Source organism: Homo sapiens, chromosome 12, assembly GCF_000001405.40.
Source record: "Homo sapiens chromosome 12, GRCh38.p14 Primary Assembly".
NCBI classification, from domain to species: domain Eukaryota; kingdom Metazoa; phylum Chordata; class Mammalia; order Primates; family Hominidae; genus Homo; species Homo sapiens.
The window spans coordinates 25,785,452-25,857,540 of NC_000012.12; the positions used below are offsets into that span (position 1 = coordinate 25,785,452).

The following is a 72,089-nucleotide window of genomic DNA, read 5'->3' on the forward strand; positions in this document are numbered from 1 at the left end:
TAGGATGAACAGGAAAAACAACTTCCTGATGATGAAGAAAGATTGTGAGTAATTTTTCTTTTTATAAAGACAGGGTCTCACTAGATTACCCAGGCTGGTCTTGAACTCCTGGGCTCAAGCAATCCTCCTCTCTTGGCCTCCCAAAGTGCTGGGATTACAGGCATGAGCCACCACACCTGGCCCTATTGTGAATGATTTTTAAGCACAACTGTTAGTGTGGCGTCTTTTCCTTTGAGCGAAACAATAATCGCAGAAGTCAGGGCTGGGGGGGGGTGGCTCTGTAATCCCAGTGCTTTTGGAGGCCAAGGCAAAAAGATAGCTTCAGGTCAGGAGTGTGAGACCAGCCCGAGCAACATAACAAGACCCCATCTCTACCAAAAAGTATACAAACCCGCCAGGCATGATGGTGTGTACCCATAGCCCTAGCTACTCAGGTTGCTGAGGCGGGAGGATCACTTGAGCCCAGGAGTTGGAGGCTGCAGTGAGCAGTGATTGTACCACTGCACTCCAGTCTGGGTAACAGAAGGATACCCTGTCTCTAAAATGATAATAATAATTATCACAGAAGCCAACAAAATATTTGGAGGATAATGAAAAATATTGAGCACTTACATCGAGTTCTAGAAACTCTGCATGTATGGAAGTTCCCCTCGCTCCCTTATAGATGTAGAACAACTGTGTCTGGAGAACTGGAAAGGTGTTTGGATTGACCGTTTGCATGATTTCACAAGGTGAGGAATGGATCCCTATCCTCTCAAGATAGTGGTACCTTAAATAGCTAGCCTCTGCAATTAATCTGGACTGAAAAAAAGTTAGGTGCAACAATAGGCTTCTCTTTTCTATGTCTTCATTTTTCAATTTATCCTGCTCTGTTAGTTTTTATGTGTAGGAAGGAAACATTTATTTTAATCTAAGAAATATTTATGTCTTATAATCTAGTAATAGAAGAAGACAAAAAAGATGTGATCTTGAAAATATGAATAATTAAAATCAAATTTTGCAGGCCAACTATTTTTCTGAGCATGTGTTTCTGTGTGTGTGTGTATGTGTGTATGTGTGAGAGAGAGAGAGAGAGAAAGAGAGAAAGACCAAGAGAAAGATAGGTGTAAAGGAGAGAGAGCCTTTTCTCATAACTATTTTTCCTAGCTTAATATTTTAATTGAGAGATATTCTAGCACAATTCTACAGTAATACAGGCTTGTATTGGATAAAATACATGCCTGACAGACATGGGAGATGGTAAAAGGCCCTCTTGGTTAAGTACTTTCTAAGAGGAAAGATTTAGCTGACTCTGAAGCCCAAATAAAATAATGCTTGCACCCTATAATATATGAGTCCATTTTGAATTTACATAAATTTCTTTAATACCATGTTTTAATTTATCTTCTTTTCTTAAAACATTTCACAACATTAAGATCATTTTTTCCCTAATTTCAGCCCATGAACTAATTCAACAAATATTTGTTATCTCCTACATGCCAAGCACTATACAAAATGGTTGAAGAAATCTTCACTCTAATTATGGCCTAAAATTATAAACCCTAAGCCATTTAACCTCTTTGGATGTCTGTATTTATATCTCCAAAATAATGGCCGGGCATGGTGGCTCACGCCTGTAATCCCAGCACTTTGGGAAGCCGAGGCGAGTGGATCACTTGAGCTCAGGAGTTCAAGACCAGCCTGGCCAATATGGTGAAACTCCATCTCTACCAAAAAATACAAAAATTAGCCGGGTGTCGTGGCACACACTTGTAATCCCAGCTACTTGAGAGGCTGAAGCATAGGAATCTCTTGAACCCGGGAGTCGGAGGTTGCAGTGAGCTGAAATCGCACCACTGCACTCCAGGCTGGACAATAGAGTAAGAACCTGTCGAGAAAAAAGAAAAAAAAAGAAGAGACTTACTCTCCTCTGGATTTTTAAAATTTTTTTTAACATGAAACCTTCTCAAATTATATTTTTTTCTCATTTCTGACAGAATCAGAAATATTTTTCTTTCTTAATCCTACAAGAAAAAAATAATACAAACACAATGATCAATGTCAACAGACAAGAGTATTGCCAACCCACAGGGGAGTGCCAGGGTGGCCTCACTCTAGCAAGCTCAGCCGCACCTACAAGGAGCACCTGCTACTAAGGCTGGTCTCTCCCATGCTGAAAGACAGGCCCAGTGCTGCCTAATATTCCAAATTTTCAAAAGAAGCCCAACGTATAGATTTTTCATTTGAAATATACCTACTTAGAAACTTTGGCAACCAATTCAAAAAAGTCTAAGAACTTAATTTGGGTCATTACTGTCGAGAACAAACAACACACAATTGAGGCAGCTTCAGCCTGGGAGTTGTCAGTTTGAGACTTTGGGACTAGGAGATCTCTGAGATCTTTTTCTACTTAAATAGTTCTATGACTTTCATTAGAAGGCCTTGAGGCTTGGATCAGAGTGGCATGAAGCCAATTAAAATCACAGCTGCAACTGCCAGAAGAGACAGTCTCAGTGTTATATGCATCCTGAAAAAAGAATCGTCCTAAGAGAAACCATTCATTATGTTTAATAAAGTAGTTGGTAACAAGAAGCTAGGAAGAAGATCATTAAATCTAAATTAGATGATGTGTATTTTTAGGTGTGGGTTATAATTCTCCTGAGAACTGTGGAACAACCGACCTCTGATATTTCACATTAGTAGGGATTGAAATTGATATATTTTCTGAAATGGAAAGACCACTTTGGTACATTATTGATCAAATTTTTACATCATCAGCACTCACAATCAGAGAGAAGGTGCAGAACAGGTCCTTGAGAGCACTCATGGGACCATATTACATTACTGGTCCCATTGGTTCAGTAGACACATGGCTTCCATTGTGATACACATCCACCATTGTGTTAGCTTAAGGCATCTCAAAGTGAAGACAGGCACCTAGTTACAGAGTTCCGGAGAACATGAATTTATATCTTGGCAAAATGTTTATTAGTTGTGTGACCTTGGACAAGTTACTTAAAATCTCTGGACTCATTTTTTTCTCCTGCCAGATAGAAATTGTGAATATTAATTAAAACATACATGTAGATCCGGGCAAGGTGACTCACGCCTGTAATCCCAGCACTTTGGGAAGCCAAGGCAGGAGGATCGCTTGAGCCCAGGAGTTGGAGACCAGCCTGGGCAACATAGTGAGACCCCATCTCTCTCTCTCCCTCTCTCTCTCTCCATATATATATACACACATGTAAAAGACTGACATAAGGTAGGTATATTCAGCAAATGTTGCAAATGTTGATAAAATGAAAGAATGTAAGTAACCAATTGGTTTTGTTTAGAAGAATCCAGAAAATCTAAGACAGAGTTTCTTGTGAGAATATCCTAACACACTAGAGGGTTAGACCAGGGTAGGAAAAGGCTGTAGCTAGGGTCTGTGCATAGGAAATTACACATAACCCAGAGCTTATCTTATCTTTGCAGCAGCCAGCCTGCCCAAATCTGAACAAACTCATGGAGGTGTCAGACATACTGGGAAAATTCAAAGATGCTTTTCACATTTCCAGAAAAAAAATCCTTTATTATTTGTGTGCTTTTTTGTATCTCAAGTCATAACTAAAGCCCAACTGAATAGCCCACTTTATTCTATCACATTATTCAGGTAGAAATTAAAGCAGAATTGATACAGCTAAGGGGTAGCAAGGCCGGACACTCATGCTGTCCAAGCTCAGATTAAGCCAAGAATTCAATTTAGTTTATGAAAATGTCAGAGACTGTCTCTGTTACAGCTACTCTGACCTCATGAGATCTTCTCCATTGACAACTCCATAAAATCACCACAGTGGCTAGCTTCTAGGCCACCATAGTCCTTTAAATAATAGCTAAAACAAGACACAAGAACAGTTATCAAGAGTAGAACTGAAGGTCAGGAGGAAATTTTTGGCTAATGGATCCTGTGACCTTTTTTTTGGTGGTAGAGGAGAGGGAGACTTTCAAAATAAGCAATAGTTTAAAACTTCTGATATTCTGAGTTAGTGCTAATATTTATAACTTAATATATTTTTATCTTGGATAGATATCCCTCCAATGCTGATTTTGATTCTTCTAAGATTTGCCTCTAACCTTCAGCTCATTTACAATCTCCCCAGCCTAAAAGATGGTGTACAGATTGCCTGAGATAGGGACCAGCAGCTGTGTTTTTTCTGGCAATTCAAGCACTTTGAATATAGGTCTTGGCATTTGAAATGCTAGCCTGCAAACTCCGCATTGAAGTTCTTTGAGAATTTATCAGTTTGTGCTTAGGGACTTTTCAAATGGAAAAACGAAGTTATTCATGTTTTCACAGGCAGTTCCAAATTCCAAATTGTGTCAAGGGTAAAATGTTTCTGTGTTTGAAAGGCCAAGGCAGAATTGCGTAACCCAGAAGAGGACGATATAATGCTACCCAAGGAACAAATTGCAAGGCTTTAAACATTTGCTATTATAATTCTATAAATTTATGCAATAGGAAGTTGTTCTTTCTTGCCCCTTAGGGGAACTGAATTTGGTTTTCATAGTAAATGTGCAAGGCTCTGAGGATTAGAAATTCAAATAGTTACCATAAAGAAAGAATGTTTTTGCTTTATGTGTTTCCACACTTGGGAAGCTGTTTCTGAGTTTTGCCGGTGGCATGATGTATGAGTTTTTCCAAGTTGTAATAGGTAATTGCGATTTGGGCAATTTTTATCTTTTCTCTTTTTAAACAACTGAGACCTCAGAGTCTGTGAAGCTGGACTGCCATATTGGTTCCCAGAATTCATTACCCAGACATCTTTCCAGGCCACCACTCATTTTTTCACTCATGTTTTAAGCTACGGAATGGGATACGGACTACATAATATGAAAACTCAGAGAACTATGAGTGCATTGTAATGACTGAGAAGTTGTGAAGTGTGTAGAAGGATTTCTATTTGCAATAAGAATTTTTATATTTAAGTTTGTACATGAGTAAGAGTTTCTACAAAACTGTACACTGGTTAAACTAGCAATACTAAAGAAACCAATACTGAGTTCTTAGTTAGTTTGGAGCCGAGAGTCTCAAGAGGTAAATTCTAAGTAAGGATATGATGTGAGATGAAAATATAAATAAATAGGAAGAGAGGACCACTGAGAAAAATATCCTGGTCTAGCGGCTTTTAACCCCAAAGCTTGGTTTTCCCACAACATTTGTGCTGCATTCTGTCTGCAACTATTTTCATTTGGAAACCAAGCAACTGATTTCAAACTATAGGTATATATCTTGGAATATTTGCAAGCAATGGACTTGGTGAGGAAGGGTAGTTAGTTAAAACACACACACACACACACACAGACACACACACACACAGACACACACACACACACACACACACACACACACACAGATACAGGGAGAGAGAAACCAAGACAGCTATTCTTGTAGGTTCTATGTGTCAACGTTTTTTTGAAAGCTAACATTTTTTCCAGAAACTCTGGTACACACCCTAAACAACCACAGTAAAAGCATAAGATTTTGTAAGATCTTAAGAGGAGAATGATAAAGGACTTAGAATTCGAACTCTCCCCAGAAGTTTCATTCATCCAAACAGGACAAAATCATCAAAATTATGTAACCAAATACTTTGTTTTAAGGGTGGGACAAACTGTTTCTTTAAAAAGCATATAAAACCAAGCCAAATTTTATTCAGGCTGATATTATTTGTTGTGATTTGTTTGGCTTTATGGTGAGCACAGGTGTACAAGTTCTGCTCTGAAGAGCCTGAAGATGGAAGACAGTGTGCTAGTTCCATTTCCCATTAGAAGGGCGTACCATTATTCTATCAATCCTGGCAAGAACTTAACATTTGATATAACAGAGTAATAGGTATAAATCTTGCAAAGGTAAATGTATTAAACAAACAGAAGATAGTAGCATACGATTGCCTAAAATGATTATGCTATTCTACCCACTTTTCTTTGACTAAAATGACACAAAAGCCATCTATGCTTTTTCTTTGCAATGTTTTAATTTCAGAGCATATTTCTCCACATTGCAATGTTCCAAACAAAGTTCTTTCTTTCTTTTTTTTTTCCTTTTTTTTTTTTTTTTTTTTTTTTTTTGAGATGGAGTCTCGCTCTGTCTCCCAGGCAGGAGTGTAGTGGCGCCATCTCGGCCCACTGCAAGCTCCGCCTCCCGGGTTCTTGCCATTTTCCTGCCTCGGCCTCCGGAGTAGCTGGTACTACAGGCGCCCGCCACCACGCCCGGCTAATTTTTTTTTGTATTTTTTAGTAGAGACGGGGTTTCACCGTGTTAGCCAGGATGGTCTCGATCTCCTGACCTCATGATCCGCCCACCTCGGCCTCCCAAAGTGCTGGGATTACAGGCGTGAGCCACTGTGCCCGGCCACAAAGTTCTTTCTTAATCTGGCTTTCTTAGCAAATGAGAAGAAAAACTAAAAAATCAGTAATATATAAAATTCATAATCTGTAAGAATTGGGTGATTTGAAGTAAATAAGTTTGATCAACTTGTGTGTTTGATAGTTCAATATATTGCACATAGGTCTGTAGATATCTGAACAGGTGTAAACTTCAGAAGAATGATAAATTTTAATTTCACCCAACTTTTTAATTTAACTATATATATTTTCATTTACCCAATCAGATAACAGCCTACCAATTAATTCATACTTAAGAAGTAACATTCCTTCGACAAATATTTACTAAGCCTCTGACATGTGCTAGGCAAAAACTAGTCATTAGGAAATGATGGTATCTAGAATGAATCATTGCCCTTACCAAACCTATAGTGATCCAGCATGAAAGATAGGCAATTAAACAAGAAATAACACAGAGGTGCTAAAGTGTGATGACACAAGTGCTTACAGAAGAGCATATGTCCAAAGCATCTAACTTAGTTAAGGTGGGATAAAGAAAAGCTTATAGGAGGCACCACACCCAGATATCTCCCTTCTGGTATTTGCCAGCACCTAAGCTTATGCAATTGTTATTTGCCATGTCTACCATCTGTCTGCTCCTGCTAGCATGGAAGCTTCTTAAGGACAGTGGCTATTTTGTTCATTGCTGTATCCCTAGGACCTAAAGCAAGGTCTGGCGCATAAAGGGCACTCAATAAGTACTTGCTGACTTAATGACTGACTGGTCAAAAAAAATGGTGCTGGGGAGGGAGCCATCTGAGCCATATTGAGCAGTTTAGACTTCATTCCTCAGCCAGCGGAAAGCACGGGGAAGTTTTCAGCAGGGCAATGGCACGATCTGATGTAATGTACCACTCTAGCTCCACAGAGAAAATTGGGCAGAGTAGGGCCAGGCTGATGGCCTTTAGTCAGGGAGCTACACCAAGTGTGTTTCAAAATTAATTGATGGTGGTCTAAAGATCGTGATGGTGATAGGGTTGGAGAGAAGTGGGCAGATTCAGGAGATGTTTAGGAAGTGTCTATAATTGGACGTGATGGAGGGAGAAAGGGGAATAGTCAAGAAGGTTTCCAGGCTTGAGTCACTGGCTGGTTGGATAATGTTAATATTCCTGAGACAGGAAGGAGTGGAGCAGGAGGGGTTTTTTGAGGGAAGATCAAGGGTTTGGTTTTGAGCCTGTGTACTTTGAGGTGTCTGCATGACACCCAAGTAAAAATTGTCCAATAGATAATCTGATAAATAGTATCTAATTTCAAGCTAAGAATGAAGTCTGAAATGCAGATACAAGTTGAACTAACTCAACACAGAAATTTAGGTGCACCCCAAACTTGTTAGGGAGTTACAATAACCAGAACAGAATTTTTGTCTTTCCATTTTCATGACACTTGATATGCCTCACTTGCTAAGCATTAGCTGCTGCTGCTGACAACTTCTTGGTGTCAGACTCATCTTCAAGTTGAAGTGCCGAACTGCATTGACAGGGGCCTGGCCGAGTGCAATTTCCAAATTGCTTGGCAGCCAAAAGAGGTGAAAAACTCATTACCAAGCCATCTGTCTTGAGATTCTGTCCTGGTTTCTAGGCCAGAGAAATTTGAATAATTTCAAGAAAACTTAAATAGCACACACAAATTAGTGTTCATTCGCTATCTGCCCCATATCCTAGTTTCTTGTGCATGAACAAATCCCTCAGAAAGTTGTGCAAGGTGGCAGTATTAGCAAGTAGATACCCTAGCTGCAGCCTTCATTTCCATAGAAAACATAATTTAACAGAGGATCGGAAGCCTTTCCATTAAGTATGCTACTTTTGGAACATAAGTAACTTTTGTTACTAGTATTATATTTTATTCCCAATTGTATGTTCCACTTTTAATCCTGAAATAAAATATTCCTGTACAATAAAATTAAAAGGTAATAATTGCAATGAAATTTATCTAATGGTCAATTTGAATCTCTTGCTTGTTGTAGAGAAACTTTGCTAGATTTAAATCTTTCCGCCCCTCTTCCTTTTCTTTCCATTCTCGCTCTCATTTTCTCTCTCTCTCTCTCTCTCCTCCACTCCTTGCTTCTATGTCTTTTTTTTTTTTCTTTGTGAACCCAAAAGCATCTGAGACAGGTCTCAAGCAATTTAGAAAGTTTGTTTTGCGAAGGTTAAGGACACACCCATGACACAGGCTCAGGAGGTCCTGACAGCATGTGGCCAAGGTGGCCAGGGTACAGCTTGCTTTTATACATTTTAGGGAGATATAATACATCAAACAATAGATGTAAGATTTACATTAGTTCAATCCAGAAAGACAGGACAACTTGAAGTGGCGGCTTCCAGGTCATAGGCAGATTCAAAGATTTTCTGATTGGCAATTAATTGGTTAAAAGAGTCATTGTCCATAGAAAGGAATGTCTGGGTTACAATAAAAGGTTGTGGAGATCAAGGTTTTATCACGCAGATGAAGCCTCCAGGTAGCAGACTCAGTGAGAATAGATGGTGAATATTTCCTATCAGACTTAAAGAGTCTACTCTATCAGTAATTCCAAAAGGGAGGAAGGTATAATGAGGCATGTCTGGCTCCCCCGTCCCATCATGGCCTGAACAAGTTTTTCAGGTTAACTTTGGAAAGCCCTTGGCCAAGAGAAAGGGTCTATTCAGTTGGCTGGGCGGGCAGTGTGGGGGCTTAGACTTTTTTGTTGGTTTGTTTGTTTACACCTTGTATAATAAAATAACCTGGAATTTCGAGTCAGACAGAACTAGGTTTGAGTCAGGTCTCTACCTTATTTTACTGGAATAGGCTGAACCTATTCCTGAGTTTTAAATAATAATAATATTGATGATTTAAAATATCACAGGGTTACTATGAGGGTTAGATAAGAAAATATAGACAAAGAACATTGCAGAAAGATGACTCACAGGATGTGTTCCGCAAATGTCATTTATATTCCCTTTTCCTCCAATATAAAATGTCATTTATATTTCCATTTTCCTCCAGCAAGAAGGCTATTGGGTATCAGCATCATGAAACTTGCTGGAAATAGTTCAATTAGTTTCAGTGAGTGGAGGAAGAGAAAACCAGGCGGCAATTGATTCAAAAGTAAATGAAAAATAATGATTTGTAGATATTAAGTGAGGCAGCCACTCTGTCAAGAGGCAGAAGAGGGTGTAAGAGTGGAGCAACCGTGGGAAGGAGAATCAGAGTCAAGAAATATTTCTTGTTGCTAGTGGTTGATTGCTTTTTTAGAATGAGGAGACTTGAGTATGCCCATAACAAGAGAAGGGGACTGATAGAGGGGAGGAATATAAACGTGAGAGAGACCAATGATAGAGAAAAATCCTGAAGGAAATAGAATAACAGCAGCACTGATAAAAAGTAACTGTAGCAATAAAAACAAATTGCCACCTGAGTACAAGCTCCCTTTGGGCAATGCAAGCAGGACCTTTGGAGACCTGGAATCACTACATCTTGGACTTCATTCGGACTTTTTCTATTAGCCAGCAGTGCCAGGGCCTTCAGTGGATCTGTAGTTCAGGGATGAGGGGTACTGCCGGAGTCCCCTGGAAGTACCTGCCTTCCCCTGTTACCTTAAAAGGCAATTACTCATTGTATATCAAGTGATGAAGAGTTATACAGCTTAGATAAAAGCCTGTTTGTGGGAAGTACAGGCTACAGTTTGAATACAAGCTCCATCATTCATTATTTGCATGATCTTAAGAACATTTTTAAAATTTCTCTAACTTTCTTTAACTCTAAAATAAGAATAATAACTCCTACATACGAGAACTGGAGATAATGTATGCCAAGTAACTAATAATGATTAGCACACAGGGACCACTTTTTTTATTGTGGGGTGTCAGAATACTATAATTTGCCTATTTGCCTGTTATTGAATAGTTCTTTGTTTTGTTTTCTTTTCTTTTCATAAACCTTTCAGCACATATAATATAATGTGCTTGCAGAGATTTAAGCTGTTGTCACTATTATTGTTGTTACTCTAGGGTAGTCAAAAGAAGAGATTGTCCCAGAATTCTGAATGTGGCCAGAACCAACAGAACTGTGACGTTCCCCAGAAGAACCCAGGTCTTTGGTGCCACAGACATACGTGATGCAAAAATTATCATGATACCCAGTTTCAACATGAGAAAAGAAGGAATATTTGTATTATAGCTGAGGGCATTCACTCGAAGAATCTTTCCTAAGACTTCAGCATCTATTCATTATTTTCATCAGCTTTAAAATCAGTATGATTCTTCCCCAATTTAATAGTAATTATGACATCTACAAAAGCACACACTACAGAAATACAGAGGTTAAAAGAGTGTCTAATTTTATTTCACTTAAGAACATTATTACTGTTATTATTATTTAGTAAGTATTGTATTTAGCCAGTAATTTCAACTAGACTAATTCTCGTCATGAGTAGATTTTTAACATGAAGAAATTGGAATGTCTGAGGCTTACTTCATGATAGTCCTATTTTTGTGCTGCCTCTCCTCAATCCTGACTTCCTGTTCCAGTAGAAAAGGCAGAATCAAGATGTATTATATAATTACATTGAATAGTGAAGAATATTTGGAAAGATTTAAAGTAATAGGGCAAAGGTAGGGGTAAGAAAAGACCATATGGACCGATCCTTTGGTAAAAGTAGAAAAGCACTTCGCAAAATGCAGTGTGTACATAAGTCAACTAGAGATCTAGTTACAATACATATTCTGATTCAGTAGGCCTATGGTCAGGCCTGCGGTTTTGCATTTCTAACAAGCTTTCATATGAACTGCTGCTAGTTCCCCTCCCTTCCCCTGACACTCTGAATACTGGGGAAGAATCTAAAATCCAGTCATGAGTGGGGAGGAACAATGACATGTGCCCTCCTTTCACCTCAGCATCATAGAAAGTGTCTGAAAAATTCAAGCACTGGCCCCTTGCCATTTGGAGTCTCTCATGTTGTAACACAGCAGCTCGATGACACTTTGATGCTAGTAACTGACTTATACCCATCCACAGGCAGAAGGCATAGGCTGTGGAAACACTTTATCTAGAAACCTGACAGACATTGGTCAGATAGCCAGAGGAGTAGCAGTAACAAGGTGACATCATCTGTGGAGGACACACAACAAAACCAGGACCAGGAGTGTAACTGATAGCCTTTCTCAGAACCAGGCCACTACTATATGTGGGCCCAACAGTGATTCTCAAAGTAGATCTTCTGGAAAAATCATCACAAATCTTTCTCCTGAAAAAAATTTTTTTTTCTGGTGGGCCCATCAACAGAGGGGTTTTCCTCTCCACTTTCTTTAAAATAAAACAAACTCAGACTCACAAATTAATTCTATACTAAGCATTTATTTTAAAAAGAAATAAGAAAAATATGTGAATAAATCAATACATTAGAAAGGCCCTAATTTCTTTTAGAATCATTTACTTCAATAACAATGCAAGAATTATAGTGGAAATACATACTCCAGTTTATCTCCTGTTAAGGGTGTCTTTTTATTATAATATTTCCTTTTCTAAAAGCAGTCACCCTTTTAGGGCAGTGGAGACAGGCCAGCTATACCTACTTGCTTTTCATTGTCAAAGGTGGTACACATCCTATAATGACTTCAGGAAAGATTGGCAAAGGTGTACTGTGCATGATGATGTTTACTCAGCAGTGAGCTATCACACATATTTCAGTGGTTTTTTTTTTTCTCTTTAAGATTCTAATAGAATATCAGAAGCCTCATTTCCTGGTTAGTCAATAAGCATCCTGCTTTAGGCTTGGATGAGCACTAGGCACTCTTTTCCATTGCTGAGTGAGTGATGGCTGTGCTATGGCAGCTGACACCTTCACTAAGTCATTATCCTTGGAAACAAGGCAATCTATAAATTCAGAGGGCCGATTTTGCTGGCTGGGTGTTTATATCTATATTTGCTACCTTGGGAGCACACTAACGTTATTTCAGGGCAACTTGTATAAGTAGAGGTATATCCTAAATTTTACAATGGAATAGCAGCTTCTTTTGGTTGTTTCCTGGTGTGTTTTTGGTGTGTGTGTGTGTTCTTCTTTTTCAGTTATTTCAGTTTTGCCTTCTGGGTGTCTTAATATAAAATAACCCCTGAAAGGTCTTTCAGATTTATCTTCTTAAACTCTACTCATTCTCTGGGCTAAAGAGTTGTTGCAATTGCTTCAGAAATGGAAGCAATGATTTATATTTCACAAGTATTTTCAAAGGTGCTGCAACACAGCGGGACCCACGTCCACTTGTCTTCATTCCCTTGATAAGTAGGAGAGCATCCTGGAGGAGAGGCGGGCACAGGCTGTCACTGGGAAGCCGGAGTTCTTGTTCCCTGTGAGAGTCATTCATCCCTGCACTAACATCACACCTTGCTTAAACTACCCAGTCAAAAATAGATCTCCACTTGAGCTGGAAAAGCAGTGAGATGAAGAAGTACAGAACTACCAGTCTAAATACTTCAGTCCTTTCTGTAAAAATGACTCCCTGCTGGTAAGTAACCTTGGTCAGGTCAGTTCACTTAAGGCTGCAAAGAACTAATTCTCTTTTGCTACCAACCCAGTGAACAAACACTTTTTAAAATAATGAAAAACGTAGACAAAGAAAATGCAGCAAATTAACTTGAAGCTGATAGGATATGAGGTTAAAACACCACTGACAACATTTGGATAGGAAACAAGTACTTAACAACGGCACACTTGCTTTTTTTTTTTAATAAGTGGCAAATCTTGAAAAAATAACCAATTTTAATTAATAATAGTTTTACTATATCAGTGAGCTCTTTATAGGATGTAGCTATTAAAATCAACAGTTTGACAGTTTCCTTTTCTTCATTACTCTCCAATTGTTTTATAGGGATTGCTTTCTTCCCAACTAGATTTTAAACTCTTCAAGGGCAGCAATAATATCTTTTTCATTCAGGATTTTGGATCAGACCTTTGTGCTACCCATGTGCTCAACATTGGCAGAGAGGTGGGAAAAAATTCCAGTCTGGCCCCTAAAGAAGTGCTCCATGTGTAATAAGAGAACAAAGTGTGCTCTTGAGCTACCGACTTTCTAGTTACTCCATTCTGACAGTGGATCACAGCTGGATCAAGCTAGAAGTACAATGGGGAATGGCAGGGCAGATGGAGCAGGTGACGACATTTTGTACTCTTGTCCCACCTTATGGGTATTGGCCCTGGTGCTGTGGCAACAACTCATTATCTTGCTGCTCTTAAATCTGAGATCTCATTGGGGTAATTTTTACCTTTCCTTGAGTTTAAATTTCTACCCTTTTGTTTAACAAAATTGAAGTATCTATATGCAGTGATTCTTGGTATAGCCATTTATTTTACAGTGGTAATCCCATAATAATTATCATTTATTGAGCATGTATTAAATGATGGGTACTGTAAGTTGATTATCTAATTAAATCTACTCAAATCCCCTCTGCGGTAACTATTAGTCCCAATATAGAGATAAGGAAGTGGAAGCATAGAGATCTTATGCCTGGAAAATGAAGGAGGAGGTATTTGAAACCAGGTCTGTGTACAACGCCTGCACTCTCCTAATACAAAAGTGTTGAATGTCTGCAACTTATTCTCATCTTGGAAAATACGCATTTATATGTTTGCCAGGTTCTATGGCTACTGAATAAGCTATGTGCAGCAGGCTAGGAAAATGGATGGAGTAATCATTTGTTCCAGGCATGGTTAAAATACTACCATACACGGCCGGGCGCGGTGGCTCACGCCTGTAATCCCAGCACTTTGGGAGGCCGAGGCGGGCGGATCACGAGGTCAGGAGATCGAGACCATCCCGGCTAAAATGGTGAAACCCCGTCTCTACTAAAAATACAAAAAATTAGCCGGGCGAGGTGGCGGGCGCCTGTAGTCCCAGCTACTCGGGAGGCTGAGGCAGGAGAATGGCGTGAACCCCAGGGGGCGGAGCCTGCAGTGAGCCGAGATCGCGCCACTGCACTCCAGCCTGGGCGACAGCGAGACTCCGTCTCAAAAAAAAAAAAAAAAAAATACTACCATACACATTGCTTAATGATGACTGAGATGCAGTTGAGTTTTGAGACGTAGTTGCTGCCTTCAACCAACAGAAATACAAACTGAACCTTCTAGGCTGATAGACCTTGTGCGATTTATGAGACGAGAGACAGACTGACCAGACTGCCAAAACTATATCTTTTGTTCTTTCCCTCATGATTTCATCCATAATAGAAATGTAAAAAATTGTCGATGCAGACACCAAAAAGAGTGAAAAGAAAAGTCAAAAACTGGGAGAAAAGACTTGCAATCCACATCACTTACAGAAAGAACTCCCGCAAATTAATTAGAAAAAGACAAAGAACTCAATAGAAAAATGAACAAAAAGCTTGAATAGGCTCTTCACAGAAGGGAAGACACAAATGGCCAATGAAAAGCAAAAGATACACAGCCTCATTAGAAATCAGGAAGTTGAAAAGTTGAAAATTAAAACCACAGTGAGCTATCATGTTACATAAACCAGATAGGCAAAACATTATAACTCTAGTGAGAACATGGAGTGTCCCAGCACTTTTACAAGGCTGGTGAATATGTAAGTGGGTAAATTTGGAAAGTAATTTAGCAATTTAGCATTATCTAGAAAGCAATTTGGCATTTTCTAGAAAAGTTGTTTTGCTCTTAGGTATATGCCATAGTGACAATTTTTCCATATGTACAGGAAGACAAATGGTTCAAAGCAATACTATGTGTAATAACCAAAAAAAAAAAAAAAAGGATAAAATGAGAAGCAACCTCAATCAACAGATCGACAGCAAATGGATAAATAGATTGTGGTATATCCAAGTGATAAAGCAGTGAAAACATATAAAGTATAGCTACATGTAACAATATAAATGAATCTGGAACTAAAGATTGAATGAAAAAGCTGTTGCAGAAGGACACATAGAAGAAGATTCCATTTATAAAGCTCTTTAATGTGCAAGACTTTTGCTTTCTTTGATAGCAAGGGAACGATAGCACAAAATTCAGGTCAGGACAGGATGGGCTGTGAAGGGACCAGGAGATCCCAGGAGGGCTCTCATAAAATGTCAAAACTAAACATAGTGCTCTTTTTATTAAACTTTTGCTCAGGTGATCATTGCATAATTATTCTTTCTTTGTGTTTTTTTATTGTGGTAAAATATACATAACATAAAATTTACCATCTTAACTATTTTTAAGTGTATAGTTTAGTGGCACTGATTACATTCACACTATTGTGCCACCATCATAGTAATACTTGAATAAAAAAATTTATAGCAATGTTTGGTGATAATATCATCTTCCTATCTTTGGTAAATTTTAGCCAGCTCACAATCATAAGAAAAGTCTCTGATTTTGGTAAATTTGTACAGTGAGAAACTTGGTTTTTGTCAATGAGAAAAGCATATTGAGTTTGGTTTGGGGGGAATTAGTATAATATTTGAAAGAAGGTTATGTTGTTCAATCCCCTGAAGTCATTAAAAAGCAGCAACATATTTTCAATGGCATCTGAAAGTTCAGTGCTACTTGGAGTTTAAGGAGTTTTATCTACAACTTGTTGGATCAATTATAAAATTTATTTTATGTCAGATAGTGTTTTATTACATTAATTCAGTTTCATCTCTCTTAATTATTTTACAGCCCAAAAGTTAAAAAAAGAAGTATGACACATTTACATCTGGACATTTTCCAAATGTTACATAATTAGAAATGGAAAGTAATTGTTTTATAATGATTTTCATAATACCAACTCTTCATGTGTTCTGTGAAGAACGAGGATAAAACAGCAGGTATGAAACCCACAATGGAGTTATCTCAAATTTGTCATCAACTCGCCCATTTGAACATTATTGATCTCACCTTTTTTGTTAATGCTGGGATTTCAGACCCAAGTTCAGCAGTTTCTTGTTGCAGTTGTTTCTTTGTTCTCTGTGCCTGTTGCAGCATGACTTGATCATTATTGAAGTGCATTTGTAACTCCAGAAACTGAGGGCCGAAAAAAAGAGAGGAGAGGCTGTGTTAGGCAAGAATTCTGTTTTATAATAAAAGAAGCCATTGAATGCCTAAAGCTGATTATGTAACAAACTCCATTAGGGCCTGCAAATTTCCACCAGAGAATGAAGCATGATGGGAATTTTCAAGTCAGTTCTAATTTCTTTTCTGCCTTCAGGAGTTCTTTGATAAAAGCAATATAGTAACTCATAAAAAAAATCTGGCAAGACTCCAAAAAAGTGATTTAATCTGCTATATTTTATGACATTTTATAGCCAAGTCATTTTTAACAAGTTCATTCACTTGATAATTATAACAGATTATCTGATATGGTTATCTTTTATACAATAGATTTTTCTCATGAAATAATATTTGTTAATATTTTTAAAATCTCAATTTCTTTGTAGCACAGTTCATAAATATTTACAATGTGTGATATTGTGTTACACATTTGTTATAGGAGCCTTAGCCAACAATGCACCATGAATAATAACAGCAATAGCCTTTGCTGGTTCTGCTTCCTTAGGAGCTTAATTAAAAGTAAGTGCATGACATAAAGAATGCAGCCTATAGATGATTTGTGACTAACAACATGGCAAAGTACTTTAAGATGGTAAATAATTGTTTCACCATCACAATACCTGAGCATTCTCTAAATACTGAGAGGCAGAAGAAGCTAGTGCAGTTCCTTTGACAATGCATCCAGATTTTGGTTTTCTCAGTTATAACTTGAAATAACACCACCATCAACTCACCTTATTACAGAATGAAATGAAACTCTAAGTGTAGTATCTAAACCTAATGATAATTTGTTGGGGCCATTCGCTTAAGCTTTTTCTGGAAACCCATATCTAAGGGAATACATACAGACAGACCCTATTTGATAATGCTGCACATAGTGCTAACTCAAATGTCTGTAAGTCTCTGAAATATTTCTCTTTACAAACTAACATATATATGTATATATGTGTGTTTGCGTATCTATATAATGCATCCATACACACATAGATATGCATTACATTATATACATACATATACATATATATTGCTACATATACATGTATATACATATACGGTTACATATATTACATTATACATACACATATATATATGGCTTCCCCCACACCCCGCACCATGCTCTACGTGGTATCTTCCACACACTCTACCTTACGTTTATTCCCAGCTAAAGAGTATTAGTGCATCATATTGCAAAGGCACTCTGCCAAAAAGGACTCTACCACATTTTCCTGAGTTGTGTGAGTTCTAAAACACACATTGTTTACTTGGCTGTGGCTGTTCTTCCTATTTATTTTGTATTATGGTGAGCAGTTTTGACCCATCATGTAGGATAAAAAGTCAACAGGTGAGGTCTCTGGGGTTGTCTTACCGCAGTGAGTACCACGCGGTACTACAGAGACCGGCTGCCCGTGTGCCTGGCAGGTGGAGCTGCCCGCATCAGCGGCCTCGGGGAATGGAAGCGGAGAACGCGGGCAGCTACTCCCTTCAGCAAGCTCAAGCTTTTTATACGTTTCCATTTCAACAACTGATGGCTGAAGCTCCTAATATGGCAGTTGTGAATGAACAGCAAATGCCAGAAGAAGTTCCAGCCCCAGCTCCTGCTCAGGAACCAGTGCAAGAGGCTCCAAAAGGAAGAAAAAGAAAACCCAGAACAACAGAACCAAAACAACCAGTGGAACCCAAAAAACCTGTTGAGTCAAAAAAATCTAGCAAGTCTGCAAAATCAAAAGAAAAGCAAGAAAAATTACAGACACATTTAAAGTCAAAAGAAAAGTAGACCGTTTTAATGGTGTTTCAGAAGCTGAACTTCTGACCAAGACTCTCCCCGATATTTTGACCTTCAATCTGGACATTGTCATTATTGGCATAAACCCGGGTCTAATGGCTGCTTACAAAGGGCATCATTACCCTGGACCTGGAAACCATTTTTGGAAGTGTTTGTTTATGTCAGGGCTCAGTGAGGTCCAGGTGAACCATATGGATGATCACACTCTACCAGGGAAGTATGGTATTGGATTTACCAACATGGTGGAAAGGACCACGCCTGGCAGCAAAGATCTCTCCAGTAAAGAATTTCGTGAAGGAGGACGTATTCTAGTACAGAAATTATAGAAATATCAGCCACGAATAGCAGTGTTTAATGGAAAATGTATTTATGAAATTTTTAGTAAAGAAGTTTTTGGTGTAAAGGTTAAGAACTTGGAATTTGGGCTTCAGCCCCATAAGATTCCAGGCACAGAAACTCTCTGCTATGTTATGCCGTCATCCAGTGCAAGAAGTGCTCAGTTTCCTCGGGCCCAAGACAAAGTTCATTACTACATAAAACTGAAAGACTTAAGAGATCAGTTGAGAGGCATTGAACGAAATACGGACGTTCAAGAGGTGCAATATACATTTGACCTACAGCTTGCCCAAGAAGATGCAAAGAAGATGGCTGTTAAGGAAGAAAAATATGATCTGGGTTATGAGGCAGCATATGGTGGTGCTTACGGAGAAAATCCATGCGACAGTGAACCTTGCAGCTTCTCTTCAAATGGGCTAATTGAGAGCCTGGAGTTAAGAGGAGAATCAACTTTCAGTGGCATTCCTAATGAGCAGTGGATGACCCAGTCATTTACAGACCAAATTCCTTCCTTTAATAATCACTGTGGAACACAAGAACAGGAAGAAGAAAGCCATGCTTAAGAACGGTGCTTCTCAGCTCTGCTTAAATGCTGCAGTTTTAATGCAGTTGTCAACAAGTAGAACCTCAGCTTGCTAACTGAAGTGTTTTATTAGTATTTTACTCTAGTGGTGTAATTGTAATGTAGAACAGTTGTGTGGTAGTGTGAACCGTATGAACCTAAGTAGTTTGGAAGAAAAAGTAGGGTTGTTGTATACTAGCTTTTGTATTTGAATTAATCATCATTCCAGCTTTTTATATACTATGTTTCATTTATGAAGAAATTGATTTTCTTTTGGGAGTCACTTTTGATCTGTAATTTTAAAATACAAGTCTGAATATTTGTAGTTGATTCTTAACTGTGCATAAACCTAGATATACCATTATCCCTTTTATACCTAAGAAGGGCATGCTAATAATTACCACTGTCAAAGAGGCAAAGGTGTTGATTTTTGTATATGAAGTTAAGCCTCAGCAGAGTCTCATTTGTTAGTTTTTAGTGGTAACTAAGGGTAAACTCAGGGTTTCCTGAGCTATATGCACACTCAGACCTCTTTGCTTTACCAGTGGTGTTTGTGGGTTGCTCAGTAGTAAAAACTGGCCCTTACCTGACAGAGCCCTGGCTTTGACCTGCTCAGCCCTGTGTGTTAATCCTCTAGTAGCTAGTAACTACTCTGGGGTGGCAGGTTCCAGAGAATGCAGTAGACCTTTTGCCACTCATCTATGTTTTACTTGAGACACGTAAATATGATAGGGAAGGAACTGAATTTCTCCATTCATATTTATAACCATTCTAGTTTTATCTTCCTTGGCTTTAAGAATGTGCCATGGAAAGTGATAAGAAATGAACTTTTAGGCTAAGCAAAAAGATGCTGGAGATATTTGATAATCTCATTTAAACTGGTGCTTTATGTACATGAGATGTACTAAAATAAGTAATATAGAGTTTTTCTTGCTAGGTAAATCCAGTAAGCCAATAATTTTAAAGATTCTTTATCTGCATCACTGCTGTTTTTTACTATAATTAAATGAACCTCATGGAAAGGTTGAGGTATATACCTTTGTGATTTTCTAATGAGTTTTCCATGGTGCTACAAATAATCCAGACTACCAGGCCTGGTAGATATTAAAGCTGGGTACTAAGAAATGTCATTTGCATCCTCTCAGTTACTCCTGAATATTCTGATTTCATACATACCCAGGGAGCATGCTGTTTTGTCAATCAATATAAAATATTTATGAGGTCTCCCCCACCCCCAGGAGGTTTTATGATTGCTCTTCTCTTTATAATAAGAGAAACAAATTCTTGTTGTGAATCTTAACATGCTTTTTAGCTGTGGCTATGATGGATTTTATTTTTTCCTAGGTCAAGCTGTGTAAAAGTCATTTATGTTATTTAAATGATGCACTGTACTGCTGTTTACATGGACGTTTTGTGCGGGTGCTTTGAAGTGCCTTGCATCAGGGATTAGGAGCAATTAAATTATTTTTTCACGGGACCGTGTAAAGCATGTAACTAGGTATTGCTTTGGTATATAACTGTTGTAGCTTTACAAGAGATTGTTTTATTTGAATGGGGAAAATACCGTTTAAATTATGACAGACATCCACTAGAGATGGGTTTGAGGATTTTCCAAGCGTGTAATAATGATGTTTTTCCTAACATGACAGATGAGTAGTAAATGTTGATATATCCTGTACATGACAGTGTGAGACTTTTTCATTAAATAATATTGAAAGATTTTAAAATTCAAAAAAAAAAAAACAAAAAAGTCAAAAGGTATCCACATGATACTTACACTCAAAAAAGGTGGCAAAGGAAGTAAGCAGACCACAAGATGTCTTTAAGGAAATGACTAAGAAACCAGAAAGTAGAGATCAGGAACATTTAGTGATTTTTGGCCATCCCCTGACCTTCCTAAACATCATAACGTCACTGCATGCTGGGGGACTGACCTGCAAAGGGAGCTTGTCAACTTTGATGATCTAGAGAACACCTCATTGGGGCTCTCCTGGAACCAGCCCATGCAGAAATGATTCAGCCATTTCTGAGAATGTGTCCCCTGCAGCAAACCAGCTGTGTTGCATCCAAAAGTTTTCTGCAGATGTGTCTCCTTTGGAAAGTAATTTTTAAAATATAGTTTTTGATGGGCCAAGAGGTGTTTAAGAAACTGACTTAATCATATGAGGCCCATTGCAGTGTGAAGAGATGGACCACATCTGGTGAGAGAGTAAAAGGTTATAAAAAGGTTGAATGTATATCAAGAAAGAGAAAATAAATATTAAGCTAATCTAAGTTTAAATCTCATGCCTAACCTGGCACACTACAAAGTGAAAGCCACTCTTCCTAGGGAGTTGAGAGCCCTAACATGGCAGAAGACAGGGAGTAAACCAGTCCATAATAATTCATCTGACTGCACCAATGATGCCTGGCATATTTATATACTAAGTAGTGAGTGAATGGATCCACAGATGGTCCACACTACCCAGGTAAAATTAGCCTCTTAGTAGAAAGTGAAGGCCAATCTTTTTTTCCAGGTGGTAGGGTAAATGTTACAAAAATTACACCAGCAGGAAGATTCCACACCAAATATACAACTTATTTCTTTTGATATTAACAAATAAGGCTACATTTAAGCTCTCATAGCTTAGTTATATACGTAATCATAAGACAAGGGCTTCTCTCAGACCTGCTTACTCAGGGGAAAACTTTATGAGAAAGCATAAAGGGTCTTTACTAACATTTTTTTTCCAAATCTTTTTACTAGGCCCACTTTATATAAAATGAGTCCATGGCAATCAGTCAAATTGATTCTTGGAAAAGATACTGTGCTTCCAAAAGCTGGACCTGCCTCCAAAATATTTGTTTAATATTTTCTACAATCATTTTCACCTTCTCATTTCTAAATCTCACAAATTGGGAGAGAAAATACGTGAACTCTTTTCCATCCCCTTCTGCATCCCCACCTCTCCTATACACACATATATTTGGGGGAAAACAGTTAAATAAATACAGGGTAAAGAAATTCTCTTTGTTGTAAATAAAACAGAGTGTTTTAACCCCTGCCTATCATTTTTACCTGCTCCTACTGAGTCATCAGAGTTTTCAAGGCTGGAGTATTGAGAGAAGAGGCAGAGGAAGTGGAAAGGACCCAGAAGCAGTGACAAGTTCACCCTCCAAGCAGTGACCAGTGTCACTTACAGACCTGCAAATAGATACTATGGTCCATAAGTCACAATCCCTGTCACCATGGAAGTTTCATTCTAAAGGGAGAAAAGCTACGACATAGACAATAATCAAGTAAATATAAAATCGGGAATGTTATGAAACAAATGAAGCCTGATGGATAATCACGGCTGTCATGTGTACTGGGTGTGAAGAGCTGCTTTAGACAGAATACTCCTCAAGGTGGAATGAGAAGGAGCTGGCCATAGAAATAGTAGAGAAGCATTTCCTGGGGGAAACCAACCAGCACAATTGGTCCTGAGGTCGAAAGAGTGTGAGGGGCAACGAAGGATTTTGAGCAGAGACCCATAGTGACCGATCTCCTTTCTGCAAAGATTGTGCTGACTGACTTATGAAAAACAGCTGCCAGAGCCAAGCCAAAGGGTAGGGCTCGTTGCAGGCATCTTGGTAAGAAAAGTGGGCAGCTGGGACCAGGATGGGACAGAGGACAAGGAGAGGAGTGACAGGATGTGACTTGCTGATGGAGTGGGCATGAAGATGTCCAAGAAAAAGGAATAATCAACAATGGCTCCAAAGTTCCAACCTTGAGCATTTGGGAGGTGATATGTACAAAGATAAGTAAAACCAGAGACTAAGAAACAGATTTGGAGGGAAGGATAGGGTAATTAAAATCTGGAATTCCATTTAACGCTCTTTCTGTGAATTGGCTCTGTGCATTTACTGTCAGAAATGTCCATGAGTAGAAATTCACCCATGAATAACCTTATCGCTGATCCTGTTTGAGCCATGAAATATCTACTTTATAAAATGAGGATGTTACAAAGCTAAATACAGCAATTATTCTTTTAAACCTGGTGCAACAGTGACCACATGGGGACTACAATGGGTTTCACTTAATGCAAGTACATCCCAAGGTTCTCAAAGGAAAGTACTGAGACATATGGAAGTCTCATTAATTTATTATCCAGAAATGTGTTGTTGAATGCAGTAGTGCTAAAAGTAAGGGTAGAGGTTTCCACAGAATCAAGTTAGGTGCCCATCAACAGTGAATTGGATAAAGAAAATATGGTATATATATACCATGGAATACTATACAGCCATAAAAAAGAACAGAATCATGTCCTTTGCAGCAACATGGGTGTATCTGGAGGCCATTATCCTAAGTGAATTAACACAGAAACAGAAAACCAAGTATCACATTTTCTCACCTTTATAGGAGAGTTAAACATTATGTACACAAAGACATAAAGATGGGAAAGATAGACACTGGGTACTCCAAAAAGGGGAAGAAAAGGAGGAAGATAGGGGTTGAAAAACTACTTATTTGGTACTATGTTCACTATTTGGGTGATGAGTCCAATAAAAGCCCAAACCTTAGCATTATGCAATATATCTATGTAACAAACCTGCACATGTATCCCCTGAATCTACTATTTAAAAAAAAGAAAAAGAGTAGAGGTCTAAAATTAGTAACACAGCTTCTTCCCCACAAAATGCTTTCTCTAAATGTTTAGCAAATGATTGTTGCTCCTGTTCATGAATCTTGGCCTAGTTTAAGAGTCTGTGAGTATCAAAACAAATAATTTGACAAAGCACTCAATCTGGAAAGTTACTATTGCCTTGTTAGAGTAAAGCCCGTCATATTTTGAGATGAGATTCTTCCTATATTCTTTGGATTTCTGTGCCATTGGTGTTGGGAAGATTCCTAGAGGTTATACATGGTTTTACTTAGTTTAAGAACTTGTCTAGAGAAAAAAATTATTAATTGTACTACTGTCTCAGGGGTATGAAAGATTACTAATAGAAAGCTACCCACGGCTTTTCATCCATATCAGCTGTTCCATTGCATTGATAGTTTAATGTTTTATATGAAATAGTCAGCTGTTCCATTGCATTGATAGTTTAATGTTTTATATGAAATAGTATATGGAGTAACAGATATTACCTGAATTTAGTTGTCCCCTGAAGCATCAATCAACCAATCTTCAAAGATTTGAAGTGATGGGATAAATACTTTGTTCTAGAGTATCTCTAGAGAATGAGATTTCCCAATCAGATCAATTCAATAAACATTAAGAGAATGTGTATCACGCACCAGAAACTGTGCTAGAGGCCAGTTAATAGCACAATCATGGTGTTTTTGCAAACTGCCTCAAACTGTCACTTCTATTTTTTTCTAAACAGCAAGTAATATATATAGGGCACTTACTGTGTGCCAGTGTTTTAAAGGTGTCACCTGTTAAGTGGTTTCAGGGAATAACTCAGAGCCAGTTATTTTGCTCACAGATTTTTTCACATGTAAGCAACAGGATGACCAATTTGTTTCAGTTGGCCTGAGACTACTTCCACTTTTTTTACTGAGGTGAAATTTGCATAACATAAAATTAACCATTATCTTTGGGAGGCCGGGGCGGGCAGATCATGAGGTCAGGAGATCGAGACCATCCTGGCTAACACAGTGAAACTCCGTCTCTACTAAAAATACAAAAAAAAAAAAAAAAAAAAAAATTAGCCACCCGTGGTGGCAGGCACCTGTAGTCTCAGCTACTCGGGAGGCTGAGGCAGGAGAATGGTGTGAACCCGGGAGGCGGAGTTTGCAGTGAGCCGAGATCGCACCACTGCACTCCAGCCTGGATGGCAAAGCAAGACTCCGTCTCAAAAAAAATAAATAAAATAATAATAATAATAAAATAACCATTTAAAGGGAATTATTTATTGGCATTTAGTACATTCACAATGTTGGGCAACCATAAACTCTCTCTAGTACCAAAATATTTTTATCACCTCAAAAGAAATTCCCTACCCTGATAAGCAGCAACTCCCTGTTCCTACCTCCCCCAGCCACCAGCAACCCCCAATCTGCTTTCTTTTTCTATGCATTTACTTTTTCTGGATAACTCACATAAATGAAATCATACTGACCTCTGTGTCTGCTTTCTTTCACTTAATGCAAGCACGTTGCAAGGTTCTCAAAGGAAAGTACTGATACACATGGAAGGCTCATTAATTTATTATCCAGGAATGTGCTGTTGAATGCAGCAGTGCTAAAAATAAGTATAGAGGTCTCCATGGAATCAACTTAGGTACCCATCAACAGTGAATTGGAAAAAGAAAATATGGCACATATACACCATGGAATACTATAAAGCCATATAAAAGAACAAAATCATGTCCTTTGCACAATGTATTTGAGGTTCATCAACATCGTAACATATATCAATGCTCCATTCCATTTTACAGCTAAGCAACATTCCCTGGCATGTATATACCACACCCTGCTTATTCATTGTCCATGGGTGGACAATGTCATTTCCACCTTTTGTCCATCATAAACAGTGCTTCTAAGAACACTCATGTACAAGTATTTGGGTACTTGTTTTTCAGTTCTTTTGGGTATATTCTTAAAAGTGGAAGTTTTGAGTCTTATTGTAATTTCATGTTTAACTTTTTGAGGAACCAACTACCAAATTCTTTTTCACAGTGACTGCCCTCTTTAACATTGCCACCAGTAATGTATAAGGGTTCCAATTTTTCCACATCCTTGTGAACACTCGTTCCCCCCACCCCCCTTTTTTTTAAAATTATAGCCATCCTAGTGAGTTGAAGTGCTATCTCTTTGTGGTTTTGAGTTTCATTTTCTTAATGCCTAGTGATATTGAGCATCTTTTCAGGTGCTAATGGACCATTTGTCTATCTGCTTTGGAGAAATGTCCTTAAGGAGTACTTTGCACATGTTTTAATAGGGTCTAAGGTTGCTGTGGGAATTCAACACAAAGCATTTAGAACAGTGCTGGGCACAAATATTAACCATATTTCCAAGAAAAAAAAAAGTTAAAATGTACATGTTATTTTCTGAACTCTAACTCTTTTATACAAAAGTTACTGTTTTTTAAAGCATTAGCTGCTATGGTTTCCAATCTTAGCAGGGGCAGTATATTTACCTGGACATGGAAAGTTCGTGGATTTAGAGGGTTTTGATCCTTTCATACACTGGCCACTGGTTTACACTCGAACTTATTAAGACAATGACTCAGAACCGCCACCCTCCAACTTCCTGGTTGCTTCTATAAGTGACTTACTTCTCTGTGTCCAGCTCATAAGGAACAGATGTTCAAATGAGAAAAATAACACCATAACAATTTCCCCTAATTAGTACCTTTGTGAGCAAACCGAACAAGAAGATTGAACAATCCGAGAAACTAAATTACCCTCTCATCTGTGGGCGACCCTTCCAGTGCAGCAGGATGAGTCATGAAAGAGCAGAGATGGGACCTGTGCCTTTGCTGTGAATAAATGGGGCTCTCAATCTTCAAGTCTTTTAAGGCTATAAATCTGACAACTTTTAAGAGCACTTTAAGCTTTCTCTATTTTTTTAAAAGCTGATGTTTTCATACCATCTTTCTTCTTACTCTTTTCCTTTTCCTCTTTACACAAAGTGAGATAACTACACTTTTTATACAAAGACACAGCAATTCTGTGATTTTTTTATGAGTGTCTATCAGGGGCAGCATAAACATATTTCCAAGTTAACAGCTAACATGATAAACTTTAGGGCAAAAAAGAAAGGTGAGAGGAAGGAAAGAGAGACTTCTTCTTTTACCACAAGAAGTTCCCAGGCAAAATCAAACAATACCAAATGATTTGGGTTGTTCTAACATGAAATCTAACATTCATTTGAGAATACTATTTTGTTCTGACTTACCATTCGGCATCCCCTGACAGATGAACTTTAATATCATGAGAACAAGCTCTAGCATCTTCACTATTTTATTTGTATGCTATGATTTCAATATGATTCACCCTTGTCAATTTGAAGCCCAGGGGCCCAAAGTAAATGTACTGTGTCACCGAACTACAACGTTTCTCTCTCTGTCATTAAGAACAATTTATTCTTGAAATAAATTTATTCGAATCCAACTTGAAATCTACAGCCTTTATCACAGATTCTTGGAACTGAAAGAAAACTTAAGGGGCCCACTAGTCTAAGCCAGACCACCCTTAGAATCCACTGGGTAGAGGGATTTCAAGCCCAGTCTTAGGATTCTCTAAGGAAGAAAATTTTATCAAATCTTCCAATAACTTCTTCTGTAGCTTTCACTATACAAGGTGTGTCCACACAATAATGAAACATATTCCCATGAATCAGTCTTGAAACTCTCATTTCATAGTTACATTTTACAAAGGGAATTTCCTAGGTTATCCGACTAATATCTTACTTTTCACATAATTGTATACAAGTTGTTAAAATGAATATGTTAATTATTTCACTGTCTTTTAATTAACCTCTTTCTTATTTTCGTACTTTCTTTCCTTGAGTGCATTTTAACAGATAATGTAAACTTTCCCCCAAAAAAATTATTTTAAGAAATTTCTGTCTTATACACCCTTAGTGGGAATTTTTAAAAAAGAAATTTATTGTCAAATTTATCATCTCTTTGCTAATCCTTGATCATCATAGTCTGCAATGTCCTAAAAAGGCCCATATTCATTCTCTGATATAGAAAAACAAAACAAAAAAACAAGCCAGGCGCTGTAGCACATGCTGGTAATCCCAGCACTTTAGGAGGCTGAGGTGGGTGGATCGCCTGAGGCCAGGAGTTCGAGATCAGCCTGGCCAACATGGTGAAACCCCATCTCTACTAAAAATACAAAAATTAGCCAGGCATGGTGGCAGGTGTCTGTAATCCCAGCTACTGAGGAGGCTGAGGCAGGAGAATCACTTGAACCCGGGAGGCAGAGGTTGCAGTGAGCAGAGATCACACCACTACAGTCCAGCCTGAGACAGAGTGAATAATTAAAATTATTTAAATATTAAAAATATTTAATATTTAATAATTATTTCAATTTATTTTTAAATAAAATTTAAAAATCCAGGTGTGCTGGCCTGCACCTGTGGTCCCAGCTAAGCTACTCAGGAGGGTCAGGTGGGAGGATTGCTTGAGCCTGGGAAGTTAATACTGCAGTGAGCCATGATCATGCCACTACACTCCAGCTTGGGTGACAGAATGAGATCCTGTCTCAAAAATTAAAAAAAACTTTAAATTAAAAAAATATTTTAAAACACACAGACACACACAAGTGCTTGGTCCAAGGTCATAGCTAGCTGGAATATTTTTGCTGCAGGAACACTAACTGAACCAATCCCTTTTGGAATTATGTACAAATACAAGTTTATGAAAGTCTGTCTGTTTTGTAGCTTGTTAGGTAAACATTCCTTTTCTTTAAAGACTCATAAATGTGTTTAGTTCACAAACAATGTTTACCTTCCTGAGTTTCTTTCATATACTCCTAAAGAGTACACGATGTGGTTTTTGATAGGTATTTATAACCAGGCAGGCACTGTCTTCAAGAATGGGAATACAAAGATGAATAAAACTAGGTCTGTACCTGGTGAAGGCCGCCATCTTTCGGGAGCCACCAACACGTAACATATTATTTCTGGACAAGTGGCAAGTGCCACGAGGAAGATCTCTCTACAGGGCTGTGGAGGCCAGGGGAATGAAAAGTCAGGGAAGACTTCCCAAAAGAGTTGCAACATTTTTTTAGTTATATGATTATATTATAAAATTTTTAATTTAGTTTTTAAGGAAATATTTTGCATAAAAGACATTTTTTAAAATAATGTTTATGGCAGAGAATCTTGGAGGGCATGTTAGAGAATAGCAGGGAGAAGGAGGCAAAGTATTTGTCAATTGTGTCACTGAAAAAGGGAAAAGCTTTCCTCTTTAGAATATGTATGCAGATTAGGTGCACACTCACAGGTTGGCTCCAACTCTGCTTACTGTTTGTTCCCAAACCAGACTAGGCATCATTATCACATGGACAGCTTTCAACAGACAACCTACCTGAAGCCACACCTACAGAGAATGGAGGTCTAGAGGGCATCCTGGGATCTTTTTTTTTTTTTTTTTTTTTAGGCAGGGTCTCACTCCGTTGCCCAGGCTGGAGTGCAGTGGCAAAGTCTCGGCTCACTGCAGCCTCAACCTCCTAGGCTCAAGCAATTCTCCCACCTCAGGCTCCCAAGTAGCTAGGACTACAGGCGTTCACCATCATACTTGACTAATTTTTAAATTTTTTGTAGAGATGGGTCTCACTGTGTTTCCCAGGGTGGTCTTGAAGTCCTGGGCTCAAGCGATCCTCCCACCTCAGCCTCCCAAAATGCTGAGATTACAGGCCTGAGCCACTGTGCCCAGCCTGGATATATTTCTAATACAAAATCCCCAGATGATTGTTTCTTAATGAAACCTTACCTCTGCTTGAACCAGTATTTAGGAATCACCATCTAAAGCAATGACTTGAATTTTGGTGCAGTTTAGAATAAGTAGGGTCTCTGAGTTCTGTGTCTGGAGCCATTTTTCTACGAGATTCTGACTCTCACCTACTGTAAGAAGCCCTGATCAAGACAGAATGTGATTAATTTAAGTTTGAGCTCTTTTTAGGTGCCATCTACATGTATGAGGAACTGGAGTTTCTAGACAAAATAGTAATATAAACAAAGCACTCTGATATTTGTTGCAAGTTTTGAAACACAGCAGACATTGTCAGTCCCCCACCTTTACTTTCTGGCTTTCAATGTGCTTGAGCCTCTTCCAACTGCCAGTATTTGCATCTCCAGCCTGAGGACTTTTCCCAGAACTGAGGACCAATCTCACCATGTACCTAAGAAAATGGAAATGGAGCTGAGTGTAGTGGCTCACACCTGCAATCCCAGCACTTTGGGAGGCCGAGGTGGGAGAGTCGCTTGAGCGTAGGAGTTGGACACCAGCCTGGGCAATATAGTGAGACATAATCTCTACAAAACATAAAAAACCATCCAGGCTTGGTTGCACGCACTTGGGGTTCCAGCTACTTGGGTGACTGAGGGTTGCTTGATCACCCAGGAGTTTGAGGCTGCAGTGAGCTATGATCATGCCACTGTGCTGCAGCCTAGGTGACAGAGCAAGATGCCATCTCAAAAAAAAAAGAAAAAAAAAAAAAAGAAATGCAAGTGGCAGGGAATGAGCAACCTTCAAAAGCAGCCCCCAACCAATGCTTCTCAGGGGTTCATGTATAAATGTCCCAGCTCCCTTGCCTCCTGGCAGGGTAATTCTGAGAAATGTGTTTGCACTCTTTCCTAGAGCTTCCTCATGGGAGTAAGCCCCAGTCACTTACTATGGCAGCTGGCTTCTTAATGCACCTTTTGTTGGCTGCCTTCCCTTGCCTCTGTAATTTTCCTTCTCCCCTGTTGGTGCTTGCTACACCTCCCAGATAAATTTCTTGTACTCAAATTCTTTTTTTTTTTTTTCTTTTGAGACAGAGTCTTGCTCTGTTGCCAGGCTGGAGTACAGTGGCACAATCTCAGCTCACTGCAACCTCTGTCTCCCAGGTCCAAGAGATTCTCCTGCCTCAGCCTCCCAAGTAGCTGGGACTACAGGTGTGCGCCACCATGCCCAGCTAATTTTTGTATTTTCAGTAGAGACAAAGTTTCACCATGTTGGCCAGGATGGTCTCTATCTCTTGACCTCATGATCTGCCTGCCTTGGCCTCCCAAAGTGCGGGATTACAGGCGTGAGCTACCATGCCTGGCCTCAAATTCCTTTTTTTATATATTATTTTAACTTAATTTTTTTTTAAATTATTATTATACTTTAAGTTCTGGGATACACGTGCAGAACATGCAGGTTTGTTACATAGGTATACACATGCCATGGTGGCTTGCTGCAGCCATCAAACTGTCATCTACATTAGGCATTTCTCCTAATGCTATCCCTTCCCTAGCCCCCCACCGATAGGCCCCAGTGTGCGATGTTCCCCTCCCGTGTCCATGTGTTCTCATTGTTCAACTCCCGCTAATGTTCTTGTACTCAAATCCTTATCTCAGGGTCTACTTCTGAAGGGGCCCAAATCCAGAGGATATGGCCCATTAGATATAATAGTATCATTAAGTTCAAATAGCATTTTATAAGTACTTCCCCTCAAAAATAAAACTACAATGCAGACATAATAAATAAAACAGATAAGCCAATTTGACACCTATGTTTTATAAGATATGTTGAAAATAGACATTTGTTCAATTGCATGATTTTTATTCCAGAAGCAGTAGCTGATTTGCACACACTTGGAGGAAAACCACAATTAGGACTGTCAGGAAGGAAGGACAAGTTAGTCATCATTCTAGGTATAAGGCCAGATAGTGGGACAGATGGACTGAGGTTTCTACTTCCTAGTAACAAAAATAAATAAATTTATTTAAACCTATGGTCAGTGGGTCAGGTGGAAACCTGAAAGGCGGTGCTAGGTTAGCCGGACGTAGTGGTGGGTGCCTGTAGTCCCAGCTACTTAGGAGGCTGAGGCAGGAGAATGGCGTGAACCCGGGAGATGGAGCTTGCAGTGAGCCGAGATCGCACCACTGCACTCCAGTCTGGGTGACAGAGCGAGACTCTGTCTCAAAAAAAAGAAAAAAAAAGTGTGTAAATATACATACTGAAAAATCCTGGGGTCCTGCAAAATGTTCCATCTCCAACGGACCCTGATCTGACTGTAAATGAATGAAGGTTCAGTGATGTGCTAGAGCTGGCTCATACCAATCTGTGAGAGCCTGAAAGCCACTTGTGAATTTCAGGAATTTTGCAAGCCAGATTACTTCACTTCATGGCTTAAAATAGGCCATAGCAGGAGTATTTACACCACAGAAATGGGCAAACACTATACAGCTGAGCTTCTTCCTCCTCCTCCCCCAAGAGCCAGTTGTGAAGCATTTTCCAGCATAGCATTGAATCATGAAGTTGTCATGATCCACCTGTTCTATTAATAGTCAACCTGGCTGCAACAAGGAGACCAAGGACTAGGCATAGATCAAGACTCATTCTCCCGATGCCTTGTAAAATTGTACTCATATGTAAGAGATCAGGAAAAGTATTGCCTAGAAAGGTGGTCCTTCATTGGGCTTTACAGATGCACACAGGTTTGCACACACAAACAGTTTTAAGGGATTCAGTTTCCAGATCTTCAACTTCAAAATATGCTTTCTAAAAACTGAGTTGCCTGAGAATGAGACCACCTCTCCCCAGTCCCTCTCCCACTTTACAGAAGTAAGGCACGTCTTCTCACATAAGTCAATTCTTACTACTGGGCATTTTTCTGTGGTGTAAAAGGCTCCAAGACCCCAAATGAAGGCATACAAGGGAAAGATGGGTTTGGGAAAAGATTCCTTTCATGAACACGCAGGGCTCCTACCTTCCCCTGTTTGACACCTGCATCCATTAAGGTGGAGCTTGGCATTAAAAAGGAAGGTATTTGAGCTTATTTTGTAATTTTTCTATATTCAAAACAACTGGAAAATATAGATTCATGACAATCATTCTTTTAATTCTAACTGGAGTGCTTTACACTACCCAAAATTTTTAGATACTTTAGAAAACCCCCAGGCTACAAATCTTGCATGCCTTCTTTGCTATAACACCTCAGTGTGCTGTATTTCATAAGGTAGTTAAAATGTACTTAAACCATATTGTAAAATATTTATCCAATGACAGTCTTCATCTTATTTCATTTTATAAGAAGTTCAATATTTTCTGCATCCTAGTAACAAAAATAAATCAATTTATTTAAACTTATGATTAAAACACTTCTAGAAGTCAACTTAAAAATGACTGAAAAGCTGCACAGTTTGTTTAAGTTTCCTTAGTGGGCACATGAGCAAAGAAGTTTGGCACTGAGGTGGGGCTGCTCTCATAGCCCTCATCTGCAGAGTCTGCCCATTCGCAGGGCATATAAACACTCTTTTAGAATACCCAAAAGCACAGGAGAGAAAAAAAATCACTTTATCACTTTGAATAATTAAGTTGTTATTTAGCAACCCTAAGTAATGGATAAAAAAAAGTTTGTGGAAAAAAACCTAGAAGACAATAGTCTTAATGCATTGTGATATTCAAATATATATATCTGAATATTGACCTTTGTCATTTCATTTAAGAAAACCATAAACCAGGGGAAAAAAGAAAAACCTCTGAGTTCTATAGTCACTAATCCTCAGCCAAGAATGTATCTCATTGCTTTGTTTCCCCATGAGTATCCAAAAGTGAGCTTTTCTTAGATTCTATGATCTAAATGTGCCTGATGTAAGCTGTACTATGGAGTCATACCAGGTAGTAAATATCTATATTATTAATAGTATCAAAGCAATAAATGTGTTCCTGACATAGGCTAACCCTGGATATTTATGAGGCACCTGCACAATCTTTTAAGAGTTCATGTTGGCAGAATATGTTGAATTGTTTCTTCTAAAAGCATCTACTAAAAACAGTCCTCTTTTTATTCTTTATTAGGAATTCCAGAAGTTATAGTCTCCTATAAAATCAAAATCATGTGGGAGTAAAATTTATCTTCTTCCAGAAAGTTCCTCCCAGCATTAAAGATGTTGTATTTGTAGAACTTCAAACTGTGGTGGCAGCAACCATCTATGCTGGATTCCAATAGAATTCTCAATTTCAAGGTATCTTGTTTTGGCAACTTGATGACTACATTCAGCCAGATTGGAAATGGTGAAGGCAGATGAAATATCCTTGTTCAAGGAAAGAGAAAATATGTGTCTTTTTTTTTTTTCATCAAAAAGCAGACAATCTCAGGGGCAGCATTTTATCCAAATAACTGCAGACATTGCCTGACTTTTTTGGCATGTAAAGAATGGCAAGAAATAAACTCTGTTTTGGTGGAAAGAATCTATTCCTATTATGTTTTCTAGAAACCTGAGGAATAATCTATCCAACAGTTCATCTATTTGTGTGCCTGGGGAAATTTATTCAAAAAAATTCTTTTCTCTTGCAAATGTGTGAGGTAGTATTGATTTAACCACCATTTCTTACATTTGAGGCATAAAATCAAATGATTGCCTATATGCATGAAGAGTAACAAAAGACTTAGAAAATGATTCCTGCTAAATTACTTGAAAAAAGCCAAAGGGACCACATTTTAGAGAACAAAGAAAGGGGAATAAAAATGATTAAAGATTTTGGTGATGAAAGGAGCTATGCATGTTTGATCCAGAGGAAGACACTTAAATGACAATTATGAAGGGGGACAGCCATCGGTTTTCTTGTTATTCAATGATTAGACACAGTGCAGTAGACTAAAGAATGCCCCCGCGACATGGGCACGGTGGAGGGCAGTTCCCATTACCGCAGCTTCCACAAGCCCTCCACTCGGCAGAAGCAGATGAAGGGCTGTGCTTGCTCCTCCCTCGACTATTTCCTCTCTTTGTTTTCCTTCTCTCCCTCCCTTATTGGTTGCATTCACATTGCCCGTTGCACAGTATTCATTATACTCCTGAGCCCGCTCGGTTCTATTTACTGAGGAGCCTCCATTCATTGTGGGTGTAAACAGAATACATCCGATTTTGTCCAATAAATAACTGCCTCCAAATATTTCTGTGGATCTTCTCCTTTCCTCCTTGCTGATCAACTTCTTAAGAACGTTTTCAGCTGTTTTTTTGTTATTAAAACAGTCTAATGAGTGTTTAAGACATGGTAATATTTGTTTTAAAAATTTCAGTGCCGCTGGATTCAAGCATTTATTCCTTTTCTGTCCTTGGCTCAGGCAAACTCACCGTAAGTGCATGTGTGTGGTGGACACAGAGGGAGGGTCCTAGGGAGGAGGTAGGTATTGATCTGCCCTCACAAGGCTCCTCTCTTTCCTCCCCCAGGTGTTGGCTCCTCCAGTGTTAGGGCAGTGAGGAGAAAGAAGACACAGGCCAATGCCTCCTTACTTGGCTGGCAAGATGTGGTTCCCTCTGTTGTCGTTACTGTTGCTCTGTTACTGTGACCTAGAGACATGGCTTTGTTGCTGTTTTTGTGTCAGGGGCTCATGCACAGGTCTCCAGGAGAACACATGGGGTTATTTGTAGGGTCAACCTTCCCCGTGCAAGGCTTCTGGACTTGGGTGGTGGGCTTTGGCCAGACCACTCACCCGCTCTTAGGCCCTGCCACCAGGCACCAGCCCTGCAGCCTTTTTGTGCAGGGAACTCTTCTGGAAAGTAGCCTCGCCCCATCCTAGGGTGTCCACCCAACTCTCACATCCTTGCCACTCCTCAGGGTGGGAGCCTGGCTGCGTCTGGGCCACCTGCTCCCTCAACCTGCCTCTTTGCTGACCTTCTTCATTTATATCTCCATGTCCCAGCAGCAATGAGCACTCAGCAGGTCCATGGGTCATGACTTTCAAAGAGGAAGAGATCCTTTGTTTCTGACTCTGTGTGAAAGAGTCACCCACCCCCTCTGCAGACTACCTTGGCAATTATCTTAGGATCTCCCTTCCTTGTCTTGGAAGGTGAAAGTATTCTCAGCACTGGTAGCTCTCACTACACCGTGGGGAAAGGTGGCTGGCTCACCAGCTGGTGTCACTCCAAATGTAGAATGTGAGGTGCATGGTGCCTTTAATTCCCCATTAGGACAGCAGGGAAAATCCCATTTGACATTCTGTTACACACAGACTGATCTGGGTAGGTGGCTGAGGCAGCTCCCTGGCCTTTGGCCACTTAAGAAAGAGTCCTGGCCTCTGGTCCTTGCCTCATTCAGTCCTCCTGACAGATATTTGGAACTCGTCAAGCAGCTTATTGGTCCTTGTCAGTCCCGGAACAGTACCTGGTACATGGTACATTTCTTCTTGTAGTCACAAGATAAGAACCAAAATCTCATACTAACTCAGGTGCTCTAGTAATGAATATACAAGAGACTGAGGAGGAGAGACCCAGGGACAGAATGTCCACTGACAGTGCAGCTCCTCTTGCCATTTTCTCAAGGCATGAGCTGCATGTATCCCAGCTCATCTCCTCCCCCCCGCAACCCACAGCTGTCTCTGTAGATCATTTATTATATTCGTCAGAATATTCTGGGATTATTTCCTACCCCTCCCAACTCTGACAAAAGGAAGCATTTGGATTTCTCTGGTTCATGGTACCTTCCACACTTACCTTGAATATTTATGCTTTTCGTAAGTATTCAAAAGTAACAGCTTCCTTTCAATTTCATTGACTGTGTCAGATTATCCAATTCTCAATGTCTCAAGGCAGAAAGCCTATTGACAACATAGCCACATGATTCTAAATTGTGCCACAGTTAAATGTGTAGAACTGTCATTATCACAGAAATCAAAATGTGCACTTCTTTGTTTGTTTGAGACAGAGTCTCACTTTGTCACCCAGTCTGGAGCACAGTGGTGTGATCACAGCTCACTGCAGCCTCGACCTCCTGGGCTCAAGCAATCCTCCTGCCTCAGCCTCCCAAGTAGCTGAGACTACAGGTGTGCACCTCCACACATGGCTAATTTTTGTATTTTTTCTAGAGACAGGGTTTCACTATGTTGCCCAGGCTGATTTGTAGCTCCTACAATCAAGCGATCCACCTGCCTTGGCCTCCCAAAGTGCTAGGATTACAGGAGTGAGCCACCGCACTGGGCCCAAAATGTGTATGTTGATGTAAGGCGAACCAGTGGCAAATCTCAGGCAACTACTCAAGACCCTGTGCTTGGGAACCACAAAAAAACACTGGTGTCTGTGTAGCGGCTTAGAAGATATCTATTGGCGGAAAAGTGACAGTTCAGTAATTGGTGGGGGAGGGATGACATAAAAGTCTTGAACACATAACCAATCTGTAATTTCCAACATAAAAATCTTCAACACACAACCAATCTGTAATTGCTAAAAGTATCACCAAGGAAAAGGGATAAGACTATCTCCTCTTAGACACACTCTCTAGGGAGTCAGTTTATGACTTCTTTCAGCCTTCTCCCACCCCCTGCAGTGATTATAGCCTTGTCCTTAGTGGTTTTACCACCAAGATTCCATCTGGCTTAAGTGTGAACAGGGAAAGGAAAATGAATGAAGAGATACGTTTGCCTGGAAGTAACTTCAAAACTCCCAAATTATAGAAACGTTACAGATGAGCATCTCAGCGAATATGACTCCAGAACTTTTTCAATTCCTTCATTCTATAGGCAAGAAGCTTGTCCATGGCCACAGACATACAATTGGAAATAAAAGTAAACTTCAAAATGTGTCTCTCTTTTCTCTAAAGATTCATGTTATGAATGAATAAGGGAGAAATAGAGCTGCCTAAGAAAACTGTGACCTGATCTGATCTCCTTCCTAAATAGTGCGAATACAATGTCACCCCATTTCTCAATTATATTCTTGCCTACGAAACACACTGAAGGTTTGTTTATGGCTTTGATTTCTTAATTTGCCTGTCTTGATAACAAATTTCTATTGTTATAAATCATTGTATTACATAGTATTAATCTCTAACTCGGTCTCTTGGTGGCATAAAAGAACTAATCCACTTTTTCCTGATTGAAGTGTACCAATGATTCCCTGGAAGTAAGTTGTCCTTCATAAGATTATTTACAGAGAAAATGTTCCCTAGGAACTTAAAGAACAACTTTGGGCAAGTCACTCTGCCTTTCTAAATCTTAATGTCATCTTACATATGATAGTAATAATGATGCTATATTATAACCTAGAATGACTGTTCTAACAATTTTTTTATTTTTTTATTTTATATATTTATTTTTGAGACTGAGTCTCACCCTGTCACATCCAGGCTGGAGTACAGTGGCTCACTGTGACCTCCGCCTCCCAGGTTCAAGCGATTCTCCTGCCTCAGCCTCCCAAGTACTTGGAACTACAGGCACCCATCACCATGCCCAGCTAATTTTTAGTAGAGACGAGGTTTCACCATATTGGCCAGGCTGGTCTCGAACTCTCGACCTCAGATAATCTGCCTGCCTTGGCCTCCCAAAGTGCTAGGATTACAGGTGTGAGCCACCGCACCCGGCCCCAATAATTTATAAACTATAAAATCTGATATAAATATTAATCATCTACAAAATCCTGCTCTAGGGCTCCATACTACTGCACTTCACCCTGTATTATTATTTATTTAATATTCTGGTTACGGAAGGAGACTGAAGAGGTAAAATGAACTCGAGAATGACTATCAACTAGATAAGCATTTCCAAATATGTGATTATACACATGGATTGTTACAAATTTATTTGGATCATTTCTTAACATTGCACTTAAAGTGGAGCTGTATCTGAAAGCACCTGATACATTTTAACTATGTTAAGCCCTCCAGCTTCAGAGCTTCCTGTAACTCCTGGTATAGAGCTCAGCCATTGCTAACTGGAAGCAAAAAGAATTGGATTTTATGATGCAAAAGTCATATCAGGAATTAACAGACACACAAGTCTGACTTTTCCAGAGAAGCAGAAGTAAAAATAATATCAAGAAGCGGCTCCATGGAGCCCTTTCAATTTACAACAGCCGCTGGATAACCCCTCCTTCATTCATAACCAGTGTCTTGAAATTAACCTTGACCCATCCTGCACTCGTACTACTGACCTGTTCCCCAAGGCACCGTGCTAAAGAATTCAATGAATTTGCACTTAACTTTTATAACGATTTTCCTCATTTTAGAGATGAGACAATCTTTTATTTTTTTTGAGACAGAATCTTGCCCTGTCACCTAGGCTGGAGTACAGTGGCACAATCATAGCTCACTGCAACCTCGAACTCCTGGGCTCAAGCTATCCTCCCACCTCAGCCTCCCTAGCAGCCGGGACTACAGGCATGAGCCACCATGCCTGGCTAAGTTTTTCTTTTTTGTAGAGATAGGGTCTCTCTATGTTGCCCAGGCTGGTCTCAAACTCCTGGGTTCAAGCAATCCTCCAGCCTTAGACTCCCAAAGTGCAAGGATTACAGGTGTGAGCCACCATGCCTGGCAGAAAATTATTTTTTTAATGAGAAAGGAGCAGAGACTGGCACTCATGACAGCCCCTGGATATCCTCTCCTTCATTCACAGCCAATGTCTTGAAATTAGCCTTGATATTAGCCTTGACCCATCTTGTACTCCCTCTCCTGACCTGTTCCCCAGTACTAAGCCCTTAGTATAGCTCCACCTTCTATCACCCACAGGCTTCTCCTGACTAAATGCAGTGGTTCTTTCCCAGCCGGGTCTGCACTGCTTCTGGCCACTCTGTTAGACGCAGTAGATGGAGGCTATGCCCTTCCAGGCAAATTTAAGGGTGACATTAACCTATTCGTTTATCAGGCTTTTGCCTCTTTTCACACCTACAACTAGGAGAGAAAGAAGAGAAAACATAAAGCAGGTGACTTTTCTGTTGTAGATCAAGTTTTTAAAAGGTTTGCTCAAGAGGTACTTCATAGTCCCAGTTCTGAAAGGAGGCTGGGATACCTTCCAGATTTAGTCTGCTTTGTCTCTGCTTAACACTGAGACTCTTCCAAATGGCAGCTCCCTCAGGAATATGTGAGCAGCACACACTCTCCCTAACATTTGTCAAAGTGCGTTAGCAACTAATGCTTCATTCCCAGTAATATTTTGAAAATTTCCCTGATGTTAGAGTGAAGGGCCTTTTTTCCCCCATCTGCAACACCCCAATCTTAACAGCCCACCATGCATTTTTGTCTAAGTATCACACCAAGGCCACATTATATTCCTGTGCCCAACAAACTAGAATATATGTAAATAAACAAGTAGAATAAAATATAAGCCACAAGATCATGAAAATTTAGAATGAAAATTTAGATGGGGTTTATTTATTTCATAACTCAGCCAGGAGTTCCATTTGCCTAGACATAAGAGATAACATCTTTATCTATTGTTGTGTGACAAATTTTCACAAACTTAGCAGCTTATGGCAACGTGGATTAATTATCTCACATTTCTGTAGGTCAGAGTCGGGTGGTCTTGGCTGGGTTCTCTGCTTAGAGTCTTATAACGCTGAAGTCCAAGTGTCAGCTGGCTGAGCTCTATCTGGAGGATCTAGGAAACAATCCGCTCCCAAGTGCATTCAGGTTATTGGCAGAATCCAGGTCCTTGTTACAGTAGAACTGAGGTTTCCATTCCCTTGCAGGCTGTCAGCCAAAGGCCATTCTCAGCTTCTAGAGACCACCGGCGTTCCTCATCATGGCGCCTCCTCCATCTTCACGCCAGCAACATCCTGTGAAACCCTTCTTTTGTTTCATGTCTCTCTGCCTCCCTCTTCTGCCACCAACAGGAGAAAGCTCTATGCTTTTAAGGGCTGATGTGTTTAGATTAGGCCTACCTGGATAATCTCCCTCTTAGAAAGTTAACTGTGCCATAGAACACAGGTTATGGGAATTAGAGGACATGGAATCGTGGAGGACATGGAATCCTGGAGGACCATTTAGAATTCTGCCTACACACCTAGCAAGTAGAATTAATACAAAAATTAGCTGGGTGTGGTGGCGGGCGCCTATCATCTCAGCTACTGGGGAGGCTACTCCGGAGGCTGAGGCAGGAGAATCGCTTGAACCCAGGAGGCGGAGGTTGCAGTGAGCCAAGATCGCGCCACTGCACTTCAGCCTGGGCGACAGAGAAAAACTCAGTCTCAAAAAAAAAAAAAAAAAACAAAAATAAAAAATCCTTTTGCTGTATCCTCAAAAGATAAAGGTGTAGTAAGTACCTTTATCTGTAAGTTTTAACAGGCAGAAGCAGTTAGAAATAATACTGAGAATGATGTTTAAATCTCTGCACGTGAAAGTTTAAAAGTTAGACTGAATTGGTCTACCATATGCACACCAAAGAAGTGTATTTTATTTTATTTTGTGTTTGTCCCCCCGATTTTTATTTATTTATTTATTTTTAATTTTGTGGGTACCTAGTAAGTGTATATATTTATGGAGTACATGAGATGTTTTGATATTTGATGTGAAATAAATACATCATGGAGAACGGGGTGTCCATCCCCTCAAGCATTTATCCTTTGAGTAACAAACAATCCAGTTACACCCTAAGTTATTTTAAAATATACAATTAAGTTATTATTGACTATAGTGACCCTGTTGTGTTATCAAATAGTTAATCTTATTCATTCTTTCTCAAAGATGTATATTAAAGAAACAAATTGGCATCCTCCAAAGAAGGTACCAATAATACTTTAGTAACCGATTTTTCTTAATACACAATTTTATAAAATATTCTAAAATATCCCACCTTGTTCTACAAAAAATGTGAGGCCATAATTGTCCTGCTGACCCCACACCTTTAATTTGACAGCCCCTGGATATCTACCCCTTCATTCACAGCCAATGTCTTGCAATTAGCCTTAACCCATCTTGCTCTCACTCTCCTGACCTGTTCCCCAGTTAGTGAGCCTTTAGCACAGCTCCACCTTCTATCCCCGACAGGCTTTTCCAGGATTAACTGCAGTGGTTCTTCCCCAACCAGGTCTGGACTGCTTCTGGCCACTCCATAAGCAACCTGTGAGGAGGTCCAGTCACCAGAGTTTCCCCCTCTCAGCATCACACTGACTGTCAAGGAAACCTTCCCTATGCCCCAGAGATAACTGCTTCTTCCCTGGTAAACTTGTAACTCATGAATTCCCCTTGTTTGCCCTCCCATTTTAGTGAATTTTGTTCTTCCATTTAACCATGATATTAAAGATATTCAATTTATTATTTATTTTACTAATGGCTTATTTAAAATCACTTGTATATATCCCTTATGTTTGGGTCAATATTATCTCTCTTAGATTATGCACCTTCACGGGTGGGTAACAAGGTACCAGCAAGTGTTACAGTGCTTTGTGAAGTATTTGCCCAGGAATGTGGATGATCATGGTGTTGAGATGTTCTGGGTAGATAGTCCCAATTCAATACCATGTATCACACCACATGCCAAAACTTTCAAGGTTAAGATAAGCCCAGGTTTATACATGGGCCATATTGTTGAAAGTTGAGAAGTTGGAAATAAGAATTTTCAGGTGCCTTTTCCTGTATGACTGGAACAAAAGTTGTTCCCATCTAATTTCCTGGAGTGTACAGCCCTTGAGTCCCATAGACTCAAGCCCATCTCAGAGGCCAATGTCAAAAAAATTATTTTTTTCTTGCTGTTGAATATGAATTTTTAATTTTGATTAATAATCGATATATTTGTTCAAGTAAAAGAAAGTCTTCTTCCTCATTCATTGCATTCAATTGTTTTTGTAATGTTGCCAGGTGTGGTTGTACGTGCCTATAGTCACAGCTACTTGAGAGACTGAGGTGGGAGGATCACTTGAGCCTGGGAGGTCGAGGTTGCAGTGAGCTATGATGGCACCATTGCACTCCATCATAAGTAACAGACCGAGACCTTGTCCAAAAAACAAAAAATGTTGACCTCTCTTGGCTCTCTAAATTTAAATACAAACCTTGTGAATTTCCATACTGTTTTTAAAACGGGGGGACTTTAATCAAAGCAGAAAACTTTGCTTCAGAAATAAATCTTGGGAATGTAAACATAAGCATATTTTATCCTTTTTGTTAATAAAAAACATTTCTAAGTACTGTAGTCTTGGCTACAGACTGAAAATAGTCTCTAACATCTTTTAAAATGTTTTGTTTCTTTTTTACTCTATGTCATTAGGTACATTATCTTTGATTCCAGATAACAAAAGTGAAGCAGTACGACAGTGAGGGAATCATTTTCTGATATTTCCAGGATCATCACAATCAACTCGGGGAACTCAGTGTGCAGAAGCCCTGCAGGAGGGAAGGGGCTGTCACTCATCAGTGGTGTCATTCAGACCTTTGCCCCGGACTTCACCGGCAAAATCCCTGTCAGGTCTTTTTCCCTCCTTCTGGATTCCAGTTAAAGTTTGTGGCCAAAATATGCAGTGACAGATGGCTCATGTCATTGCTGTAATGTCAGCCTTTGGGTCTCCGAGGGGATGACTCCAGGAATAGAAAGTGGAGCACATACAGGAGTGGATGTAAAACAGAATCTAAGACAAGCAGGGTCCTCCAGTTCTCAGAGGAATCAGGAACTTCCCTTCTAAACTCATCTAACAACAGGGAGCAGCCCCTTCTCTCTCTCAATGTGCATAGACTGAGACTTGTGCATAGACTTGTGCATAGACTGAGACTTGGGTTCGGTACCTCCTCTGAGCCTTAGCAGCTTGATTTTGAACCTGCTCCTCAATTTTCTCATAAGTAAAATGGGCATCATCATTGTACTTATCTTCTGAGATTCTTGTGGGGTCTAAATAACATCTGAAATGAATTTAGCTAAGTGCTCTGCCCTAGCTAAGCACTCAATAAATGGTAATGCTACTTTCCTCCCACTATTAACTTGGTTTTATATGAAAAAACAATGCATAATTTAACATAAAACAAGAGGCAAAACATAGAAACCCTACTAATTGAAATGTTGTTTTGTTAAAATTCCCAATTCAGATGGGACTTAGACTAAATTAGACTAAAGCCAGCATTTCATTGTGTTATTATAGAACCAGAGGGTTTTCCCACTGAAACAGGCCTGGAGAGACAATTAGTTTTTCATTTCACAGTTGAGGTCTCTAAAGCTAAGAGAGATTGTGGTCTGCCCATAGTTAGATCTAAGAAGCTTCCCTGATAAAATTTCCCATGTTGACCATTGGAATTGGCTCTAATTTTCCATTTTTGTTTGCTTCCTTTTTTGAGAAAACATGTAAAGTTTTCTATCACATGCATTTACAAAGCTATAAGTTATGAAGGATCCTGTTTTTCTCTAATTTGGTATATCCTGATCTTTTCCCTAGAGGTCTGTGTTGGTGCTGCTGTTTTCCAGTTTGTCAGTTTGTCTTGGCATCAGTGCCTCACCATTTGGCACCTGACTCAACATAGTTTTACCACCATTATCTAAACAGTACCACCCCATCTGAATGTATTTCACAACTGGTCGTCTCCGTGCCATGCCTCTGCCTGGGTCTGCTTTCCATTACGTTACCCAACCATCTGCTCCAAAAGAATGTCAGGAGGAAGTGATGCTGCTTTGTGCAGTGTGTTAAAATCTTGACCTTTACTTGGGTTTAGTCACTGTGCATCACTGGATTCCTAACTTTTTTTCTTCAAGATTCTTTCCACACTGAGAGCCACGCAAAGTTCATCAGATTCATATTTTCTGAAATATCCTCATAAGCCTCCTCACCTATGATTAATTTGAGTGTAATACCAATTATAGTTAATTACTGGGTGCCAGAATCTTTACATACATGACTTTTAATTCTTATAATAGCCCTATGTGTTCCGAAGTGCTATTATCCCTGTTTTATGGATATAGAAACTGAGAATCGGGGGATTTAACTGACTTCCCCAAGAACCCACAGTAAGTGGCTGCCTTTCCCACTAAGCCAAGATGCCCAGGAGGTGCCTTTGAAGGGCACAACAGTTGTTCTCAAATGTTGGCATGCATAAAGTTGCCTGGCATTATTAAAAGTACACCCCATAGAAGCTGGGTGCAGGGGCTCACACCTGTAACCCCCACTACTCAGAGGACTGAAGCAGAAGAATCACTTGAGCCCAGGAGTTCAAGTCCAACCTGGGCAACATAAGGAGAGCCCCTTTCTTTAAAAAGTGTAGCTCATAGAGTCTATCGCTTAAATTCCAGGCTCTTTTCCCCAATTCTGATTCCATGGGTGGACCCAGGCTCTGTTTTTTCTGCACACTTTCCTGGAGATTCTGATGCAGACCATCTGTGCAGCACATCAGCTCAGGTGAGCCACAGCTTGGCTCTGCATCCCCAGCTATGCACCAGCTCCAACTGAAGCACCACATTTCCTCCCTTCCTTCTGCTTAAAGCCATAAATTAACCAAGTGCTGAGATTCGCTTTTATAATAAAACGTAAGCTCAATGAGGTTTTCCGGAATTCAGGTTTTGTTGGAGGCAGACATCTAGCCTGGGGATTAATAGAACTGGTTTCTTTGTCTCTTCCCCTTACTGACTTTTTGTATGTCATTTGATAAAATAACCTCATTGTGTTTTTATTCTTCTCCTCTGTAAATGGAATGTGAAAATCCATGTCTACTACACACCATAAAAGACTCTAAGGAGGAAAAACGTATCCGTGAGAGTTGCACGCAAATCTCCATGCAGAGATCATGGTGTGAGTCCTCAGGATCAAATTACTCTCTTATACGTGTTGGACATGTTGATTTAATCATGGTTGCTATTTACTTCACAAAATACAAGGGATAACACATTTGGTTGGAATTTGTGAGACTTGAACGCACTATCTTGCAATGCACGGGTTTTGTACTCTTGGGAGAGTTATTTATTGTCTATGTACCTCATCGTCTTAGTGTGTGAAATGAAAATAGTAATACTATTATCAACTTCATGGGGTTGTGTCACTTAGTGCTTTGCATAACTGAACTATAACAAATTGCTTAGTCCAAATATTTTCATTCTCAATAGCCTGGCTTCAAATTATTGACAATATCAGCATATTCATTCTTAAGTACGTGCTATACTTGCTGCAATATTAGGTGCTACAGAAAACAAATATGCCATTGTCCTTGCTCTTAGGAGAGTTACATTGAAGTAGATGGATGCTCTTACCTGATACCTAAAGCAACTGACTTGGGGGGGATTTTTGCCATGTGTAGTTAAGGATGAAAAGCCAGATGCAGAAAAATATATATAATATAATGTTAGTTTTTAAAATCATGACCAAGTCTCCCTTTTTTTTTCTTTTAGAGACAAGGAGTCTCTCTGTTACTCAGGCTGTGGAGTGCAGCGGTACAATCATAGCTCACTCCAGCTTTGAACTCCTTGGGCTTAGGTGGTCCTCCTGCTGTAGTCTCCTGAGTGGCTGGAAGTACAGGTGCATGCCACCATACCTGGATAATTTTTTATTTTTGTAGAAACAGCGTCTCACTATGTTGCCCAGGCTGGTCTTAAACTCCTAAGCTCAAGTGATCCTCCTGCCCCAGCCTCCCAAGGTGCTGGGATTATAGACATGAGCCACTGTGCCCAGTCCCCATATTTTTATATGTATATATAATATATACAGATATAAAATATGTATAATTTATATTATATATAATGTACTAAATATATGTGGATATATTATACATATGTATCATTAATATATGTTGTTTAGGACAGAGAATAAAGGAATAAAGAAAAGGAGAGACACAAGGAAAAATCACAAGTAAACAACAGTTAAAAAATTACAGGACTGTTCATGGTAAAAAAAAAAGAACATATATGACATGATTACATTCAAATAAATTAGTATCTGTCTGTGTGTGTGTACATAAAGCAAAGCACAAAAACATAGCCAAATGCTAACAGTGTCTAAATCAAGGTAGTGAGATTTAAGTGATATCAACTCTTTTTCTGTATTGTTAGACTCTATAACAACAAATGTGATTTGTAATAACTAAAAACCTTTTAGGGAAGACAGACTGTGCCAAATATATTTATTATTGTACATAATACATTGTTTTATCTTTTTAAAATTGTCTCTAACAGGTATGAATTACTTTTGAATGGGAAAATATGTTATTCTTTAAACAAATATTCTCAGTAATCATAAAATGCAGTGGAACAGAGTTATTCTAAATGGAAGGTCAAATCTCCTTCAGTTACCCAAATAAAGTAAAGTGCACAATGAATTTGCTCTGCAAGAAAAAAAATTGTTACTGAACTCTTTTTTTCCTTCCTTTTTTTCCTTCTGTAGACGTTTCAATTATGTAATTCCTAGATTTGTTGAAATAATTTCATTTTTAAGACAACTTTACAATATGATTTGACTTCTGTTTTTCCAACTCATTATTATTTTCTACAACTCCACATGTCCCAAACAGAGCTCATTAGCTTCTCTTCCACCTTAACCTACTTCTCTTCCCATCTCCCTTTCAAGAGGAATGTCACCACCATCCTCCAGTCACCCAAACTGGATATCTGGGAGCCACCATGGATATCTTGCTCTAGTTCTAGGCCCTCTGCAGGCAATGAGTCAATCATTTCTGTAGATGCTACATCCTAATATGAGGTCTCTCCTTATCACACCACTTCTTCTCCATAGCTATTGTCCTCATTGGTCCTACCTAAATTGTAGCAATTATCTTTAAATCAGCCCCCCGTCTCCACTTTGAAATTTTGATCAAGTAACACCACAGAAGAATATTCAAACTTCTTCACTTACTATGCAAACAGTTATGAGTTGTCTGCCTAGATTCACATCCTTCAAAGAACCAACCTTCTCCAAAATCTGTCATCCTGGGGGCTGTCAGTCACGGTACCCTCACTCCCCATCATATTATAAGCCAGACAATGAGAGTGCTCTCTCCCCATAGGCTCAGTGATTGCTTCAGAGTTCAGAGATGGGCATATGTAAAAGAAGCATCAAGCATTCTGCCCCAAATCTTTTCTGCTAGAGTTAGAGGGACAACCCTCTCTTGTTTTTGGTGGGTTACTGATTAATTTAGCAAACTCCTTTGTAAGACTTATTTCCTTGAACTTTCTGGGAAAGCTCTAGTGTGGAAACACAGAGCAAGAGAATTATTTTAGTCGCCCTATAAATAGGACATGGATTTTCATCCAGTTTAGGAACCAATCTCAATTCTAGAAAGGTAGCCATGTTATGTGGTGCTTTATGGTGATTTCTACATTATTATAAATGTGGTGGCTCCAAAAAAGGGAAGCTATTAATTCCAACTATATTTTCAACTAGGATATAAATGTCTTTAGGTTTTTACAACGTATATTATACAACTGCCATAAAATTATCTACTTTTCTGTTCTTTTTGTTGATTAATAATAGGCATAAAATTACACATAGCTGAAGTATACAATTCAATGCATTTTCACAACTGAATGCAACTTTGCTACTGTATCTTTTTCATGTACATAACTAAATTTTAAGATAGCTAAGGTCAGGACTATGTTTTCACTTTCCAAAACACCTAGCTCAGTCCTAGGTCCAGCAATAATGCTGCCCAATATTGATGTTGCTGTCTTTTACTTACCAGACAGGTATTGTGTACCAGAAAGTCACTGGGTGTAAAGGTAGAAAGACTACTTCAACATAAATTCATGTAAAACAATAATTATATTAATCTCTAACAATTATCAAGGATTTAGAGGTTTTATTATTATTTCTGTTTTACAGATTAGGAAACTGTAATAGACAGAGATTAAAAAATTGACCAAGATTAATTAGCCAGAAATAGAAGAGCAAGACCCCAAGATAAAACTTAATTTCCAAAAAATAATTTAAGCCATGCAGTCTCTCCACTATGATAATTATCTTTTCTTTGAGACTGAGAAAAAACTTAGCCATCTTTCTTAAGACCAAGGAATAGAACACACTTTCTTTAGTAAACATTAGTGATGATTCAGCGTTGGAGGAGGAAAGAAGTTGAAGAAACTGTAGTAGCGTTTAAAATTCTGCAAAGAAGATGGGCAAGACCACATGTTAGAAATGACAGACTTACTTTTTGATTGAAGGCATCTTCCCTTTCTTCCTGGATCCAGATCACCTCTGCAGCACTGGCTTCTTTTCCATGCTGTTGTTGTGTGTAATTGCTATGATCCTTAATTTGGGAGCTCTGCCTGATGGGTGGAATTGTACTTTTGAGTGGGCAGCAGCCTGCCTCTTGTCTCTTGAAATGCCTGTCATTTTATCACAAAGAGATGGATGTGAAAGTGAGATTGTCCTTGAGTCCACTGAGAAGATATCAACCAAACAACTCACAAAATCACATTTATTTAAATTGTTTAAGGTAAGAACATTTTTCAGATTCTTGAATTATATGTTTAAAGTAATCCAAGATTTTTCTTGGAGATAGGCAGTCTGGAAAGCTGTATATTCTACTAAGAATTTTGGATAACATCTTTATGTTCTGACTCAGAGTGTATTGTCAATATTTCTGTTAAAAAATGAAAAACAAGCAACAGGCATTAAGGATTTGGTAACTAACTTTCTTTGGCTATATTTTTACTTAATATAGCTAAGACAAAGAAAATTTTAGCGACACTTTAAACAAAATTATTTAAAGTGAAGACAATAATATATATGCTAATTTGATGTCACTGCCATGTAATGCTCTAAATAGTACAATAGAATTGACATATTTGATTCTGAACTAGTGGAGACTACACATGAAGAATATGTAGATTATGAATCTGTAGACAAGGAAGATAAGGTAGAATTAAAGAATGATTTTGGAATTCTCTTATAATTAAAGTTATGCATCACTTTAGTTTTGAGAGCAAAAAGAAGTCTAAGTATTTAAAAAATTATCTTTTTAAAGTAAGATTTCCATTTTTTCATTACTAAAAAAAGTATGACAGTTGTGAAAGACAATGTTAATTCACACTAGGGAGAAACATGGCCTTAACCTTTCACAAATATGTTGGTCTTTCTACCTCTGTTAATGAATGTCTTTCAAACCAAACAGTAGAAGCACAGCAGCCATACCAGTGTGTGATTGTTTTAATAATTTGATGACCTGAAGAACAATGAAAGGGTGATAACTCCACTAAGCTATCAACCCAAACTGCCCTGCATATAGCCCTATAAATTACCAGGAAAGTTCTATTTTTCCCCATAACATATTTTTGTAACAAATGTTCTTGGTGGATTGGGTGGAGAAGAAGGCAGAATGAGTCTGCAATTCTATTTAAGACTTGCATGGTGATAGAATTTTAGAGCTTGGAGGGACTTTAGAAGTCATTTCATCTAAGTCTCTCATTCTACAAATGAAGGAAATGAGGCTTAGAGAAGGTCCACAACTTACCCAGAATAATTAAGTAAATTCATAGTAGAATCATAACCCCAACCTTCCTCTATTGATTCTTAACAATATTAACTAACAGTTTTAAGCATAGACTATATACAAGCACGGTGCTTAAGTGCTTTACATGAATGTTTATTGCTCTATGAAATTGGTGGTATCATTATCTCCATTTAACCCCAAGGCTCTAGCCAAAAGGAGTAAATGAGAAGTAGACCATTCTTGGCAGAAACAAAAGCCTAACTTCAAATCATCTCTGAAGTGGAATTAATGTGATCCTTTATCTCAATCCTTTATCTCTACTGCTTCTGGCCACTTGTCAGTAGCCAAGGTTAATCCTCCCTGAGAGAAGATAACATCTTAGACTTCAAATTTTCAAATCAATGGCTAGCATGTACTCATAAATAACCAGATGTATCAGGAGCCAAGATGACATGACCACAAATCCAAAGAAACAATAGATGATAAAAACAGAGTTCAGGAGAATCAGGCTAATGTTCAAGGAAGTAAGATACAGGATTGGAGACTTCGGCAGAGAGCTGGAAACTACAAAAGTAAATGAAAATTCTGGAACTGAAAAATATCACCTTAATGGAGATTACACAGCTTATAAGAAACTTAGAAAGCTAATTAGAACATAAGTCCAAAGAAAATATCCAGATGAAGGACAGACACATAAAAGGATGGAAAATTGAGTAAATAAGAGACATAGACGATACCATGAGAAGCTCCAATTGTTGTTACGGAAGTCCTAGAGAGAAGAGAGAAAATAGAGTAGAAGCAATATTTAAAGATAAAATGATTGAGAATTTCCAAAATTGATGAAAGACATAAAGATTGAAGAAACTCTAAAAAATTCCAAGAAAAAAATAAAAAGGACAACCCTAAAGGTACACAACAATAAAACCACTGAAACTCAAAGACAAAGAGAAAATCTTAAACTCAGCCAGAGAAATAAAAAGACAAATTGCCTTTGAAATAGCAACTGCAACAATGGAATCTACAAGGCAACAGAATATCATTCAAATACTGAAATAAAATAGCTGTCAACCTATAACCAGCAACATGTACTTTAAAAATGAAAAAAAGACATTTTCAGACAAACCAAAAAAGAAAAATCACTATAAGCAGACTGCACTAAATAATAAATATTTTTAAATATTGTTTAAATAGAATCGGAATAAATTAAGGCTACGTTTTAATTTCTAGATTAATCACCAAATAAAAGAATAGTAAAAGAGTGTATAGCCATCAAGCTAATAACGGAATAGATAATAAAGAGAAGAAAGAAGAGGAAAAAGAACATGAACAGGCTGGGCACAGTAGCTCCCACCTGTATGTAATCCCAACACTCTGGGAAGCTGAGGCAGGTGAATCACTTGTGCCCAGGAGTTCAAGACCACCAGGGGCAACACAGTGACACCTCGTTTCTGAAAAGAAAAAAAAGAGAAAAAAAAAACATAAACAAAGTGAGACAAGAATAAACTAAATATTAAAATGGTGGTTTTAAACCTAAGGATAGTGTCAATTACATTAAACATAAATGTACAAAATCTTCTAATTAAAATAGAAAAATTATTAAGAGAAATATTTTAAAATACTACTAAAAATAGCAATATTCTGTTTCCAACATATACAAAATACAGAACGGTTGAAAGTAAAGGAATTTAAAATAATATACTATGCAAGAATATTTATCAGAATGCCAACTACAGTATGGTACCTGGTAAGTACTCAGAAGTCACAAAATCAGCTTCCATTCAATTGGGAGTAGTAGAAGAGTGAGAGATCACAAATGACCTCAAATCATAGTTAAACAAAACTAATATAAATAAATCTGGTCCCAGCATAGAAAAACATTCTCTATTAAGTTAACATAGCATTAAGCAAAACCAAGGTAGGTAAAGACATCCACAAATTAAAATTGACACCCACAATTTAGCACACTTCTGCTATTATGCACAAATCAGGATCACACTACATAATACTTTTTTAAAGTTTAGAATTAACAAATATCACATAACTTTCTTTATGAAAAACTATTAAAGAAGTAATTACTATAGATGTCACAACAGTATTTAAGGCAGGAAAAGGAATTGTTGTTGAGGAGGACACATGAACAGTTTCTGGAGTGCTGGCATTGTTCTATTTCTTTGTCCGGATAGTGGTTTCATGAGTTTTTCCATTATAATAATTAATCAAGTTGTATATATATTTAATATTTTATAAATATTTAATATTTATGTAAATATATGGTCATATATGTATATTAATATATACATAGTAAAAGTCATTATTTTTTTAAATCACAAGAGCCATTTTCTTGATTATGCTCCTGTTTTCAATTAGAGCAGGATCAAGTTAGGCCAAGAAGAGTCCCAGAGGTATATTCACCACCCTAGCCTGCCCTGCCTCACTGCATCCTCCATCTTCATGACCACATGATGTCTCAAACTTCATCTTGCTAAAGTCTCAAGGTCACATTGATTGGTTTCTATGCATTTCTAAAAAATAGGTTTCTTTGATATGCCTTTTTCTCTGATACATAGTAATTTTTACATTATCACAAATAGGCACTAAATTTCTTTATCTTTGTAAACCAACAAAATCAGGTGAAAGTCCCCATCATGCCCAGAATAAATTTGACGCTTGTTTAGGCAGAGCGAGCTTTCCATCAGTACAATGCTAAGCCATTAAGCAAAGTATTAATAACAGGTAGGTAAAGACTATATTGATGGTTATAAGATTGTTCATATTAAAGAAATAACATCAGCTGTTGAACATTCACTGTTCCATGCATTATGCTTATCTGATATCTCACAACAACCTATGCGTTAAGTACAGTTGTTTTCCCAATTTTACAGGTAAAGAAACTGAAGCCTATAGGACTTCTCAGTGACACTGCTAGTAGCTTGAAGAAGAAGGATTTAAGCCCAGGACTTCTTAGGAGTTGAGTTAAGACGTCCTCACACAGAAGGCTGTGCATGACAATAGTCCACCACAAAGCTATGCTATAGAGAAAGGGAAATAGTGGGCTTTTCTAAAACTTGTGTCTATGAAGATGTTACACAGGGAATTTATCTAAATTCCATTATGGAGTAAAGTAAAATAAAAGCTAAAGAGCATAGAAAGCAATCTTCCTTCGAGAACAATACTCATGAGGTAACACCCTGAGAAACCCCACTAAAGGTCTTGCCTTTCTTTTTCTTTTTAGTTTCCCATCTGTGCTCCCGCAAGCGTGAAATTGAACGGAGAGGAGATGTATGTATATTTCCAAACACTCCCATTCCCAACAGACTCAAATTCCTTATCTAAATTCCCTAGAATATCTCCTTCTCCAACCTCCTTATTTTTTATTTTATTCTTTATTTGGTTCCACTGCTTTCTATAGCAAAGCGATAAATAGTTCCAAGCCTCCCTTTCAAGTCTCTAAATCTTCTTGTCTTTATTGAATTTCTCCTCACTCTATTCTGATGTTTTCATTTTCATGGTCCATCTTACTCTGTATTTTCTTCTGTGACGGTGAACATTATAAATACTCCTGCCTCTGTCCCTGTGAATGCTATCAATCCTTCTGCCTGCATCATTTTTATTTTTCTGCCCTTCTGACTGGTATTGCTTAAATAAACTTCATATTTACATTATAGAAAATATTTGTGCACCTTTTCTCATATATATTTGCCAAAGATACAGTTCTTAATTCATGGATTTATGTGAGGTTGAGATTGTAGTGTTTATTACAAAATACAGATTAATTATATAGATTCACTGACATTTAATTACACACCTAGCAATGATTTTTTTAATCACTAGAAAATGAATTATAACAAATGGTGGATATGCAAAAACCTCACATAATCATGAAAATTATGACTATGGTAATTTGTGATATTACCATTATCACTTTGATAATGATAAATGTAGTGATGATGATGATGGTTATGATAAATCTATGAATTAAATATCACTATATTTGTATATACACACAGAAATTCCATGTCTTCCCAGGTGGTAGTAAATAGAACAAGCCTACATTGATAGACTGTAGTCAGGCCACTAACAATTATTTTTTGCACAAACTCCTGTTTAGTTATTTTGAATTCATTGTATTTCCAAAGGCATTGCCAGATGCCAATCAATACCTAAAGAATATGAAAGAAGAAAAATAGAACAAGAGCCTTGAAAGATTATAAAGTATCAACTTGATTTTCTATTGCCAACCTCTAGAAAGCTGAAAAGTAATTCCCATTATACCATGAATTGTATATAATCTAGGTTTACATCTTGCTTATATAACTGCTTTTGCCAGGTTGCTCTGTTATTACCATTTATTATTTATGAAGTGCCAACAGAATTTTCAGACCTTGTCCATATTTGTTGAGTCATGCACTACTGCATAGGACAAACAAGATGACGCATAAAAACCCAGGAGTGGGTGGGAGTAGTAAGTTCTCATTTTCTTTTTTGTTTGCTTCTATGCTACTTTCTTAGACGATAGAACAAAAGCATCACTGTCCTTCATCAAAGAAGGAAGGGAGGAAAAAGCAGAAAATGTGGCCAAAATCAAGACAAGTCAAAGAAATGGGAAAAATTACCTTGATTCATCCATTACAATTCTAGCTTTAGTAGGAATAAAAAAGGGATATTGTTCTTTTGAGTCTCAGAAAGAAAAAAAGAAGGCTAAGAAATGAATTTGTGAAGTCAAACTAAGAAAATTAATTGAGTAAGAATAGCCAAGGTTTGCTATGAAGCTTGATCAAATGAATTTCACTAGTGCTCTCTTTTTACAGTAAAAAATACCTAATTCATATTCACTTGCCATTAATTTGACCAAATAATAAAGACAACTAAAAATAAAATTATGATGGAACTGAGAAATACATATTGTGGTCCATGGGTCATTTTCAATACTAGAGATACAGCAAGATCCAGGATTCTAGAACCAAACTGTTTGGGTCCAAATCCTGGCTTTGTCACTTACTAGGGCAATTGAACTAACCTCTCTGTGTCTTAGTTTCCTCATCTGTAAAATATGGAAAAGAATAATATGTACCCTGTAGAGTTGCTGTAAAGATTACATTAGTTCATAAATGAAAAATTTTTAGAACAGTGCCTTTCATATATTAGGCACAATTTAAGTATTTGCTGTTATTTGAATGTCATTTTCAGAAAGACATTTGATTGATTATAACACTCATTTCTAGTTTTAAAAATACTTATAAAGCTAGGAATAGAAAAAAAAAGTGTTCTTAACTTGTACCAGTTAAGAAGGTTTCTGGTGGCTCATGACTGTAATCCCAGCACTTTGGGAGACCAAGGAGGAGGATCGCTTGAGCTCAGGAGTTTGAGACCAGTATAGGCAACATGGTGAAACTCCATCTCTACTAAAAATAAAAAAAAAAAAATAGCCAGCTGTGGTTGCGGTGTGCGCCTGTAGTCCTAGCTACTCAGGAGGTTGAGGTGGGAGGATTGCTTGAGCCTGGGAGATGGAGGCTGCAGTGAGCCGTGATCACGCCGCTACACCACTGCATTCCAGCCTTGGCAATGGAGCAAGACCTTGTCTCCAAAAAAGAAAAAAAAAAAAGTTTCTGGTGGAAAGAAACAGAAAACTATGAGTAGTAGTGGTTTAAGCTGTAAAAACATTTTGTGTTTATTTTACAAGAATTTCGGAAGCAGACAGTCTCAGAACTGGGTCAGAGAGCCAAAAATATAACCCAAGACTGAGGCTCATTCTAGCGTTGTGTTCTCACCATGCTTAGCTGTCTGCTCTTCACTCTCACACATTGGTTGCTTACAATCAGAAGGATTGCCATAGCTCTAGGCATCAAGACTGGAAGTTGGGAACGAAGAATGCCAATGAGGTCTCCACTCACACATGCTCTGATACCTATCCCTTAAGAGGATTCACAATCTCTCTCCCCCATAAGACGTGGGTAGACCACCCTTTAATGGAGGAAGTAAGTAGCTAGCTTTCCATCATCTACAGTGGGAGGCCACAGAACGGCTGTTAGGTTAGCCCACTAGCTGTGTCTGTTACTTTGACAAAAAGAATGTATCAGTAACCAACAAGAAATGTCACACATATGGTGAGACATTCGAAGTATTTTGATTAAAATTCAGAAAAAAAATCTGCCTATTCACAGCTATTATTCAATATTTTTATAAAGGTCCTAACCAATGGCTATCAGCCAAAAAACTGACTGAAAATGCAGATTTGAAATTAAGTAAAATTAAAATTCAATTCCTCAGTCTCACTAGCAACATTTGAAATGCTCAACAGCCACATGTGGCTAGTGGCTACCATATGGAACAACACAGATAGAAAGCATTTTCATTGTCTCAGAAAGTTTGATTTGACAGTGCTACAGTTGGAGAGACAGTTGTCAGTATCTGTTTACTTTTAAAATGTGAATATTTGTTGAATGCACAACAATCTCTTCTGAAATACACAAGCATACATAAATATATGTACAAGATGGCAGCACTGTTAGCAGTACTCACAAAACTGGAAATGACATAAGTGTCCATCAACAGAGGGAGAATTTAATAAATGATAATACATTCATATTACATTGTATCATGCAACCATTTGAAAGAATAAGGAGCTTGTGTATAGTTAAATTTATGAAGGTACCTGGAGAGTGGTGCACTTGGCAAGGGCGTGGAAGCTCTGCCTTCCTTCTCTCATATTTTGCCCTATACAGCTCTTCCATCATGGTGTTCACTGAGGATAGAATTTTAAAATATGTGCAAAGCTATGGTTTCATATAACCAAAAATTAAATATCAAGACTGAGTGGGGAGGCTGGGCACAGTGACTCACGCTTGTAATCTCAGCACTTTGGGAGGCTGAGAAGGGCAGATCACCTGAGGTCAGGAGCTCAAGACCAGCCTGGCCAACATAGTGAAACCCCGTCTCTACTAAAAATACAAAAATTAACTGGGCATGATGGCAGGCACCTGTAATCCCAGCTACTTGGGAGGCTGAGACAGGGAGAATTGCTTGAACCTGGAAGGCAGAGGTTTTAGTGAGCTGAGATCGCGCCATTGCACTCCAGCCTGGGTGACAGAGTGAGACTCCGTCTCAAAAAGCAAACAAAAAGCCCGAGTGGGAAAAAAAAGAAAGGGGAAAAAAGAGTGACATTGATGTATATATTGTCTCAAGGCGGGTTGCTTGCCATGGATTGTGGAGTGACTCAGCCAAGTTATGGATCACATGCACAGTGTGATCTCATTTTGATTTTAAATATATTCTATATAATTTGTATAAATATGTGTATGTATATTTGCATATGTTTAGGACCAGGACTAGAGGTGCCTGGGGCACAAAGAGTAAGGCACTACCTCTCAGTGCCTCCTTAAATTGTACACCTTGGAGTCCTCATTCACAGTACCCTAGTCCCAGCGCTGACATGTTTGCATGCACATAGAAAAATGTTTGAGAATAATTTCATCACATAAAAGTAAAGGAGTATTTGCATTTTGACCCTATTCATCCCTAGGTTTTTTAATTTTTTTAATTTTTTATTTTTGAGACAGAGTCTAGCTCTGTTTCCCAGGCTGGAGTGCAGTGGTGTAATCTCGCCTCACTGCAACCTCCACTTCCCGGGTTCAAGTGATTCTCCTGTCTCAGCCTCCTGAGTAGATGAAATTACAGGTGCACGTGACCACGCCTGGCTAACTTTTGTATTTTTAGTAGAGACAGGGTTTCACCATGTTGACCAGGCTGGTCTTGAACTCCTGACCTCAGATGATCCACCCACCTCAGCCTCCCAAAGTGCTGGGATTACAGGCGTGAGCCACCACATCCAGCCTTACTTTTTTTTAAGATGGGATATGACCTGAAGCAAGTCATTTGACAAGGGCTGTACACAAGGGACCAATGGAGACTTACAAAAGCAGTAAAGACCTGCTTTAGCCCAGGGATCTCTTCTAGTAAGCAAAATGTTAATATTTGAGCTCCCTTCAATATGTTCACTTCCACATCACTTCAAAGGCTCTTCATTTATCTTCTTCCTTCTCTAACTCTTTGAACAGAGGAAATACTGCCAGCACTCTTATTGTATAAATAGTCATACTTGTTCCTATTTGTATTTTTTTCATGTTGTAGTCTGAGGGCTTATTAGTAATAGCTCTTTCGGATCACAGTTTCTGTATAATTACATGCAATAAGCTGAGCAAATGTTAATGACCTCTTTAAAAACACAGAAAATGCTCAATTGTTTGACAAGGATTTACAGTAGCTCAAGTCACAGGTCTATGTACCAACACAGCTGCTAATTCTGAAATTTTCTACATGAATATGAGTGACTTCAATCTTTTTCATTCAAATCTCTTTGTATTTCCTTCTAAGCAATGTTCATACTCCTTACTGTGTTTTCTTTTTTCTGTTTTTAAGCTTTACATGGTTATTTCAAAGACACTTACTAACCTCATTTTTTTCAGGAGACCCTGTTTGCTGTATCCTGTTACCTTTAGTAATTAAAGCTAACAATTAGCTCAGCTTTATTTTCATTACAAATACTCTCCATCAAAGGGTCTGTATCTTAAGATAAAGAGTAGGAAGTGTGCCCTGTGTTTTAGACTTATAATAGCACAGTCCTTTTACTATTTATGTATTATCTCCATATGATGTAAAATATTTCCATTGTGTTTCCTTGTTTTTCAGAGATAGGGCTGATAGTTTCCTTTTCTCTTTTAAAACCTTTCAAAGCTGCCCAAAAAAAAACCCCAACCCATAATTCCACTATTCAGATTCATGATTATAAATGAATGAAAGACTGAAATAAATAAAAAGCGTATTTCAAAATGTAGATGATCTAGTTTTTATTTTTTTCCAAGTGTAGTGTTTAAAGACAAATTCAGCATCTCCAAATCCTCTGTTGTGACTCCAGCTTGTCACACGATCAGTTTACAGAAGAGTGAAATCTTTATCTAAGTCAGCCAGCTGTTTGGTCTCCATGATAACAAACAATGGGTTTGGTCATTTTTCCTAATGACTTGATAGACTTTGGTAACATGAAAATACTGATAGTTGCTTAGAAATTAAAGGTAAGATGATGCTAATCCATAATTTTAACCAAAGGTTCATTTCAGTCAGGTGTTTGTTATTCCTTTGAAGAATAAACAACTAAATTAATATTTTTTAAAATAAAAAACAATTTTTGTTACAACTGTCAAAGAAAATCAAGATTAAGCTGCATTACATGATGTTGGCTTATAGATTAGGTATACTTCATAGATGACATATTTAATTCATGACAGTTTTTGCAATCCCTGCACTAAGGAAAGAGTTTGCAAAACATATTACTGGATAAAGACAATCATGGAAATACAAAGACAGAGTGGAAAATGCATGTTAAAATTTTAAATAAATATCTGTCCCTCGAAAACAGGTGTTCAGAATTTCATGCAATTAAAGCCACCTAAATAATAAAATTTCTAGTGCCCACAGTTTATAATTCAACTTTTTTAAAAAGCAAATTATCTCATCAATCCAGTAACAATCCTTTACTCTTGTTTGTTTGTACCACATGACTTTCAGTCACATAAATTTAACTCTAAAACAATTGGGAGTAATTTAGGTATAGACTAGTGTGAAGTTGAGATGGACTGGTCTGTAACCAGCAGTGTTCACAAAATAAATCAATATTCCCAAGTTTACAGAGAAACACATACAAGTAAATCTCAGCTGAAGAAAATTAAATATGTAAATGTTCTGTTTACAAAATAGGCAAATCCTGCTTTATTTTCATTGTGGAAGGATCTATCGCCACTCCTTCCACCACAGCTAAAACAGGTATCAGTTATTAGGACAACAGGGAAATTTACAATCAAATTTCCCAGGTTCCAGTGAATATTTTATCGGAAGAACATCTATTCTTGATTGTTGACTGCATTTTCTCTTTTAAAAAGAATCTTCTTTTATCTCACTCTCCCAAAAAAGTTATACTCCTGCCTAAACTTCTAAGGAAATTTGAAAAGTATGTTTACATATGTGGCATTAAAATATACACCAGTTCTTCAAACTTAAAGTATCAAAGAAAATATTCTTTCCACCGAACAACAAGCCCAAAGAACAGGCTACGTTGGTCCCCAATCTTTAGAATGCATGGAACTTTTATAGGACCCCAGAGGGGTTTTCCTGAAGAGGCTGCTCCTGTCTTTCAGTTTAAATAAATATTTTAATATTAAATAAACTGGCTCATATTTTTCGGTGCATGTCTGTTCGTAGATTTTTTCTACATTTCTTGGTTGAAAGAAGGGTGACATCACTTTTAAGGAAAAGGAATAAACTATTTCTAAATTAGATTCATTCTATTTCATTCCTGTGGTTCTTTTGATTGGATTAAATTGGATGAAAAATGGCATTGATTCGGATGCTTTCTTTTTTTTTTAACTTGTCACTGACTTGAAGCTCATGATTTCACTATTGGGCCTTGAGAAATTTAAATCTTTTAAGATCCTTCAGCAGGTCATTGCTCATTTCCATTATTATGATCCCATGGAAGCATTTACCAATAATCTTTATTAAATATTTTAGATGCTTCCTCCTGGAACTCAGTTCTCTTAACTATAAATTTAAAATTAGAAGGTTGAAAGAAATAATCTCTACAGGACTAAAATTCTATAATCCTACCTGAATTTTGAAATGATCTAATAAAAATATATTCTGCTTCTCGTGCTTTTTGATGTGCATTATTATTATTATTTTTTTTTGAGTTCAGATCTTACTCTGTTGCCCAGGCTGGAATGCAGTGGCACGATGGTATCTCATCGCAGCCTCAACTTCCTGAGCTCAGGCGATCCTCCCACCTCAGCCTTCCAAGTAGTTGGGACCACAGGTGCATACCACCATGCCCAGCTAAGTTTTGTCTTCTTTTGTAGAGATGGGGCCCAGGCTAGTCTTGAACTCCAGGGCTGAAGTGATCCTCCTGCCTCAGCCTCCCAAAGTGCTGGGATTCCAGGCATGGGCCCCATGCCCAACCCTGATAAGCATACATTTCTTTGTTTTACAATTTCTACCTAATTAGCACATTTTTCTGTTACTATTAAAAATTAGTTACTTATTGCTACCACTATTTGAGTTAGGTGTATTAATGAGGTAATTTTATTTGAGAGGGACAGTAACACAACTTCACATTAGTTTAAGCAAAAACAAAAATTAAGGCCCACATATCTGGACATTCAAGGCATTACTAGCTTTGGCAGAGCAGGATCCAAGTGTTCACGCATCTCAGGTGTTTGTCTCTCTTCACCTCTAAACTCTTCTTTCTTTACGTTGGATTCACTTCTTGGTATATCTTCTATGAGTAACAGTTAGAATGGCTACCGTCAGCTTCATTCATCTGTAGATCCTATGAATTCAGCAATCCCATTGTTGAAAAAGTGCATGTCTTTCCTGACAGCTCCAGAAAGTCAGGGATGGATTCTAACTGGCCTGACTCAGGTCATGTAGCCAAATCTGAATCAATGCCAGGGGCCAAGAAATATTGTGTCCTCCTTGCCCAGGCCTGGATCTTGTACCCTATCACTGGCATCAACTATTACAGTCACCACAGTCAGCCTGACTGGAACCACATGCACTCAGAGTGGAGAGGTGTTCTCCAAAAGGAGTAAGAGTGTTATGGTTAAAGATAAGGGATTCCGAGCAGACGAAACACCAGCTGGCCACTGTGCTAACTCCTGAGAGCACCCTATCAACCTGAGTTCCTCAACAACGTATTTTAGTATTCAATCTATTCATGCAGCTATTGTTCATGCAGTGGAGTCCAAAATGTTTATTTTATGGCATTGACTTGATATTTTCCATAATATAGTACTTTACATGCAGTGAAGAAACTTTTTTTTTTTTTTTGAGATGGAGTTTTGCTCTTGTTGCCCAGGCTGGAGTGCAATGGCACGATCTCGGCTCACTGCAAACTCCATCTCCTGTGTTCAAGGGATTCTCCTGCGTCAGCCTCCCAAGTAGCTGGGATTACAGGCATGTGCCACCACGCCCGGCTAATTTTGTATTTTTAGTAGAGATGGGGTTTCTCCATGTTGGTCAGGCTGGTCTCAAACTCCCGACCTCCAGTGATCTGCTGGCCTTGGCTTCCCAAAGGGCTGGGATTACAGGCATGAGCCAGCACACCCGGCCTCATGAAGAAAAATTTTTAAAAACAAGTATAGAATACATTTTGTGGTAAAAACTTCTTTTATTAAAATTTCACACATTGTTTTCAACTGTTCTACTTCTGTATTATATACTTTATAATTTAACATGATAACAAATCAGGCTGGGCACAGTGGCTCATACCTGTAATCCCAGCACTCTGGGAGCCCGAAGCTGGAGGATGTCTTGAGCCCAGGAGTTCAAGACCGGCCTGAGCAACATGGCAAGACCCCATCTCTACAATATGAAAAATCAGCTGGGTGTGGTGGCACATGCCTGTAGTCTCAGCTACTTGGGAGGCTGAAGTGGGAGGATTGCTTGAGCCTGGGAGGTTAAGGCTGCAGTGAGCTGTGATCACAACATTGCACTCCTGCCTGGGCAACACAGCGAGACCCCATCTAAAACAAACAAACAAACAAACAAACAAAAAACAGATCAATAAACATTATTCATTTGTTCACTTTCAAAAGTTCTAACATTTGAGGCCCATGAAATTTTCTACTCATCTTAAAATTATTTTGTTACTACTTCTTCATAGGGGAAATAAAACAGTGTTCATTATATTTGCTATTATATTCTCTTCAAGGATCTTCTTTATGGAATTCACTTATAGCATCTACCTACTTCTAATAAAATCTTCATATTATCATCAACTAAAGAGTCTTGTATAAGGTCCAAGATAGAAATACATTAGTCAGCACCTAGATTCTAAGATGCTTACAACTTTTTAAAAAATTAATTTTGGGTAACTGGACCTTTTAATTAAGTTTCTTTAATTAATACTCAAAATTGTCAATAACAAAACAAATTTAGTACACTCGTTCACAGCCATAATTATACTTTCCTCAGCATTTTAATTGTATATAATTGAGCAGCTTCATAACTTATGAAAAATATTTTTACCATTAAGTTAACAAGTTCTTTAAAGAACTCTTGATACGTGAGCCTCTTCAGACAAGATCTACTGCTTTTGAGGTAAACACTATTATTTCAGATGCAAATGAGAACAGATTGGAGTGTAAAGCGATTCACAGAGCCAGATATTCTGAGCCTCGAAATATTTATACTATATGTTGTAAATTTTTTGACACCTTTAGGCCATTAGGGGACCAATTTACCAGGTTAGTCGTCATAAAGAACAAGTCACATAATCTTTTTCCTTTCTCTCTTTTTTTTAAGGAACATGTCACTTATTTCTCTTCACAGTCAGTCAGGTTCTGAGTGGGTGATTTTTTTGCTTTTGAGGGTAAATAATGTAAATGCATGCAATAAATCAATAGCTCTAATTCAAAAAAGTTGTTATGCTGGATAAATGCTAGCCACTTTCTATTCATGGGATTGTAACACTTTTAAGGAAGCAAAAGTAACATTCATCACTTGCCTTTAAATACTGTATATATGGCCAGGCACAGTGGTCATGCCTATAATCCCAGCACTTTGGGTGGCCAACACGGGAGGATCACTTGAGGAGTTCGAGACTAGCCTGGGCAACGTGGTGAAACCCCATCTCTACTAAATATATAAAAATTACCCAGGTGTGGTGGTGCACACCTGTAATCCCAGTCACTGGGGAGTCTGAGGCATGAGAATTGCTTGAACCCAGGAGGTGGAGGTTGCAGTGAGCCAAGATCATGCCACTGCATTCCAGCCTGGGTGACAGAGAGCAAGACTCTGTCTCAGAAAAATAATAAAACAAAATAAATAAATAAATACTGTCTGTGTGCATGTGTATATATAATCAAATATATATGCATGTGTATATAAATGCAAATATATATGCGTGAATACATATATATATACACATGCATGTATATTTGATTATAAAAGTGTGGGGTGATCTGAACTACTGAATATGGAGAAGGCTCTTGGGCCCTTCTGATGGGAGAAATTTGGGCAGAGGAGTTCAGCCTTTTTGCATGAAGGGAGTTCTAACTGGAATAGCCAGAAGGTGACCCTAACTCTGACCCCTTATCCAGGGGGAATAAGAATGATTGTTGCTGAGAGAGATGAACCATTGGAATGGTCCTTCTACCAAAATCAAAGGCTGTGGGCAGCCAGGTATGCTTTGATTTTCCAGCCTCTCCTGGGTGCTCCCCTTTAGGGAGATTTCCCTAGAAGCCACATATCCTGGGTGTGTACCCATGGTCAGGGGGACTGCTCCCTATAGTGGGAAGTAAGAAAGGGCAGAGATGCTCCATTTTACAGACTGGGTAGGCAGGATCTGACTGTAGTGGGCAGCGGCCCAGAGTATGGCCTGGGACTCTACCCACAGTGGAAGCATGAAAGAGCAAATATAGTGCTTGAGAGCCTGGACTCTGGGTCAGACAAACCTATGATCCCAGGGTGGCTTTACCACTCGCCAGCTGAGTGACTTAGGAAAGTTTTCTCCCATTTCCACACCCCACTTTCTCATCCACAAATTGGAGATTGTAAAATAGATGGTATCAATCTTGCAGGAATGTTGTGAGTTCCTAGCACGTAAGTATTCAATACAGAGTAAGGAGAAAACAGTAGCCCAGAGGACTAATGGAGAGTGGTGTTAGAAAAGGTGAGACAGGGAAGGAAGGAGCAGAATAAAGAAATCAAATGTCCCTTTACTGAAAATGGCCACATAGTCACAACAGTGGTGAAAAGGGCACCTGTGTCCGTCCTGGATGGCCCGTTAGTCAGCTGGCCATCTTTCTCAAAACAGAGCATGGAGCTGTCGTGCAAGATACCACCAAACAGATGTCAAGATTCCTCCAGCAAAGTGTAAGCATAGATTAAAAAATAAAATAAAGTAAACCCTCTGGTTTGAAAATAATTTCCCAAAATTGTCTGGTCCGTCTTCCTTTCACGAGGCAGACTTCAATTTAAACAACTCAAAAGATACAACATGACTTTAATTTTAAGTGCCAGTAGAGAAATAATTTTCACAACCTCCCTTGACAAACTATTTCAATGGGTCACAATCTTTACTTCAGAAAGATTTTTTTTTTTTTTTAACCTGAGTGGTCTGGCCAGGTGTGGTGGCTCATGCCTGTAATCCCAGCACTTTGAGGGGCCCAGGTGGAAAGATAGCTTGAGCCCAGGAGTTCGAGAGCACCCTGGGCAACATAGCAAGATCTCCTCTCTATAAAAACAAAAACAAAAAATTAGGCAGGTGTAGTGGCTCGCACCTGTGGTCCCAGCTACTCAGGAGACTGAGGTGGGAGGATTGCTTGAACCCAGGAGATTGAGGTGGCAGTGAGCCAACGTAGAACCACTGCACTCCAGCCTGGGCAACAAAGTGAGACCCTGTTTCAAATTAAAAAAAAAAAAAGATGCTGGGTAGTCATTACTAATGTGTAATGACATTCTGTCTCTAATGGTCAGTCATTATGCTTTCTGAAGGGATTATTTCCTTGACCAACTTTTGGGTTAGTAAATTGATTCCCTAATGAAGAAAATGTGTAATATTGTGAGAAGTTAGAGTTCCATATAAAACATCATATTTAGAATATTCAGATTTGAGCCCTCAGAAATGATTTGAGTTCCAAGCTTATCACCGCAGTTCAGATTGACTCTCATAAAGGGTGCTAGTGAAGGTGGTTTCCTATTGTTCCTTCCATAGCATCTCTTGGATTAATTGTCCTTCACCCAGCTGCCCATAAGAATCACCCTGGGAACACTGAAAAAATGCTGATGCTAGGGCCCCACCCCCAGAGATTCTGAGTTAATTGGCCTGGGATGAGGCTTGTCATTGCTTTATTTTTAAAGTTCCCAGGTGACTGTAGCAGATTTGAGAGCCAGTGCTCTCTGCGGAATTATAAATGCAAAGACATGAAATATTCTTTTCTCTTTCCTTTGTCCTTTAGTTTCACAATGCAGTCATTTAAGAAAGATTATGATATGAATATAATCTCTTTAGTTAAAAATACTTAAATGACTGCATAATGATTCTGTCTTTTCATTTGAGTGATTTAGAGAGGAATGATATAGTAACTCCTACATCTACTATGAAACGGTCTTATAAATTGCATTTGAAAATTATTGAAACTATGTTCACCAGCTAATGAATCTTTTTTTTTTTTTGCTATAAACCAGGAAGACAAAAATTTCTATTAAAGTAATTAATGAGCATTTTTCACCTTTCCTTGAGAGATGCCTGTTCTGCTTCTAATAAAGCCACCAGTTTCTCAGGTATCCATACCTTAATCTTGCCACCTCTACCACAGTGCCTTATAATGGGCAAAAAGTGAGCTGTATTTTTAAAATTTTTTTAATTTTTTAATTTTTATTTTTATTTGTTTATTTATTTTGAGACAGGGTCTGTCTGATTCTGTCACCCAGGCTGGAGTACAGTGGCGTGATCACTGCTCACAGCAACCTCCACCTCCTGGGCTCAAGAGATCCTCCCACCTCAGCTTCCCAAGTAGCTGTAACTGCAGGCCAATGCCACCATCCCCGGCTAATTTTTGTATTTTTTGTAGAGACGGGGTTTCGCCATGTTACCCAGGCTGTTTTCAAACTCCTAAGCTCAACTGATCCTCATGCCTCAGCCTCCCAAAGTGCTGGAATTACAGGCATATTTTATTTTCAATGTATAAATGAAAATACCCCATTGGTGGTGGTGAGGGTGGAGGGAGGGGTCATTGATATTCCCTCTCTGCTTCACAGTGGCTTTCATTCGTGATCCTCTTTGTGAAACTTTGTCCCTGCTCTCCAGGGCTGTTCTGGAGCTCTCCAGGTTGCTGCTTCTCCATGTATTCATTGAAACTTCATTTAATAAATCTTCATGAGGACCTTGATATGTGTCTGGCACTATTTAAGACTGTGGACCTGTGGCAGTGAGCAAGACAGGCAAGAAAAGCCAATTCTGTCACGGAGATTGCTTCAAAAGGGGAAACAGAATAAACAACAAATAAAAAGAAAATAAATATCAGGCAATACAGAGAATGTAATATATTGCAATCTTGTATTTCATGGAATACACTTAGGGCAATTCTGGTCTATTATATGCTTCTAAGTAAAGTTGCTCCCCACCCCCCGTTTATCATAAACTAAAATGGCTTTGTTATTTTCTCCCAAGAAACCTTTCACTTTTCTTTTACTAAAAAACTCCTATAGAATTATATCTAGCTTCACAGTGTCCAGAATTTCATCTGCTGAAAGCTCACTCAGAATATTACTTCTTTAAGTTCAGTAGAGAAATGTTGAACAGGGCATGGCCATAAAATTTCAAGTGAACTTAGTTTTGCTTGGAACTCACAACATGTTAATTTTCTCTTCTTGCTTCTTTGTCATTTTCTGATGGCTTTGACTCTAGATTTTCTTTACATTCTAGACCTTACATTGACCAAAGATGAGATTTTCCAGCTTCTTCCACATATTTGGATATCCATTCTCTTAACTCAGTTCCTGAATTCAATTTGCCATGTGCCATTTTCACTCTACACTTCTGAAGTTTTGGTGGAAAGTCTAGTGACTGCCCAGTATAACAACTCAGAGGAAAAAAAAAGTGCTACTCTGTACTCTATTGACATAACAATGATTCAATAAACATTTCTTGCACATCCACTGTGCACTGTGTTCTAAGAGCTGTATGATGCACAGGGATTACAAAGATAAACAAGATACAGCCTCCCTTTCTGAAGAATCTTACAATGGAAGGTCTGTGGTCAGTTGGTTAAACAAAAAACTCTATTAAAGTGGACAATCTCATCCTTAAGTTTCTCAATGTAAAAAAAAAAGTGGACAATCATAACACATGCATAGCTGAAATGTTTAATTTTTAACTTTAAACCCTTAAAGATACATTCACTACTCACCAAATTTTAGAAGTAGGGTCAAGGCCTTTTCTTTGATTGATGATTGAACTTTGCATGGTCTTTCTTGCATAGCCATAACATGCCATCAATAATTTCTAGTTTTAGTTTATTTAAAATAGAGAAAGAATGTACCACCACTGTGGAAGTGGCTGAATACTAAAACCATTTAGATTTCTGTGATTTTTCCTGAGTCTTATACAGTTGCCTTGCTCATATCTATTCTAACAGCACTTGTTTTAGCATCTCATGTTTATAGTATTTCCAAAGTATTAAAGTAAGTTTTCAAGAAACAGCAACTCTCTGTCACTCCACACTTCATATTTCATCAGCCTAATTATATTTAATTCAACTACGTGCTTTGAAAGATCAAATACAACCAACATAATCAGGTTTGAGTACAAACTGAACTGACTCTTGGTAAGCACACACTCCATGTGGAGGGAGACAAGGAGGACCAGGAGAAGGAGCCCTCTCAATTGGGAGCCTTCAGTGTATCTATCCGTATATTCCCCAGACAGCACAGAATGCTCTGGGTAATCTGACAAGTTGCTTAAGATATATACTCATACTATATTATTGTAAAATGATATTATTAAATAAAATTTCACCTAAAGCTGCCTCCTTACATATTCTAAGTTCAGCCTAAAGGTTTCTCGTCCACAGTGAACTGTAACCCAACTGGATGTGTAAACAGACCAGAACCTACTTTTGTGCCAATCACCAAGTTTCAGCCAAAGGTGGCCAACTGTTCAAACCAGGTTCAAATAAGGCAAATGCTGAGCTGTTATCAATCTGGCTGTTTCTGTACCTCACTTCCATTTTCCGGATATAACTTCCCTTCTTCTGTCCATAAATTTTCTTCCACCATGTGGCTGCACAAGAGTCTGTCTGAATCTGCTGTGCTTCTGGTGACTGCCCGATTTACAAATCATTCTTTGCTCAATTAAACTCTGTTCAATTTAATTTGTCTAAGGTTTTCATTTTAACAAAATGAATGATTTAATAAAGGCTTGTGCAAAGACTTAACAATATAAATCATTTAAAAGGCTTGTGCAGTTTTTTTGTTTGTTTGTTTGTTTTATGAGACAAGGTTTCACTCTGCTGCCCAGGCTGAGTGCAGTGGTAAAATCATAGCTCACTGCAGCCTCAAACTGGGTTCAAGCAATCCTCCCGCCTCAGCCTTCCAAGTAGCTGGGACTACAGGTTCGCACCACCATGCCCTGCTAATTTTTAAAATTTTGGTAGACATGAGGTCTTGCTATGTTGCTCAGACTGTGTGCAAAATGTTACGTATATCTTAAAAGGACCCTCCCCTGTTACCAGCATAAATATTGTTTTGGAATTTTCTCTTACCTTTTTTTGTCTTTGATTATTTTAAATTTTTTTTGGATATTCAATGCAATTGCATAGTTCAACATTTCTAAGGTAAAACAAACAGTGAGAAGTGTCTCTGACACCCCTGGCCCCAGCCATCCACCTCCCTGTCCCAGAGGCAACCAGTGTCACCAGCTCCTCCATGCTGAAGTTCCTTACGGAGTTTTTCTTTTTTCTTTTTTTGAGACAGCTGTTGCCCATTTCAGCTCACTGCAACCTCTGCCTCCCGGGTTCAAGTGATTCTCCTGCCTCAGCCTCCTCAGTAGCTGAGATTGCAGGCACCTGCCACCATGCCCGGCTAATTTTTTTTTTTTTTTTTTTTTTTTTTTTTTTTTTAGTATAGACGGGTTTTGCCATGTTGGCCAGGCTCGTCTTGAACTCTCAACCTCAAGCAATCTGCCCACCTCGGCCTCCCAAAGTGCTGGGATTACAGGCATTAGCCTCCGCGACTGGTCTCCTTACGGAGATTTTTAAATGACTATAAAAACATATCAGATGCATAATCGAATTCATTATCTTCTATTTTCCTTTTCATAAAAATACCGAGTGTTAGCATACTAGTTTCTGCCATTTCTAGGATGAGTTTTGACTTCACTCTCTGGGACAGAATTGTCATCAAGCAGGTTGAAACTTGTCAGATGCTCTGAGTTTCCCTGACTAAGTCTCCAGCAGGTAGCCAGATTATGTCCTAATTAGTACCATATCTTGATCATGTCCCCCTTTTGTAACATATATTAAGACGACATTGTGTCTTTCCTCTCTTAGGTCAATTAAACGTCATTTCTCTCTCTTTTATTTATTTGAAAGCAGGTTAGTGTATATTTTGTGGATTTTCTTAAAGGTGTATCTTTTTGACGTATAGTACTGTTATGTCTTTCTTACTATCACATTTTTAATCATTCTTTATATATTTGTTATGTGAGACAAACTATTCCATGATAGCATGTCCACTAAATCCTGGTATTTCCCCTTAGATTATTCAGTTATATACACGTTGCAATGTGTATTCATTTTATTTACAACCCACGTGCTTTATGTTTGCCTTGATATTTGAATTTCTAAGTAATATTTTCAGTGTCTTCTAATGATTCTCTCATGTGAATCCCTGAGAAGCTCCTTCAGTCTTATTTTTCATTCTGTGTCCTATCTGTTCTCCCCCAAAGAAATCAGCCTCATGGCTTCATCCAGGAGCTTATTTTGCTTTCTCTACATTTTCAGTGGTGAGCCCCCTCAAACTGGCCAGCTAACTTCTGAGAAAACGCATTTGTTCTTCCTTATTTTTGCAATATGCATGTAACCCCAGCCAAGAGCCAGGATATTAAGTCATGGTTCAGGTATCTAAGCCCATTTCATCAACACTAACTGCATTGTCAGTAGTTCCCTTCCCAGAAGTTTCTCTATCTTTCAGATATCCTACTCCAGTGAAAAAGAAACAATGGAAACACGGCCTCTATGCCGCTAGTTTCCTGCCTAGAAATGCACAGTCCCTAATGACATTTCCCCAGTCTTTTGTGTGTCTTTCTTCTGTTCAAGAATGATCAATTTGCTAATTTGCCACTTTTGTTAATCAATTCATTAATTTATCCAACAAACATTTATTTAGCACCCAGGAATGCGTGGTTAAAAGTTAATTGATTAATTTATTAAATTTTAGAGTAATTTGTTACTGTATGGCAATCCTGGCTATCATTTAAATTGATAAGCATCACAGAAAAGTATGTTACGAAAGATATGGGAGCAGTGAGGAAGAAGCACGTAACTCTTCTGGGTAGCACAGCAGTGGAAGCAAATAAGAAGGCTTACAGCGGAGAAAATGTGGGACTGAGCGCGGTGGTTCAGCCTGTAATCCCAGCTCTTTGGGAGGCCGAGGCAGGCAGATCACTTGAGGCCAGGAGTTTCAGACCAGCCTGGCCAACATGGTGAAACCCGTCTCTACTAAAAATACAAAAATTAGCCGGGCGTGGTGGCACATGCCTGTAATCCCAGCTACTTGGGAGGCTGAGGCACAAGAATCACTTGAACTCCGGAGGTGGAGGTTGCAGTGAGCTGAGATCGTGCCACTACACTCCAGCCTGGGCGACAGAGCAAGACGGTCTCAAAAACAAAACAAAACAAAACAAAACAAAACAAAACAAAGAGAAAATGTGGGATTTTAGAAATAAGTAAAAGCCTACCAGGCAGTCAGGGGGAAAAGTACATGCAGACAAACAGGATTTTCTGCAAAAGCATGGAGGTGTGAACACGCAGGTAAAGTCTAGACTAAGCAAGGCATGGTGGCTCATATCTGTAATCCCAGTGCTTTGGAGGTCGAGGTGGGAGGATCACTTGAGCCCAGGAGTTCAAGGCTGTAGTGAGCTAGGATTGGGCCATTGCACTACAGCTTGGGTGACAGAAGAAGACCCTGTCTATAAAAAGTAAAAGAAAATAAAATCTAAACTAAGGGAACATCAGTACCAATCAAGAGGTGAAAAAGAATTGGGAAGCCGGGCGCGGTGGCTCACGCCTGTATTCCCAGCACTTTGGGAGGCCGAGACGGGCAGATCACGAGGTCAGGAGATCGAGACCATCCTGGCTAACATGGTGAAACCCCATCTCTACTAAAAGTACAAAAAATTAGCCGGGCGTGGTGGCGGGTGCCTGTAGTCCCAGCTACTCAGGAGAGGAGGCTGAGGCAGGAGAGTGGTGTGAACCCAGGAGGCGGGGCTTGCAGTGAGCCGAGATCGCGCCACTGCACTCCACTCTGGGAGACAGAGCAAGACTCCGTCTCAAAAAAAAAAAAAAAAAAAAAAAAAAGAAAAGAAAAGAAAAAGAATTGGGAGGCAGTTTAGAGTTAGAATTTGTAGGATTGGTTGCGCATGGTGGCTCACACCTGTAATCCTAGCACTTTGAGAGGCCAAGGCAGGTGGATTGCTTGATGTCAGGAGTTCGAGACCAGAATGGCCAACATAGTGAATCCCTGTCTCTACCAAAAATA

At 38.6% G+C, this 72,089-nt stretch overlaps 1 pseudogene; it reads left to right on the forward strand.

Moving 5' to 3' along the window:
* On the forward strand, positions 17,742–20,808 carry TDGP1 (thymine-DNA glycosylase pseudogene 1; annotated as a pseudogene).